The sequence below is a fragment of the Ambystoma mexicanum genome, chromosome 7p (genome assembly GCF_040938575.1).
Source record: "Ambystoma mexicanum isolate Mex_15411 chromosome 7p, UKY_AmexF1_1, whole genome shotgun sequence".
NCBI classification, from domain to species: domain Eukaryota; kingdom Metazoa; phylum Chordata; class Amphibia; order Caudata; family Ambystomatidae; genus Ambystoma; species Ambystoma mexicanum.
Genome location: NC_090939.1, coordinates 530,189,958 through 530,262,046, shown reverse-complemented (window position 1 = coordinate 530,262,046; position 72,089 = coordinate 530,189,958).

Genomic DNA, 72,089 nt, shown 5'->3' with positions numbered 1-72,089 from the left:
CTCCAATATACAACTCTCTATTGAACCTTTGATATTCTTTGCAAAAAAGAAGGCTATTTCCATTCTACTGCCTCTGGAGTGGTGGGCACAACTGGGGCACCTCCTGGCATGGAAACAGAATAGCAAGCACTATGCCCCTGCAACTTGAGCACCTCCCCGAACGTGTGTGGCTCTCCTACTGGGGATTCTATTAATACGTCAAATTAGAAGGATGGAAAAAGTGATACCTCGGCCCATGGCATAGTGGTGAACTTTGCATTACAAATGTTGCTCAAACTTTGTGGGAGGACTCAAGAAGAGGCCCAACGACATTCTATCATACTGAAGGGATTGGAAAAAGAATAGTTGAGCAGCGATAAACGATGACACCTCCAGCTATTGGATTGGATGAGATTATTTTTTCACCTAGGAATAGGCAACCTGTTGTTGTTGTGAATGAAGGAAATGTTGATGTTCTTGGATCCACAAATATTGAGGAAGGTCAGGAGGTTCATACTAACACTACACAGAGTCATCTCGAAAATGGATCCTCCTTAGCTAGAAAGGAGAGACAAAAGCAAAAAAAGGCTATTAGAACCTTGATGAATAAAAAGGTGATTCAGCAAGAATCAGGGTTTAAAGGAGGTTATAAGGGTGATCCTCTCATTATGAAACATTGAAGTACAGCCCAATCAAAGAAAGCCAGGATGCAAGCAAACAGAAGATCAAAAAGACAACAAAGCAGCCAAGGGAAACTGTTACGCTCACCTGGTATCCATGGGGACGCCACCCAGCACGTTGGTCGCTGGTACCCTGCTCAGTGATGACCTGGGATGGTTCTCGATGGAAGTTCCGCCTTGTTGTAGAAGTTGGCAAGTTCTCCGTTCTGCTTTCTAGGCAGGGGCGCGTTGTTTGTCGTGGCAGGCGCATTCAAGTTACTTCACTGACCGCGGCCCGAATAATGTCTTCAGCTAGGTTTTATTGCTGGCTGTGCGTTATCGTCTTTGCATACCTTTCTCAGTTTAACAATGTCTTTTTCCTTCCCCTTTGGATGTGCGGAGCTTCCGTGTGGCGAACTGGTGTACTGGGCCTCGCCGGTGAATGATGGCGCCCAGTAGCGCTGAGAAGTGGTAAGTAAGCGCTGCGAGCCGCACTGCGATGTCTTGGCTTTAACTGACCTTTTTCTCCTTTTTCGTAGATCACGGAGTGCTCCACAGAGTGTGGAATTCCCGGAGCGGTGCCGCCCAAAGGGCAATCAGCCAGTTAAGTCTTTTAAGCAATCCGTGAGAAAAATGTCTCTATTACCTCTGCTTATGATGTCTTTCTCCCTTTTTCTTTCAGATCCTTTGATCCGGGCAAAGCGCCGACCCAACGGAGCTGTGAGCAAGGAAGGATGGAGGTAGCAGGTAAGATGATGAGGCTAACGGTGTTCTTGTCTTTCTGCAGGTTCTGGATTCTTCCCGGCTCGAGAGTAAGCTGGACACGGTGAGCGTCACGCTGCTAGCTGCAGAGTAACGCAAAGCATGTAGTCCTGTTCGGGTGTGGTTTATATAGCTACTGCCAAGTAGTCCAGGTAAAGTAGTCCCTGGGCACCACACCCAAAAGACTAGACCGCATAGCTTGGTTCTGGGAATCAAGCTATGTCAATGCCTCCATGTTGATTTAAAGTCCCCAAAAGTAGTTCCACCAGCAGTTGCTCATCCTTGAATATGAGACTGGCGCCAAAGGCGCCAGGACAGGCCCCATGAGGGCTTGAGAGGCTGATGCCAGGCCCTATAAGCGATCCGAGTACTGATTCTCCCTGGCCAATGGGCTTGCCAGTGGGGATCAGGGATGAGGGTCGTGACAGAAACTCACGAGTTGGGGTTTAGGGTCAGAGGTCAACACAGAATGTTATCGACATGGAATCATTAGCCTCTAGCAAATCCGAAGGACTGGATAACAGTAGGCTTCCGTGGGGCAGGAACAAATAAAGCCAAAAATTAATATGCACACTAATCAACATCAGGGGCAAGACGTTATCTAAAATGAGTATACAGGGAAGCATAACAGAGATAAAAGTATAAAGGATAACATATTAAATTAAAATGATTTTTAACAATTGCCAGGGTTTTTTGGAGTGAGGTTGGCCTCCCCCTACATTGTGCATATCTGGTAAACCTATTGGAACATGTTCTGGCCCTGAAGGTGTTGCAAAGCAATGTCTATGTGGAACACATAGAGCTATTGCCCCCTCACTTACACGAGTACACTGTTTCTCCAGTGGGATTTCAAATTTAATTAGAAATCCTACATATTCCCTCTTGAAATTAGGCTATTGTGTAGACCATTATTAGCAAAAATGCCCAAATTGGCGCTGTGGCAATAAAAGAGAGTGAATGCTTCAAGTAATGGCACATGCAACAGGTCGGACAGTACTGCTTGCACCCCCAATATGGGTGAGATGGCTGAATAAGAAAGGAGTCAGGGCAACTACTGGTCGTGGTTATCTGCGTTCCTCCAAACCTGCCCTGAGAAGCACCCGTGAAGTTGGAGACAAAAAATGATGGAACATGTGAAGGTACTCTCATCTCATGAGGCAAGAGGGTGGCTCCAGTTAGCTGCTTGTGTAAGCAGACATAATATTAATGCAGGAGACGTGGCTGACTACCACACATGTATGAACACAAATGTTTCTCCGGGAGAGATTGTGCTCTCTCATAGTTCTTTCAACATTTATGTACGGTTACACAGAGGAGCTATTAAAAAGACAAAATATGATGGACTCTAGTTTGGAGAATATTGTTTCAGTCCAAACATTGGGAGATATCTCTTGAAACTGGCCCCAGATTTCCTCAGATATATATATATATGATTTCCCATATCGTATCTTCAAAGAACCTCAATTTGCTTGCTTTTACATGAGTCCCCAATCAGACCCTTTGAGCAAATATATGATGATAGGCTGTAAGCCAAGAGAAGTCTTATTTTGCAAAGGCTTTACATGCAAAAATGATAGAAACAAGAATGAATAGTTGACCTGAAAAGCTTTTGATTGTGTCCAATGCAGATCCACACATACACCCTCAAGCATCCTCAGATGTGTACTGTTAGTATGTGCTTCATCAGTGTAAAGACTGGAGGGGTGTCTGTACTTCTGCTCTCTATTTTGTAGAGGAGAAGCACAGAGGCCCCCCGCCAAGATTCTCTATTGTGGTAGCAATGGACGAGCAATCAAGGCCTAGCTTCTCAGGAGGTGATGCGGGCTGGTTCTTAAGTACAGTGTAGTCCCCAAGCACCCACAAATGAATGTCCACACACTGGGCCTCATCACGACTTGGGCGGTAACCCTTAAAATTGGCGGTAACGCTCTTAGCGGCGATTTTAAGGGTCCGTCGGATCACGACTCCAAATACCGCCGGCGCAATAACAGCCGGCGCTGGGACAGCCGGCTGTACAAGCGCCGGCCATAACAGCGCCAGGAACCATTCGCGCTAAAACATCAGCAATCACAAGTCCGGCGTAGGCACTATTAGCGCCAGAAAAGCGGCGGATAATCCAGCGAAAATACCTCCAGCAAAAAGCTGGAAGTAACAGAACACAGGACACAGCAATAAGGGCCCAGATGGAAGCAATGCAAATCAGAGGCCTACAAAGGACCCACCCATGCACAACACACCCTCCCCAACCCCATTACACCAGTAGGAGCAGGGAGGAGACAGCAATGAGGGCCCAGGTGGAAGCAATGCAAATCAGAGGCCTACAAAGGACCCACCCATGCACAACACACCCTCCCCAACACCATGCTGCCATTTGGAGCCGGGAGCCTTGATATCGACTTCTACCAGCTGCGTCTGGAGCTACAGAGGCCAGTCAACCAGGCCAGGTCCCTGGGAGTGCAGGGGGCAGTGGGGATGAGGGGAAGGAGGAGAGCAGCACCAGCAAGGCGGCCAGCCATCCCCAGGGTCCGGCCAACACCCTGGGCCCTAACTGATGGTCAGTTGGTGACAGAATATCAGCTGGACAGGGCAACCAACACCCAGTTGATGGATACAATCCAGCTTGACATATGCAGCGCATAGCCACCAGCACGGCAGTACCTCCCCTAGTGAAGCTCGTGTCTGTGCTTCAATTACTTGGGACTGGCAGCTACCAACATACCGTTGCCATGATGCATGGAATGGCCCAGTCCACATTCAGTGCCATGCTGGGACAGGTGCCTGATGCACTGTTGAATCATATGAACAAACACATTGCATTGCCAGCCACACAGGCACAGGTGCACCAGCTTAACGGTCAATTCTATGCCATTGCCCAAGTCCCGAATGTAATAGCAGCCCTGGACTGCACACATGTGGCACTTGTACCACCCAGGCACATGAGGCTGCCTATAGAAACCGTAAACAGTACCATTCCCTCAACGTGCAGATGACATGTGGCCCTGACCTCACCTTCAGCCACTGCTGTGCCCACTACCCAGGATCCACCCACGACTCCATGGTCCTACGCAACAGTACCTTGCCAGCGTACATGGAAAGGCACCGAGGCAAAAACACATGGCCACTGGCTGAGTACAAATGTATCCCACAAAGCATGTCAATCCACAACTGATGGTGCCTGTCACATAATCCATCATTCCCAATAGTCAGCAGCATCACAGCAGCATACACATTCAAGCACCTTGCACGATGAACCTTGGACATGTCCTACACAGCAGAACACACCCATATGGGATCCCCACCACAACAAAGCCTCCTGTGTGAGTAGCACCATGGCTCACAACACTAACACAGTCCAGATATCCCACCCTGGCCATCCGACAGTAATGTAATTCCAAATCATGAGCTGGCACATCCACGAATGCTCCACACATAAGTAGGCCGAGTAATGACAATCCACATCCCACAGACACTGTCCCCAAAATGGCCATGGAGAACAGTACAGCAAAGTGAAGAGCAGCAAATGCAACTGCAGCCAAATGGATTTGCAATGACACATGAGGCAGCCACTTCTGTCAAGCAGAAGTAGATGGAAGGGCCCCCTCATCCTGCGACAAGTGAATGAGTACTGTTCCATACAGAAACATAGGCGTACCAAGTGGAGAGTACCCCATTGATTCAATCGTGCCCGTAGGACAGCACACTGCACAATGTTATAGGCCAAATGCCAAATATGGCAAAATCACACTGATGACAGGGCTCTGTACACCCACTGGACTTACCTTGTCCCCACACCGGCTTCCTCTCCCCTGCAGGTGATTCTGGATATCCCCAGTACACGTGGCTCATGACCCCTGTGCATCACCCACACACAGCGGCGGAGTGGGCATACAACCTTGGCCATGCCCGTACACGGATCTGCGTGGAGAGGGCATTTGCACTGCTGAAGGCACGCTTCTGGTGCCTCGACCGCACAGGAGGGGCAATAATGTATGCACCAGAAAAAGCTGGAAAAATTGTACTGACATGTGCCATGCTGCACAATATCTGTTGTCGCAGAAATGTGCCACTACCCCCTGATGCACATGTGCAGCCACCTGATGATGGTAGTGAGGGCGATGAAGTGCCAGAAGGTGTTGCACATGCACAAAGGGTTGGGCAGAGGGAAGGGAGGTTGGCCAGACAGGGATTGATTGATGGATTCCATTTGAAATGGGTAATAGGTAAATTGTGAACATGTCAATTCAATATCAAATTGCACTTGGTACAATCACTACTGTCCATGCATTGTGTTTTTTGTAACGTGATTTATTTTCCCTCCAACAATCCCCCCTCCCCCCAGTGAACACCCAACAATCCCCCATCCCCCCAGTGAACACCCAACAATCCCCCTGCCCCCAGTGTACAACCCCCAACTGTGAAGTTGCCTCATCAGGCCAACAACAATGTTGCCATGCACCACTAGGATGGGCGCGGGCGCTTCCCTCTCCCAGGACCCTCCGGTGTGCGTGCCCTCAGGTGGCGCATGGGCCGGCACCTCGGAGATGGGTCTAGTGAACCCTCTGTGGGTGTTGTGGAAGTAGAGGGTATGGAAGCGCCGGCCATCATGTGCTGGCGCATGAGGTTATTGGCCTTGCGTTGCTGTTCTGCCAGTGCTGACACTGCCTCCGTGAATTCGCGGACTCGTTGCCCAAAGCCTGTCAGGGCAGCGGTGCATTGTTGCAAAACTTGCCGTGTGCGCACATTGTCCCGCGCAATGTACCTGCACCCATGCCGGATGGATTTACTCACGGCCTTTATGTGCCGGCTCTGGACCCTTGCCATTCCTTCCACCCGGGCCTGTTTTGCCTCAATGATATCCAGTCGGCCCATGACTGCTGCCCCAGTGACAAAGGCCTCTCCTGGTGCGTCAGGTGGTGGACCGCGAATTGGGCGCTGTGGGTGGGGGGGCTGCATGGCGACATGCCACCAGACTGGACTGGGCTGTCTGGCTCAGATCGCTGGCCCTCTGGACTCCCATAGGACGGAGTTTCCACATCGGGCTGCGGTGTGCTGCAGTGGCACACAGGCACATGGCGACTCCCTGCCTGGTGTCTGCCTGGGCTTGGGCTTCCATGGGGTGTTGACACCCCTTCTCCATCACTACTGCTTTGCGAGTGTTGTGCGGCGGCATGATGCCCACGTGGAGGTGTTGCTCCCACGTCGGGCTCCAGTTCAGGCCTCTCTCCCTCGACATCGGGGCTGTGGATGGTGGCTTCTGGTGAGCTGCCGGTCGCCTCACTGCGGCCTATGTGGCTGCTGCTGCTGCCTGGCGGGGCTGCGTTGGGGTGAGGTAGGTGTTCCCCTGTGTTGTCTCCCATGGGTGCAGCGTCTTTAGGGGGTGCTGGTGCTAGTGGAGGCACGGTGTTGTGGACGCATTGTCGGTGTGGCCTCATCGCCATCATCACCAGGCTGTTGGGATCGACGTGTGCCTGTGAGGTACATAGGGGGTGATTTGAGTACAATGCTACATACATTTGTGTGATGCAGGTCATGCAAACAAGTGTGAATGAAGACAGTGACAATGATGCAGTCAACTTGCATTCCATTCAGTCATCATGTGGTGCTTGTTGTGGATGTGCATGGAAGTACACTGCATGGGAACGCGTGGTTGGGGTGGACTTTGCTCAGGCTTTTGTGGTTGTGTTGATGCACAGTACCACTCTACGTAGCTGTCCTATGGGTATGGGAGTCTATCCGCTGCCCCTGTCATTCATGCACTGCACGTACAGGGTTGTCTAGCCAGCACTACCGTTCTAGGGACGTGGCCCTCACTTACGGGTGTATGCAGTGCCTCAGACACATGTGTTCACTCTCATTCAGATGCATGTATTTGGGGATGGGACTCACCTCCCGTTGGATTTGTGCCAGTCCCTGCTTCCGCTCCACCAATGCCCTCAATGGTTCTGATGTCGATGAGGCCCGTCAATTTCTCCTCCCATGGTGTGAGGTCGGGTGGGGGAGTGGTGGCCCTCCTCCTGTGCCCCTGCTTTCAATCCTGTGCTGGGACAGGATGCCTCGCACTCGCACGCGCAGGTCATTCAGCCGCTTGCGGCAGTCCTCCCCATCCCGGGGAATGCGCCCCACTGTACTGACCCTTTGTGCGACGGATCTCCATATTTGGCCTCTGCACTGGGCGCTGGTTTTACGCTGCTGCAGCTCATTATGATACGTCAGTGCCACCTCCACAAGTACCTCAAGCTCCTGGTCACTGAACTTGGGTTTACTGACCCTGTCCAGTGCAGACTTGCCCCTAGTGCGCTCTTGACTATTTTCAGGGTTCAGATCGCGTGGATGGCTTCCAGTGGCTGTGATATCCGACGGATTGTGATTTCCAAGATGGCCGCCGCTTTATTTCCTGTTCCGGTGGTGACGCGTTTCCCGCGCGCTATAAGCGCGAGGTGGCGGTAGCGCACGGTGCGCCGGATTTAAGGGTTCGCACTAATCGCGCTAACGCCTTGGACCGGTGCGCGTGCACGATGACTCGTGATCTGGCGGATTATCCGCCGGGTGCCTTGGCGTTAGCACTATTTAGGTCCGGCGGATAATCCGCCACATTTACTGCCCAAGTCGTGATGAGGCCCACTGTATTACTTCAAACACAGTCTTTATATAATTAATATTCAAGGTTATTTGCAATATCACGATAACTCACTTTGTACTCGGTTATCTATAATGGCAAATATTCAGTTCTACGTGGTAGAAAAATTACTGTTAGATCTCATTAAGGTGCATCAACTGTATGGTTAAATGGCACACAAATCAGTTTGTAACGGAAACCAACAATAGATATAAGAGGAAAGCAGTTGGTTAGAACAATTGGCAGAATACTGGCCCCGATACCTAGACACAATTCTGTTTTGAGATCCCCCCACCTGGGCAACCTGTAGAATAAAGATATATCACAAGCCCAGTCCATATATTGTTCACAAGAGACTTTCCAACAATTCAGCAACCCCAAAGTACCTGGTGTTGGAGCGTTCCTCCTCGGGGAATCAACGGCCCTTCTTGAGTGCCCTCCCTTTAAGGCAGAAGTCATGGGTCAACAAACGTCCTTATGGAGAACAGGGTGAACTATGATGGTGAAGTTGCAGCTTCTTTCCTAGCGTGTTTATCGACGGGGAAGCCTAAACGTCCTGCAAGGAAGAGGCATGCGGGGCACCTCGGTGTTGATAGTTCAGGACCGCAAAGAGTTTGAAGAACTGTGGCCCAGCAAGGGCATTGAGTCGTCTGTGTCTCTGTGGTCTTTGGGTGGTGGGAAACCCACCAGCGGATGCTCCTCGGCATGTCGACGGCCTGGTCTTCTTCGGCGCGATAAGGTGGCCGGTGATACGGTCGAGCGCATCCTTCAATAGAAAGTTCTTAGGCAATGGAAGCACAGCGGCCCCGGTCAGCGATGGCGGTCATCGACAGTGGTGGACATTAGTCCGGCCGCTTCTCTTTCGGATTCTGCGGCAGTCCCCGTCTCCGGTCGGCAGCTTGTCGTAGGTTTGTCTACCAGGGAGATTTGACAAAGATCAGCTGGTGCACGATGGTCCCTCGTAGCTCGGGAAGAAGGCGCCTTACCAGGTCCTCTCTGGTTCAGTCCTTGGAGACACAGCAGCTTTCAGATTGATGAAGAAGGGCAACAGCAATTCTTCTGTTCCAGCAGGGCTTTAAGGTTAAGCTTCAGGTTTACTCCAGTTACTCGTCGCAGTGGAATTCCGCTTCTGAACACGATTCCTAGCAGTGAGAGGTCCCCAGATATACTGTTGATCTCCCATTCAGTCTGCTGGGTCATACTCAAGCATCAAATCACTATGAAGGGCATGCATGCAGGTAGGCAGCCAATCAGGTGCATAGTGCATTCAGGCCATTCACTTCTCTCCAGACACTCACAATAAGTTATGTGTATTGGGACAATTACCCAGCCATTCAACACTCCACCCCTCTCGAGCTCTTCGCTCCTCTAAATCTAATTCCCTCCTGGTCAATCTTTTTTCAAAGAAACAAGCTGGGGGTAGATCTCTATCTTCGGCTGGGGCCTCCCTCTGGAACAGCCTCCCTGGCAATCTAAAACTTGAGGAGAATCATCTCCAGTTCCGGAAGAACCTCAAGACCTTCCTCTTTGCTTCTGCTTTCGCTCCCTCTCTCCCCTGCTGATCTGCTCTCTTTGGCACTGTGCACCCTTCCACCCTCTGTCCCCTGGGCCCAGGTACCTGCTCACCCTGCCACCCTCCAGCACTGCCTCCTGGCCACTCTTTGCACTGGGGACTGTATCTGTACCCTTACAGCCCCACCGCATTTTTCTTTTTTTTCTGCACAGACTTACCCAGTCTGCTGCCTTAAACACAGCACTTGCCACTTGCTGGCTGCACTACCACTGTTTATTGCCCCAATTTTCTATTTATTTTTATTTAATATTATTTATCTGCTCTCCTCTGCGACGCACTTTCCACTCTCCCTCTTCCATGCACCTTTTCCCTTTTACCATGCACTTGTGCGTTCCCAATGTCACTGAGCCTAGTAAGATGGTTGTTGTTGTGTTGTGTTCTCCCCTGTTCCCATCCCTTCCCTAGTCGCGCTCTGAAACACTTGTGTACGAGCGCGATACAAATAAAATATCATATCATATATCGATCATACAAGTTTCGGGCAGGGCTGTTTCAGTCATTGTGTCAAACACCAGAAATTAGACATCCACAACAAGAAATGCATATTCGTCACACACTTCATTCACCCAGGTCCCACCCACACGTGTACCCACAACATACGGTTGTTGGGAAGGCTCCAGCCAGTCTGGTCGGCACTTCCCCACACCACCATATATGGAACTTCCACCCAACAGCCAGTCAGGGGAAAGGGACAGAGTCAAGGCTTCCCAGGACTTCGGGAAGATCAAAGTAACAGGCGATGGAAGGCAAGAGGCCAGGGGGGCCATCTTGTCTCCATCAGGAATCTACTGATTCCAATGACAGGGCCTGGGCATCCCAAAATGGAGGATGCTCAGGGCATCAGTCAATTCAGCACGGAGCTGCCACCAGCCCTTACCCTGCGCTGTGGGCCACACACAGGTGCCCAAAAACATACACTAGGGGCACAGGGTTGTACCCCCACCCATGGGTGCCATAAAGGTATCCCATGGTGTCTGTTCACCAAAACCAAAGGCGAGAGCTGCACCGTCAGGAGTCCCACATGAACTCCTGCACGGAAAACAAGACAGAACACACGATAAAAAGCATTAAAGGAAAAGGATACGGAGGCCCTGTCCCTGCGATGCATTTCCAGCATCACAGTCGCCCCCCCCCAGACTGAGTTTAGGGTGCCTAATCTCCCACGAGATAGACACCCTCATCCCGACGGTCAACATACCTTCTGGAAAGGCCAACTGCATTATCGTGACTCTTCCATGGTCTATGCTCTATGGTGAAGTCTAGTCCTTGCAGGCTAATAGACCACTTGAGCAGTTTTGGGTTTTCACCCTTCATCTGCATAAGCCACTTCAGGGGCTTATCGTCTGTTTGGACCCTGAAGGTAGACCCCGTAAGGTAGGGCCTAAAATGCCTAAGGCTCCAAACTATACTAAAACATTCCTTTTCAACAGTAGCCCACCTAAATTCTCTATCCTTGAGTTGTCTACCGATGAATATGATCGGATGTTCTCTTCCTTTGTCATCTAACTGGGACAAGACAGCTCCAATTCCGGTGTCGTAGGCGTCAGTTTGAACGATAAAGGGCTTGCCGCAATCAGGCGCACCCAACACGGTGCCCTACACAGACTTTTTTTCAAGCCACCAAAGGCCCTCTGACAGTCTTCAGTCCAATTAACCTTCCTAGGCTGTTTGGGTGAAGTCAGAGCAGTCAGGGGTGCAGCTATGGTTCCATAGTCTGCCATGAAATTGTGATAATACCCAGTGAGACCCAAAAAGGCTCTCACCTGGGTTTGAGTAGTGGGAGTCTCCCAGTCATGTATATCCTGTATTTTACTGGGGAAGAGGTTGGATTTGACACCCTCCTACCTCATGACAAAGATATGTGACTTTCCCCTGAGCTATCTGGCACTTGGTGGCCTTGATAGTGAGGTTAGCCCTTTTCAAGGCCTGCAACACCCTGTCCAGATGTGTCAGATGCTCTTCCCAGGTGGAACTGTAGACGGCAATGTCATCAAAGTAGGCCACACAAAAGGCCTCCAGCCCACTGAGCACATGATTGACCAATCTCTGGAAGGTGGCAGGGGCATTCTTGAACCCTAAAGGCATGACCCTAAACTGGTAGAGTCCCTCAGGAGTTCAGAACGCTGTCTTTTCATTGCCATGGTCTGCAGAGCGATTTGCCAATAGCCTAAGGTAAGGTCAAAGGTGCTCACAGAATTTTGCAGCACTTATGGTGTCCACAAACTCATCAGCCCTGGGCAATGTGTGCGTGTCCGTTTTGGTAACGGCATTGACTCCTCGGTAGTCCACACAGAACTTCCAATCCTTGGTACCTGACTGGGAACTTGCCTTGGGGAAAGTACTACGGGACAGGACCGGGGACTGGTTGAGGGCTCAATAACACCCAGATACAACATCTTGGCGACCTCAGCCTGGATGTGGTTCTTAACTGTATCTGACATATGGTAGCACCTGCTTTTGACAGGCACCCTGTCCCCAGTGTCAATTTCATGCCTACACCACAGTGTAAGGCCTGGTGTCAGGGAAAACAGAGAGGCATACTGCTGGATCAAAGCCCTGCAGGCCCTCTGCTGCTCTGTCATCAGATTGGGAGAGAGATGCACTCCCTCCACTGGGCCATCCTGAGTGTTGCTATGCAGCAAATCAGAAAGGTGCTCACTCTCATCCTCTTCTTGCTCTGAAGCTAGCAAGAAACATGAGACTTCTGCTCGCCTGTGCAAAGGCTTGAGTCTGTTAACATGGAATACCTGAGGGGCTACCCCATGGACTCCCATGTCAACCAGATAATTGACTTTGCCAATCTTGGAAATGATCATGAAGGATCCAGTCCACTTGTCTGCCAAAGCTCTAGACTTGGTAGGCTCCATCACAAGGATTCCCTGTCCCAGAGACCATTCCACTTGCAAGGCTTTAAGGTCATGCCAATATTTGTTCAATTACTGGCTGGCCTTGAGATTTGCTGTTGCCTGAGCCATCATCTGTGTCATCCTCCGTCTGAGGTCTAACACATAGTCCCCCACTTACTTGGTGGGACCTGGAGGGGTGGCCTCCAAAACTTCTCTTATCAAGGCAAGGGGCCCCCTAATGGGATGTCCAAAGAGTAACTTAAAGGGGCTGAAACCAACACACTTTGAGGTATCTCTCTGTAAGCGAACAGCAGGCATGGCAGGAGCAGATCCCATTTCCTCCTTAGGGGCTCTTCCAAAGCGCCTAGCATGCCCTTGAGAGTTTTATTAAATCTCTCAACCAGACCGTTGGTCTGCAGATGGTAAGAGGTGGAGAACTTGTAGGTTACCCCACACTCTTTCCACATGGTTTTCATGTAACTAGACATGAAATTGGATCCTCTGTCTGAGACCACCTCCTTAGGGAATCCAACATGGGTCAAAATACCCAGGAGAGCCCTGCAACCACCTTGGTAGTAACAGTCCGAAGGGGTATAGCCTAAGGTACCTGGTGGCATGATCAACCAAGACCAGGATGAACCGATGTCCACCTGAAGTTGGAGGGTCAAGGGGACCAACAATGTCGATGCCCACCCTCTCAAATGGTGTGCCAAACACTGGCAACAGCTGCAGTGTGTCAATGACACTGCCTCCAGTCTTGCCAGACAACTGACAAGTTGGGCAGGTCCTGCAGTGGGACTCCGCTTCTACTCCCACGCGGGGCCAGTATAAATGGGCCAAGAGCCTCTGCTTTGTCTTCTTGGTACCAAGATGACCATCTAAGGGCACTTCGTGCACCAACTGCAACAGGAACGGCCTGTAAACCTGGGGTACCACCAACCTCTTGAGGGCACCAGGTTCAAGCTTAGTGGGCTCACTAATAAGGAGCTCACCCTCCGAATAGATCCAGAATGTCCTAGGCACTTCTCCTTGCCTGGGACAGGGCCTGTTTCCTCAGACCCTCGAGAGAGTGGCACTCTCTGTGCCCCTTACAGAAGTCTGCCCAGGAGTGTCCCCCTTCAGCATTGAAGGACGGGGTGGTCCTCCTGGTTGAGTACCTCACCCACAGGAAAGTCATCTGGCTCTTCTCCCACAGGCGTTGAGACGGGGTTCACCACTGGACCCAGCCCATCTGGAGCATGGATCCCAATGGGTGCTGTCGGAACAGCAGGAAGAGCAGGAGCCCCCTCCATAGAGGTGGCCTTCTTACTCTTCTGTTTCCTTCGTGCCTTGGGTTTCCCCGTCGGTGAGGATACCGGGCTCGCGGCCGGATCCTGTGCATCCTGCGATCGGGTGACCACCACAGCAGCCATGGGTAGACCATCCGTGATCATCCCCAACTCGACCAAACCGTTTCCTAACAATATGTTCGCAGGCATGTTGTCCTGAACCAGGATGAGAAGCTTTGCTGTCTTGTCTATAATCGTAATGTTGACTAAGGCGACAGGTGATAATTTGGGAGGCCCACCAGCTAACCTGGTGGTTCTCAGAAGAGCACCTACATAGTCCTCTGGCTTGATAGGCTCCTGTCCACCACTGTCATGCTTGCCCCAGTTGCTCTCAAACAAGTAGAAGGCTGACCATTCAAGAGGACACTTCTCAAAAACCTACGAGTGTTCTGTGGGATAGTCGCCAGTACTTCTGCGTACTGGTCCCAGGCCCCAAGGGACACTAAGGAAATCTCTACGGGTGCACCGAAGGTGATCCCAGTAGAGGAGGGGAGGACAGTGGCCTCCACCTCAGGTAAGGAGTAGGGGTAGGTCAGGCTGACAGCCTAGACTCCAAGTGCCTTACCCTTACACTTGGCGTCACCCCTTCAGTGATCCAGAGCCCCACAATCCCAACAAGTGCCTGGAGTGTGGGGTACGGTACTGGAACCACTGGGACCCTGCTTTGCAGCAGGCGGACCACTACTCTTACTGCCACCTACAACAGACTTATCCCCACTAGGTTTTGGGGTTTTAGGAGTGGAAGGTTTTGGTTTACCTGACTGATTGCTTCTGGGACTCCTCAGCTTTCTGAGAGGTCCCCTTTTCTTTGTCCTTGTTCTTCCCACTGGAGTCCTTAGGGGACACCTGGATGGAAACCCACTTGTCAGCCAACCAAGCCAGCTTAAAGGGGTCCAAAATGTTCTGATCAGCAACATACTGACGGAGCTCTGGTGATCAGGCTTCTGAAAAATGCTCAAAAAACAAAAGGTGGGACAATTCAACAAACGTTTTCACTTTGTAACCATCAATCCACCCCATCATGTTCATGTGCGCAGCACTCACCCAGTCAATCCAAGACACATTCTCTCGTTTCTTAAAATCCCTGAACCTCTTAAGGTACTGGGTAGGTGTCTTGCCAAACTTGGCAATCAAAGCAGACTTCATGCACTCATATTGACCCCTTTCTTCCACACTCAGTTTCAGAATACACTCATATCCAGTTTGAGGCACTCTGCTTAACAAACACTTAGGCCAATCTCTCTTATCAACATCATGAATTGCACAAGCCATCTCAAATACTTCAATCCATTGAAGGATATCAGAACCCTCCGCATACACACCAACCAAATCTTTCATAACCTTGGTTGCTGGAGATCTGACACCCTCAACTGGTTTAGCTGAAGTCTCCACTCAAGCTTTCTCTAACTGGATTCGCTGACGTTCAGTGTCCTTGTCTTTGAGTTCAAGATCCCTATTCTTGAGTTCCACTTGCTGTGCCAGCTCCTCTTTCTTAAGCTCAGCTTCTATTTCCAACTTGTGGTATTCAAAGTCCAATAATAACTCAAGTTCCACGGAATTGGTGGGGTTTGGAACAGAGGCAGCAGGAATGGTGGCATTCCCAGAATCAGATTCAGCGACAACCCTCATGGCAGAGTCCTCATTGGTTGCATCCCCCCCTTCAAGAGTTTCACCATCAGTCTGGTAGTCCACCAGGGCAGCTATCAGCTCAGCCCTAGACCTATCCACAAAGTCTAACGCCCTCGCTTCACAAGCATCCTGGGGAGCCTCTAAGCCAGTGGTATTCAAACTGTGGGTCGCGACCCCCTAGGGGTCCGCGGGTGCATCCCAGGGGGGCCCTGAGAGCTCAGCATGAAAAAAGATTTTTTTTTTTTTTTTTTTTTAGATTGGAAGAAATGGGCAGGGGTGGCCCACATGGGCGGGCTGAAGCATGAAACTGTCTCAGGCAACAATGAAAAAGTGGCCCACAGTTGTAAATGGATATTCATTCCTTTAGTCACAGACTGGGCCTCATTACTACTATGGCGGACCAGTAACAACGGTGCTGGTAAGCTACCGGCACCGTTGCTACCGTTCCGCCATAGTAAGAGTTGTGCTCGTGGGTGCTTGACAGCCCCCGCCAGGTCTGACCTCAGCTCGTCGGATGCACCAGCACCGTTATTAACGGTGCCGGAGCATCCGAGCTCCCCCTTCCCATTTGAGCCATATGGGGCTCAAATGGGAATGGGGATCTACCGGCACCTTCGAAAGGGCAATCATCATGTCCGCCTAACTCGGCATGACCTAGTAATTGCCCATTCTTGCCCATTCGCGGGTGCCAGCCCCGGATGCAACTCCAGTGGCAGCCGTGCCGGTTTTACCGGCACAGCTACCGCCAGAGTAGTTATGAAGCCCACTGTTTCAATAGTACCCAAAGGGGTGCTTTGTGTTAAAATGTAAGTAAATTGTGATATATTCAGCAACAATGGTCAACATTACTAACTGCATAGTGGCCCCTCACCCATTATGGAGGAGATAAGGAGCCAGCCCAGTGAAACAGTGAGCACTCCCTCAGCTGCTTTATCCAGCTAATGGAGTGCTCCTGGGCTGGCTGAACTGTCAAAGGGAAACACTGTTTCCCTTTGACAGTTCAGTTTAGTTCCCCAGCCGCACATGCTCACTGAGCCATGCAAGTGCTGGGGCGTTTTGCTTCGCCAGCATTGCATAGCTCATTGGAAATGCTGGCTGGGGCACTGCATGTCTGTATGTCCGAGGGGGAGCTCCTGCGCCTCCTCGCACATACGGACAGAGCAGCTGGAGCAGCACCCACACACAGGCCAATGCAGAAGGTACGTTTATGTTCATTGTTTTTATTTAAACATGTGTATGGATGCGTTATGAGTGAGTGTATGGTGATGGATGCTCATGTGAATGATAGAGTGATTGCTGTATGAATGTGCAGCGCCTTGCATATACACATAATCATGTTCATTGTGTTAGGACCAGTGGGGCCCAGGGGACAGGGATGGTATCTTTTTACCGGACATCTATCATTCAAAACCCTCTGCCTTGTCCACAAGGCTTTCTGGGGCCTCGGTCCAAAATACCTTCAGCTATTCCTCCGCAAATACCTCCCCTCTCGAGCTCTTCACTCCTCTACCTCCAACTCCTTCAGGGTCAGTCGTTTATCAAAGAAACGAGCTGGGGGTAGATCTCCGTCTTCGGCTGGGGCCTCCCTCTGGAACAGCGCCCTGCCACTCTAAAACTTGAGGAAAACCATCTTTCTTCCTGCACTTATCAGACCTACCCTGTCTGCTGCCTTAAACGTAGCACTTGCAAATTGCTGGCTGCACTACCACTGTTTGTTGCCTTTATTATTTATTTATTGTTATTTATCTGTTTCTCCTCTGCTTCGCACTTTCCACTTCTCCCCCCTTCCATGCACTTTTCCCCTCACACTTGCGCGTTCTCAATGTCACTGGGCCTAGTAAGATCGCCGTTTTATTCCCCTCTGTTCCCCTCCCTTGCCTTGTCACGCTCTGAAACACTTGTGTACGAGCGCGATAGAAATAAAATATCAATGCCTGCCCCCTGGACTCCCAGCAACAATTGCAAACTGTTTGGCTATTTACCCATTTTTTGTTAAAAGTATGCTCTACAATGCAACATTTTAACCTATTATTTAAAAAAAAATTCACAGGGGGAAACCCCCCCGAACCTCCCCTTAATGCCCCTCCACTTAAAAAAGATTCACCAGCCGCCACTGGCCCTCAGACTGTGTTGGGAACGGGATGGGGGAACCGAGGGACTATGGTGGGAGCACAATGGGCGGGAACCATGGGATAGTGATGGGAGCAGAGTGGGGAGAGCCCTGGGTGTGTGATGGGGTGGGGAGAGACCAGCGACTGGGTAGGAGTGGGATGAGGGAGCCCAGCGACTTTGATGGGAGCAGGTGACGGCGCGCAATATATACTGTCCATTTGGCATTTCTGGGGGGTCCCGACCTGCCCAAATTTTGCTCAGGGGGGCCCTGGCCAAAAAAGTTTGAAGACCACTGCTCTAAGCTCATCCAAGTCAGTTTACCTTTCGCAATAGATTCCATTGTTTGTAATGCAGTTGTCTTGTGCACAACTCAACCTCAATTTAACAAAGTGCAGAGATCTTTGTAAGTGGCACGGTTATACACCGATTCTTAAAACCATAATCATCCCACCGCTGCCACCAGTGTAAAGACCGGAGGGGGGTGTCTGTACTTCTGCTCTCTATATGGTAGAGGAGAGGCACAGAGGACCCCAGCCAAGATTCTCTATTGTGGTAGCAATGGACGAGCAGTCAAGGCCTAACTTCTCAGAAGGTGATGCAGGCTGTTTCTTAAGTACAGTGTAGTCCCAAGCACCCACAAAGGAATGTCCACACACTGAGAACAATTGGCAGAATACTGGGCCCGATACCTAGACACAATTCTGTGTGGAGATCCCCCCACCTGGGCAACCTTTAGAATAAAGATGTATCATAAGCCCTGTCCATATATTGTTCACAAGAGACTTTCCAATAGTTCAGCAACCCAAAAGTACCTGGCATTGTAGCGTTCTTCATTGGGGAATCAACGGCCCTTCTCGAGTGCCCTCCCTTTAAAGCAGGAGTCATGGGTCGTCGAACGTCTGACGGAGAAGAGAGTGAACTACAGCAGTGAAATTGCAGCTTCTTTCCTAGCGATGCTCATCGATAGGGAAGCGTAAATGTCCTGCAAGGAAGAGGTGGCGTCTCTGTGGTATTTGGGTGGTGGGAAACCCACCGGAGGATGCTCCTCGGTGCGTCGACGGCTGGCCTTCTCTGGCGGGATAAGGCGGGCGGCGATACGGATGAGCGTGTCCGTGAATCAAAAGTTCTTCGACACTGGTGGACAACAGTCCGGGCGCTTCTCTTTGGGATTCCGTGGCAGTCACCATCTCCGGTCGGCAATCTGTCATAGGTCTGTCTACCAGGGAGCTTTGACAAAGATCGGCTGGAGCACGATGGTCCCTCGTAGCTCCGGAAGAGGGAGCCTTACCAGATCCTCTCTGGGTCAGTCGTTGGATACACAGCAGCTTTCAGGTTGATGAAGAAGGGCAACAGCAATTCTGCTCTTCCAGCAGGGCTTCAAGGTTAAGCTTCAGGTTTACCTCAGTTACTCGTCGTAGTGGACTTCAGCCTCTGAACACGATTCCTAGCAGCGAGAGGTCCCCAGATATACTGTTGATCTCCCATTCATTCCGCTTGGTCATACTCAAGCATCCAATCATTGCAAAGGGCATTCATGCAGGCAGGCAGCCAATCACGTGCATAGTGCATTCAGGTCATTCACTTTTCTCCAGACACTCACAACAAGTTATGTGTATTGGGACAAGTACCCAGCCATTCGTCACTCCACACTACATTCATACCAGTTTCGGGCAGGGCTGTCTCAGTCATTGTGTCAAACACCAGAAACAATACATCCACAACAAGAAGTGCATATTCGTCACACACTCCATTCACCCAGGTCCCACCGACAGGCGTACCCACAAAATACGGTTGTTGGGAAGGCTCCAGGTAGTCTGATTGGCACTTCCCCACACTACCATATATTGAACTTCCACCCAACAGCCAGTCAGGGGAAAGGGACAGAGTCATGGCTTCCCGGGACTTCAGGAAGATCAAGGTAACAGGCGATATAAGGCAAGAGGCCACGGGGGCCATCTTGTCTCCATCCGGGATCTACTGATTCCAATGACAGGGCCTGGGCATTCCAAAATGGAGGACTCTCACGGCACCAGTCAATTCAGCACAGAGCTGCCACCAGCCCATACCCTGCTCTGTGGGCCACACACAGGTGTCCAGAAACATACAGTAGGGGCACAGGGTTGTTACCCCACCCATGGGTGCCATAAAGGTATCCCATGGTGTCTGTTCACCAAAACCAAAGGAGAGAGCTGCACCGCCAGGAGTCCCACATGAACCCCTGCACGGTAAACATGACAGAACACATGATAAAAAGCAGTAAAGGACAAGGATACAGAGGCCCTGTCCCTCCAATGCATTTCCACCATCACAATCAGCACTTAAATTTGTGCTAAAGAAGAGAGCTCAGTTTCCAAGATCTTTGAAGACAATGGTGCGAGGGTGATGTTCACATTTTATTCTAGTCAGTATCTTCATGTCAAAGATACTAGCCCAGTCAGAGAAACAAGGACATACACAATATGTATCTCTGATATAATTGTGAAAGCTGTATAGACCTGCATATCAGAAAGTAGCCTCCTAGTAAATAAGTTAAATCCTTAGAAATATAAACACATAATTGTTTGATCCTAGTGTCCATCACAGTGGATGGTAATTCAGAGGCTGCCTCATTATCACCAAGAAGATGATCAGCTAAACCCTTGACAACTTACGCATTTAAATCACTTCCTATGATGGATGATGAAGCTGTTATGCCACCAGAAGAGAAAAATAATGCATCAGGCATGTTAACACATTTTGTAGGTCAATCAGTGAGATTTTATAGGCATAGCATACAGGGCCTAGAAATATATATATACAATTACAACTATTTGCTAACAGGGTATCTGAAGTCCCCTTGAGTACCTTTTTGGACATCAACCACAAAATCAAGTGATTGTGTGAGTCAAACTAAAACCCCCACTGTGTTATTCCCTTGGTTTTGCTAATGGCATCTATACAATAATCTGAATAACTGTCCAAAACACAAAAGAAGGTTCCAATTTTCCTGAAGGAGGATAATATTTGAGATATTGATCATTAGCACGCTGGGCACGGGTGCTGGCCAATCAGGAAGCATCAAACACGAGCTGTATCCTCTGGTATATGCCAGCTCCCCCACTGCAGCACCCCCTATTCCTATGCCTCTGGTGTACCCACCCCATAGTCCTCCATATCACCTTTAGCATCCACGTGCATCCGTTGTGTAATCAACAATGAAAATCGACTCTGGTTCCTGACACAACATCAAGGGACTAAAGAAAGGTACATGTTTTAATTTCTTTTACTTCACCTTTCAACAACCGCATACGGTCGATCGCCGGTGCTATAGGTCCTTAACGTGTGTGGCATGCCATTTCTGGCAAGGTCAGTTCACCGCCCTGGGTTATTTCAGAACAATAACATGATCTGAGGTAGTAAATTAGCTGGCTTGTCATTAAAAGCTTGCACACTTGTCTCCTAAATCAGACCCTGAAACATGTTGGGTCTGTAGTTTGTACAGGACCAAGGAATTATTAGGATTTGGAATTAGTCTTTGAAGCAAAATGCACAAAGAACCCTGAGATCAACTTAAACAGCTTGTCCATACATTCTGATTGAGTTTTTTGGCTTGCTAAAACAGAGAATGGATGGGGTGTAACAACTTACCTGCCAAAAAGTAAGATTAAACGCTTTCGCACAATGTTCCACTTTAGTGTGCCCACTGAATAAGTTCATCTAGCCAGTAAAAGATTGAAAGCTTCAGTCAGGTGGGTACTCTCTGTGTATAACTCCAATGTAAAAACTTTGATATCAGTGATAAAGTGTGGTACCAACATTTAATGATAATGTGGGTATTGTAACGCTCACCTGGTTCCCTCGGAGGCGCGGGTCTTGACTGGGCGGTGAAACCGTCTTCAATGTCAGGCGTAGGATTCGTTTGGCTCCCGGATTCGGCCCCTTTCTCACCGAAAGTTTAACCTGAAGGGTGAGGTGTCTGCAAGTGGAAAATCAAGGTATTAGTGCCTGGAAGATTGGTTGAAGTTCCAAGCCCCTCTCTCCCTCTCTCCCCGTGGTACTCGGTCGATGGTTGTGCTCACCTTAAATGGGTGAATGCTAGGCTCTCCATCCTGCGTCTCATGCAGGGGCGCTGGGTCCAGTTACTTCACTGGATATCAGTTCAGCCTCTTAATTGCAGAGGGTAAGTTGAGAGCGATGCCGCCGTGTGCTGCACGAGCGTGACTTGTAAGTATAAAAGTTCCCTTTAGATTGCTCTCTTCAAATGTCTTATCTCCTTAATGTCTGTCTTTTCCCTTTCAGATGCTGTCGGTGCCGAAGAAGATGCTCCCCACAGGTTCGTGGCAGAGAGAGTAACAAGAAGATGGGGCATACGAAGGCACGTAAGTAGAAAGGCTGCTCTAGGGCTGTAGAATGCACCTTAATGTCTCTTTTGTCTTTACAGGTGCCGGAATGCAGCGCGAGCAGAGTTGGAGCGAGCGTAACACAGGTAAGCAGTTTTGTAACTAAGCGTTACTAACCAATGTTCTTTGTCTTTGTAGGCCCGATGCCGTACGAGATATGCAGAAAAAACGCCTTGAATGCTGCCGATGGATCGGGTAAGTTGAACGGCCAACTTTGCCTTTGCCTAACCTGTGCCTTTTGTTTTGCAGGAGCTGCTGAAGACTGAGGATTGGTTCCCAGCAGGTAATTTTCGTATTCACAGGATCCGGAACTGAAGATTCACTGGAGCTGACACGGTGAGCGTCCTGCTGCCGATGCAGAATAACGCGAAGCACCTTGCATCAATCGGGTGTGGTTTAGATAGTCCATAGGAGTGCTTAGGTGTCTTCTTCCACAGCCTCGCCCAGACAAAAGAGTTCCTGCTTCCAGAAGAGGTCCAGCATCAATGATCCAGGGAGTGGTGCCTGCCCCACCCAGAAGGAAAAGTAGTCCCTGCCAGAAGAGAGTGAAACATCATCTTGCTGGTAAGTAAGCAGCATGGTCTGCTGCAGGTAGGTCCACCCAAGCACTCTCACACTTGTTATGAGCCCGGCGCTTCCTGTGCCGGGACGGGTCCATGCTATGAGCCTGGCACCACCGGTGCCAGGACAAGGTCCAAAAGGTCCCTATTGGGACTTGCTGGTGCCGATAGTATATGTTATGAGCCTGCTTCCAAGGATGTTGGGTAGGTCCTGACTCCTTGGCAGCAGTGGTCATGACAGCACCCCCCCTCAAGGCCCCTCCCAAATTTGTCTTCTCCGGGGGTTTCGGTTTATCAGGAAAAGTTCGATGAAACTTCTTAACCAGACGGGGTGCATGAACATGTTCCGACGGTTCCCAAGATCGTTCCTGGGGGCCATAACCTTTCCAGTCAATCAGATAGTATAATTTTGATTTGGAAATCTTGGAGTCTAAGATGTCTTGTATTTCGAATTCCAGTTCTCCGTCCACAAGAATAGGGTCTGGAGATTTCGTCAAACGGGTTCCAGGTTGCAAGGGTTTTAGTAGAGAAACGTGGAAAACTGGATGTATTTTCATATGGGCAGGTAGGCCCAATTTAACTGCCACTGGATTAATTATGGCAGTGATTGGGTAAGGTCCCAGGTATCGCGGATTGAAAGTTGGCGGTCCTTTTAGCGGTAGATGTTTGGTGGATAACCAAACTTGATCTCCCACAAGATATTGAGGAGCTTCCTTTCGATGTATGTCCGCACACTTCTTGTATTGTTCCTTGGCCCGCTTAAGGTGAGACGTGGCCTCTTTAAAGGCTTGAGTGATTGTAGAATGCAGATGATCTACAGCGGGTGTCCCAAGATTTTGAGGTGGATCAAGATTTGAAGTGCGAGGGTGGAGTCCATATAAAAGAAAAAAAGGAGTTTTTCTGGTTCCGGCATGGACTGAATTATTATAAGCGTACTCCGCAATCCAGAGAATGTCTTTCCAAGTGTCCTCCGACTGTTGTAACATGCAGCGCAGATACTGTTCCAGGGTTTGGTTGGTCCTCTCGGTCTGCCCGTCGGTCTGGGGATGATGGCTGGTTGAAAGCCTTACGTCAATTTGGGCTAGGCGACAACAACTCCGCCAGAAGTGGGAAATAAATTGACTTCCTCTATCTGAGATTAAAACTGAAGGAAAGCCGTGCAACCAAACGATGTTTTTGAGGAACTCTCGAGCCAGAATTGAAGCTGTAGGTAACCCTTTCAATGGGATAAAATGGGCCATCTTCGAGAATAGGTCCACAATCACTAAGATTGTATTAAATCCGGAGCATGGTGGTAAATCCGTGATGAAGTCCATGGAGAGAGTATGCCATGGGTGTGGAGGAATGTCTATTGGATGTAAGAGACCTGCTGGCTTCTCCTTCTGGCTTTTGCTTTGAGCGCACACACCACAGGAATTTATGAAATCTTTAATGTCCTTTCTCCAAGACGGCCACCAGAAATGTCTTTTTATCTTTTCCGACGTTTTGGCAATGCCGGGATGTCCTTCCATTAAGGAGTCATGGTAACAAGAGATCACCTGTCTTTGTAAATCGGTGCATGGTAGATATAATCTTCCTCGAAAGTATAATAAGTTCTTATCCATTGTGAAATCTTTTCCCTTGAGTTGCCAGTCTTGCACTTCTGCTGGAGTCAGAAGTTCTTTGACTTTAGCTTCAAGGTCTTCAATGATTTGTGCACTTATCAAACCCAGGATTCTCTGTTCCGGAATTATGGGTACTGGTTCAGGATTGGTCGTGAGTTCACCTACTCCAATTCGGGAGAGAGCATCTGCTTTACCATTCTTGTTGCCTGGTCGGTAAGTTATCACAAAGTCGAATTTGGCAAAAAATAATGCCCAGCGAAGTTGTCTAGATGATTGAGCTTTGGCTGATTTAAGGTACTGTAAATTACGATGATCCGTGATGACGGTGACTGTGTGTCGGGCTCCCAGGAGATAATGCCGCCAGGCTTTAAAGGCGGACTTAATAGCCAAAAGTTCCTTATCTGTAATAGTGTAGTTGATTTCGGGAGCCGAAAATTTGCGGGACCAGAATGCTACTGGGTGTAACTGGTTTGTTTCTGGGTCTCTTTGCGAGAGCACTGCTCCCATTGCGAGACTGGAAGCATCAGTCTCCACGATATAGGGAAGTTCCGGGCGAGGATGTTTTAAAACTGGAGCTGAGGTGAATTTTGTTTTTAGTTCCTGAAAAGCTTGTTCCGCCTCCGTAGACCACTCGAAACGTTTATTCTTTCTGAGAAGGGCAGTAATGGGTTGGACTACTTGAGAAAAATCAGGAATAAATCTACGATAAAAGTTGGCGAAGCCCAACATGCTTTGAACTCCTTTCACAGACGTTGGTGAGGGCCACTTAATGATAGCGTCCACTTTTCTTGAGTCCATGTGGACTCCATTAGGTGACAAAATAAACCCCAAAAATTCGACCTCCGTGACATGAAAAACGCATTTCTCCAGCTTTGCAAAAAGTCTGTGTTTTCGGAGCCTCTCCAGTACTGCTGTGACGTGTTTTCGATGATCCGCCTCAGAGGACGAGTAGACCAGAATGTCATCAATATAGACAACTACACATACGTCGATGAGCTCTCTGAGGACGTCATTCATAAAATACTGAAAAGCAGCCGGTGCGTTGCATAACCCAAAGGGCATTACTTGATACTCGAACAGTCCATATTTAGTACGAAAGGCCGTCTTCCATTCGTCGCCCTCTTTTATTCGTACTAAATGGTAAGCTCCTCTGAGGTCCAGCTTTGTGTAGATACAGGCACTTTTAACTTGGTCAAGAAGTTCAGGGATCAATGGTAACGGATATCTGTTCTTAATCGTAATCTGGTTCAGGGCACGGTAATCTATACATGTTCTCAGGTCTCCTTCCTTTTTTGGAACGAAGAACAAAGCTGAAGAGGCTGGGGACTTCGAAGGACGGATAAATCCATTAGCCAGGTACTGGTCCAAATACTGCCTCAGGTGAAGATTTTCAGGTTCTGTGAGGGCATAAATTCGACTGCACGGAGGAGTGGATCCCGGAACCAAGTCTATCTGGCAGTCGTATGATCTGTGAGGAGGCAGCGAATTAGCTTGATCTTTTCGAAAGACATCCTGAAATTCCCGGTATTCAGGAGGCAGGTGATGACTCTCAGAAGTAGTTGCTACTAGCTTAGTGGTAGACTGAGGATAACAGGTAGGAGCGCATTCTGGAAACCGGATTGTCTTTGCTCGCCAATCGATTTGGGGATTGTGTTTCTCCAACCAAGGGATTCCCAGGATAACTTGAAACTGCGGAGCCTTGATCACATCAAACACGATCTTCTCTTGATGTCCATCTTGGCTTACCAACGTCACTTCCATGGTGGTATGAGTTACTGGTCCGGAAGCTATTTCCGTACCGTCCACGGTGGTGATGACGTCTTTCACCGTCTTAGGACAAAGAGATAGATTCATCCTGGCGGCCAATTCACAGTCCACGTAATTGCCGATTGCGCCACTATCAATGTATGCTTTAATGGCATGCATACGATTGGGTTGTTCTGGACACACGAGGATCATGGGCATGATGAAATGCGAGGTCAAAGAACTGGTTTTAACGCTCGGCAAGCGGACCTCTACACTTGTCGTGCGAGGTTGTTTTCCGACTCTGAACCTTTGGCACCTTTATCGGAAGCTCCTACTATCTTCTTCCTTGGTTTCACGGGGCAATCTTGAAGGAAATGCCCTGAGTTTCCACAATAGAGGCACAATTGCAGTTGTCTTCTCCTTTCCCTTTCCTTTTGGGTTAGAGGTCCTTTCACAACCCCAATCTGCATGGGTTCCACGGTATCATTTCCTTTAGCGGAACTCTGTGGTCTTGAAAAAGTTCGAGTCTCAATTCTGGAACGATCAGCTTTTCGATTTTGTATTCTATGATCCAATTGAACCACCAGATCGATGTATTCGGAACAGTCTTGTGGAGGATTCACCACCTGAGCCAGAACGTCTTTGAGTTCTCCACGCAGGCCTCTGTAGAAAAGGGTGATCCTCTTATCCTCAGGCCATCCGGTTTCAACCACTAGTCTGTTGCATGATGCAATGTAGGCCAGAAGATCTTGATTGCCCTGTCGTAGTGAAAGAAGTTCATTGTCCAGGGCCTGTCCCTGAGAATGTCTTGCGAACAATCTTTCCATACTAGCTTGGAAGTCCTGGAAATTGTAAAGAATTGGGTTATCCTGAGTCACTAAAGGACTAGACCAATCTGCGGCACTGCCAATAAGATATGAGAGCACAAAGGCCACCTTAGCCTGGTCCGTTGGGAAAGCGGCAGGTCTACACAAAAAGTGCAAACGACACTGATTGATGAACACCGCATATCTTTTCGGATCACCTGAAAAGCGTTCGGGCGGGGCCAGAGGTACATTTCCTGGTAGATTAATTTGCACCGGATTAGAGGAAGTCGTTGGAGCATGGCTCCCCCCAGGGGTAGGCAGAGGAGTTTGTCCCGCTTGGGCTTGCAACAATTGTCTAGCCAAATCGTCTGTTTGTTCCTTAGAAACCACTAACTCCCTCCTTAGGGCATTTGTTTCCTGGCGCGCTGCGTGTACTTCTGCCCTCAACTCCCCGAGCAACTGGGCCAATGTGTCCGTGTCTGAAGTTTCCATTGCGCCTGGGTGGGAAATATGTGGTAAGGCTTCGCGTTCTGTAACGCTCACCTGGTTCCCTCAGAGGCGCGGGTCTTGACTGGGCGGTGAAACCGTCTTCAATGTCAGGCATAGGATTCGTTTGGCTCCCGGATTCGGCCCCTTTCTCACCGAAAGTTTAACCTGAAGGGTGAGGTGTCTGCAAGTGGAAAATCAAGGTATTAGTGCCTGGAAGATTGGTTGAAGTTCCAAGCCCCTCTCTCCCTCTCTACCCGTGGTACTCGGTCGATGGTTGTGCTCACCTTAAATGGGTGAATGCTAGGCTCTCCATCCTGCGTCTCATGCAGGGGCGCTGGGTCCAGTTACTTCACTGGATATGAGTTCAGCCTCTTAATTGCAGAGGGTAAGTTGAGAGCGATGCTGCCGTGTGCTGCACGAGCGTGACTTGTAAGTATAAAAGTTCCCTTTAGATTGCTCTCTTCAAATGTCTTATCTCCTTAATGTCTGTCTTTTCCCTTTCAGATGCTGTCGGTGCCGAAGAAGATGCTCCCCACAGGTTTGTGGCAGAGAGCGTAACAAGAAGATGGGGCATACGAAGGCACGTAAGTAGATAGGCTGCTCTAGGGCTGTAAAATGCACTTTAATGTCTCTTTTGTCTTTACAGGTGCCGGAATGCAGCGCGAGCAGAGTTGGAGCGAGCGTAACACAGGTAAGCAGTTTTGTAACTAAGCGTTACTAACCAATGTTCTTTGTCTTTGCAGGCCCGATGCCGTACGAGATATGCAGAAAAAACGCCTTGAATGCTGCCGATGGATCGGGTAAGTTGAACCGCCAACTTTGCCTTTGCCTAACCTGTGCCTTTTGTTTTGCAGGAGCTGCTGAAGACTGAGGATTGGTTCCCAGCAGGTAATGTTCGTATTCACAGGATCCGGAACTGAAGATTCACTGGAGCTGACACGGTGAGCGTCCTGCTGCAGATGCAGAATAACGCGAAGCACCTTGCATCAATCGGGTGTGGTTTAAATAGTCCATAGGAGTGCTTAGGTGTCTTCTTCCACAGCCTTGCCCAGACAAAAGAGTTCCTGCTTCCAGAAGAGGTCCAGCATCAATGATCCAGGGAGTGGTGCCTGCCCCACCCAGAAGGAAAAGTAGTCCCTGCCAGAAGAGAGTGAAACATCATCTTGCTGGTAAGTAAGCAGCATGGTCTGCTGCAGGTAGGTCCACCCAAGCACTCTCACACTTGTTATGAGCCCGGCGCTTCCTGTGCCGGGACGGGTCCATGCTATGAGCCTGGCACCACCGGTGCCAGGACAAGGTCCAAAAGGTCCCTATTGGGACTTGCTGGTGCCGATAGTATATGTTATGAGCCTGCTTCCAAGGATGTTGGGTAGGTCCTGACTCCTTGGCAGCAGTGGTCATGACAGCTATGCTGACTATGATTTCAAAAAGATGGTTCGACATAGAGGAAGGTGTAAATGATTCCTTTAATAAACATATCCCATGCAGTAACCAAAAGGCAAATGGACATTGACAAAAAAAGAAAGCACATTTACTATAATAGCTTATTACTTCCCATACTACAAACATTAAAGAATTTGACAATCAGAGTAGTGGTTTACTTATATTTGGGGGATGAAAAGTGTTCCTTAAGAAACTGAAACCTGGTATGTTGCATCTTGGTAAAGATATGATTCCACTGACATTCTGCATGTGCACAACCCCCTCTGTTGGCCATGGGTAAGCCTGAAACCCAGATCACATCTATTGACTCAGCTAGCCATGTTGCTTTACTCACTGACAATGTTTTGTAAGCCCCTTTCCCCCAGTTATCCAAACACGTTTGGGGTTTACCTAATGATCACTAATGTCAAATCCAATCCCCATCTACCCTCCAACTTCCTACCATTCTCTAACAAATTCACTGCCACCCAACTTCCATCTTCCCAATTCACCATCTCTCCAATCTATTGTCTGAAACTTCTTCAACTCGTTTTTCTCTGATCTTGACTTCCTCTTCAACTTCATCCCTCCAAAATCCCCCATATTTCAAATGGGAGGCCGTAAGCCCCCCAACATCTCTTCCACTCGCGAGCTTGAACGAGTATCCATTCTGAGCACTACATTACCTCACTTCACAATCTACCCACTCACTCCCAAAGGAGCACTCTTAATCTTGTCTTCCTTTCCTCCTTTCCACATCGAATATTACTTTTGGCTGTCTTGTCTGACCACTCCACCCTTCACTTAATTACCCGTTACACCTCTCGCCCTACATTGCTATCCATGCCATCTCTAAACAACAATTCAAACCATACCCATTGGCCACCTCCCTTGCTGATGTCAGGTTCTCTCATCATGTTCTTATACCGTCCAATGCATTCAACATCAGATTTCTCATATATAGGACTTCTCTGATGTTTACCTGGCTCTCCCATCCCCTTATACCAGCTCTATACATCTCATATGTTCAGCCCTCTATTCCTCACTCACAGCCATGACTCACACCTCCCATTTTCCTCCTCATAAATTACATGCAATTCTACCTCTACAAGTGGAGTAAGGGCTGATACCCCTTCTTCTCCTCACCAAAACATTTTCTTCATTTAAATCGCCATGATTCTTGATGCTGTCGAACAATCGTACTTCAACAACCGTTTCACTACTCTTAAACCTCACCCATGCAAACTCTTTCCCAAACCCTAAGCCATGCTGATACATCATTAGCCACTTACCATCTCTTCTTCTTTATATGCAAATGGCTTTGCCACTACTTCTCTTCTAAAATAGAAACATATTTTGACACTCTTACCACACTTCAAACCTCTTCCCTGTTTTCTTCTCCCCACCTCCTTCCTTTGTTTCTTCCTTCCAACTTCTAATGATCTGGCACTCATATTTATTGATGCTAAACTCTCAAGTGTTCCTGCTGATCCATTTGTCGTAGCACCTCCCATCTGCTCCTGCCTCTCCTACCTCTTCAACTTCATTCGGTCTATTGGAATATTTCCTGCCTGCTTCAAGATAGCAACTATCCTACCTATCCTAAACAAACCCTGATTGATGCCAACAATCCTGATAAATATTGGCCTGTTCCTCTCCTCACCACTATGCTAAAATCCATGAACTACTAGTATTTCACTTTTGGGGCCCCTCACCAATATGGAATTCACAGCTGTCACTCAATGCAAATGACCATCACCTACGTAGCTAACTTTCTAAACTCTCTCCACCAGTAAAAACTACAGTCTACCATGCGGGCCTCTTGATCACCATGATATGGTGGATCAATCCTCTCTTCTCTGGATCCTCACTGACCTTAGAATATAGGACAATGTATTTGTAGCCAATGTGGCTCATTTAAAATCAAAATCCTACTCACAATTGTCATGCTGTGAATTGGCAAGATAGGCCACATGTGCGTTTATACAGAACAACCGCCTTAGGTGGAAAGGGTTAAAAACTCTTTCAAAGGTCCATGGCTTCTATGGTCAGCTAGCTAAAAACAATCTTCGAGCAATCTACAGTTGTGTACAATTACACGTAAACCACTTTAACCTCCCCCCCAATAATTCCTCTCACTCATCCATTAATTCTGGCCAAATAAATACAAGAGGAGCACTGGCTATCTTTGGCTGCTGTGCTGAAACTCAGTACCACTTTAAACTCAGTATTTCACCTGTGCAGAGAACATTGAAAGGCTTACATAACAAAATACATCATGGTGTCTCTAAATGGATTAACCATGAAAAACAAATTATATATGTGCTGAAAACGAGATTCGAAACTGCTTATTTGAGCCCCCCAAATTTTGAAAGAGTCAAAAAATAAGAATTTGGAAAATGCCACGTTTCAACACTATCATCAGTTTTACGTCTCAGGGTGAACGTATCAGAAAGATGTTGCTTCTTTTTTCCAAAGCAGTTCATCTCTGTAATTTAGTTTTGCCTCTGTATTATTGAAGCAAGCATTACAAACTAGAATTTTTAAAAATTGGTCAAGTGCTAATTTTAGGACCTATTGCTGCTTGCTCTCCTACCAAGTCAGCCAATAACTGTGGGACCACTGGCTCTCTAAACTCTGCCCCTTCAGGATCTACAGTGATGTAGCCTTCAGCCTCTTCTTTGAAGTCGATACATGTTGCCTTTACAGCAGGATTGTAAAGCATTACTACCCTTCTTCAGCTTTATTTGTTCCACCCCTGTTTTCCTGTTAACCAATTCAATCCTTTCCTTACAGAGGGGTGTCATTCATGTAAACCACTGCACTGACCAGCAGATCTGTTTCCAATTAAATTAAGACAACGTTACTCTGTTATCTGTGCACATATTATCTAGAGTTCATCTGAGAAAAACAATGCATGTTTGTCTTTTTTTTTTACAAAGAAACGCAACACGAATATTTCCAGTTTTAGCCTTTTTTGTGACTGACTTTGATAAACCACACAACGGCAGAAAACCTTTTCTGGCTGCATCTGATGATTTCACGAACTGTGTGGGCCTGCTCAATGTAACCTTTTATTAACTAACATAGAACTCTCTCATTTGTTGAAATAAATAACTTCAGATTAGGACATGCACAATCCCTATTATAATTGTAATCTCTGAATATCTGACTCCTATAAATGACATTATAATATGACATCATGCAAAGAGAAAAAGATCACTCGTGCACTGTCAGTTGTAGGAACCAGATAGTAACAGATTTCAATGAATACTGGGATCACATTTTGATGTGATGGATTTCTTAGTTTGCATGGTACATGAGCCTGTTTGAAGTATTGTTTAACATTGAGTACTTTACAATGTACAAACCCGTGCCAAGTATGAAATGTAAATGTGTGTGTACTAGTGTGTAATACAGCCTTTACAAAGTACAATCCTCGTGTTTAGCAAATAGCTGTACTTTGTTTTGAATAGTTGCATTCTCCGTTCCATATATAATAAAGTGAGCAAATAAGAGAAACTTTGCAATGTGTTCAATTCCGCAGAACATGATACATTGCTTTGACAAAATGATTTTGAAACATTTCAAGTTAGAAATGTGCCGTTTTCATAGTGTTACTGTCTTTGTGCTTTTTGCAAAGCAAACAACATATTTAAACACACCAAGCATACGTGGCACTGTTATCTCCATATCATATCAATTGCAGTGAATACAATTTAACAATATCATTCGATTGGAAAGTGGTTAATAATGGTTAATAATGTTTTTTTTTATATTGTACTTTGCTCAAAAGAAAAGCTGTCAAAGTCAATAATTGTAAATGCACTTGTCTGTTAAATGCATCCATGTCAAGGCGAATATGAAAGTTCAAAGCATCCATGTCTTACCTTGAATTGAGAGTTGATCATATAGGCAGTTCATGAAACCCACATCTCTCCATACTCCGACCTCCCTGTGCTCCCTTGCTTTCTCCCATTTCCACTCCTTCCTCGGTCTTACCGCACACCACTGGAAATGTCTTCCTCCCTATGTACAAACACTGCTACTAAACACTCCTGCAAATAGTCCCTGAAGCCCCGCCTCCTACAACTTGAGGGGGCACACTCCACTTACTCCCACAGTCCGCCCTTGACTTCACCTAATTCCAGCATAAACACTATATTCTAAATAATCATCCACTCTCTGGTCTTCCTAACATGTGTTTGTCCTGGTCCTGGATCCAGTACACTATATTCGTTTTCAGTATATAGTCAATTGCCCACTACCTTTCCTGCTTATGTATGGAATTTGACTTAGAACTGCCCCATTTACTGCAGTTGTCTTTCCTTACTGTTTCTGTGTGTAGCTTCCTGTGCCTGGAATAAATACAATGTCATAAATACATTATAATACCATAGTAGAAGGGATCGTTTTCATAAAGGGGTATCCTTCAACATACCCCTCACTGTACTAAATGTAAACATGTAGTCTTAGATTCATAATGAGAGATGTAATCCTACACTACATGTAGCAGTTTCAATAACCAGACCAGGTCAAACAACTAATGTTCATTATTCAAAATGCTCTGATATTTGATCCGAGTCTGTCTGTTTTCAGCGTAACACCATAGAGCATGCACATTAACATGTGAAAACCAGTTGTTTGCAAACATCTACAAACATGCACCATAAAACTCTATTTTACAACCTAGAAAAGGGGGTGATTAATTTGTTAAAATTTGACAGAAAGAAATCATGGCTCATTTCATGTTGGCATACAAAATGGGATGCCTACTAATGTGTGGATTTTCAAATGTTAATTTATTTGAAATATGAGTAAAACATTTCAGTTAAACAGACAATTTAGACACGACCACCTGCAAACATTATCAGAGAACATCACATTCATAAATCTAATATTTAAGTGACAACAGCGGATTCATTCCTCTCCTAATTGGAGTCTTTAATAAAAAACTATAGCCAGAACCAGCCAATCAATAGAATAAAAGAGAAAGAAAACTTGTGGCTGTGAAGAATGAAGAAAAATAGCAAACTGACAAACTGTTACATTTCAGAAAACAAAAACTGGGACTCATTAAGTGTTTGGCAGTCATTCACTGCTAAAAGCGATTACAGTCTCCACGAGTCTGTCCTGTGTATTTACAACTGGAGTCTGAGTGGTGACATGATGGTTTTCGTCCCAATTTCTGCAGTCGACTTCAAGACCAAACTGGTACTTTGACAGTGCGTAAATGCCATAGTAATTCTGTTACCACCAAAAAAAGTGTGTGCCCGGACCTCTAAACATGTTTTGAGAGTTGAATCATTCAGAGTGCAACATTAGGAATTAATGCTGGCTTTAACATTTTTTCAAATCATGCCTTGGATTTTAGAACCTGTCCAAAGAGGTGTTCTTGTTGTGTTGATATTTCAACGTGTTGCCATTTAAATGTATTCCATGGCAGCCATAAATGGCTTCCGCATGTGAAGTCAGCCGGGATAGTATCACGGTCTCACCGCACGAGGGGGGAGGGCACCTCACGGTCGACTGCAAGTTGGCAAACCTTCTGGCTCCTCACTCTGCACATCCCAATGGCGAAGCTCTGCATGCAGGCTAAAGTGGTTTTCTTGTGGTACCCAGGGCCTGCCACCGTACCTCGTCCTCTTGGCCCAGTCTCCACGGCTACGATTACTCCTTCAAATGTTGCTAAAATAGCCTGACTTTTCCGGCCGGGAGTTCTTCAGCCCTTTACAAGCCAATATTGAGCTAAATTACCTCTCTGGGTGGCTCCGAAGCAAGATTAATCACAAATAAGGATCTCAGTCGGAGCAGAGCTCGACGGTTAGTCAGCCATCACGTGCGTGTGCACCAGCGCCTTTCCCACTTTCAATATTCTTAAAAGAACAAATATGAGCACGCTCCAACAATCGCAGCTCAAGCTTCTATCTTTTTCAATTATCTTAGTCTATCTTTGATTGGTACCAACCACTTCCCTAAATAGTCCCTTAAGCTCCTTAACTTCGTTTCAATTCCTTTACAACATATATCACTTTTCAACACCTTAACTCAACACAAATACAGACAGACTGACTAGTCGACTTTATACATTTACAAAAAAATGCTCTGTGATCACCATTTTTCTCCTCGCCCCTAATCAATATTCTGTCACAGGATTCAGCTTGTCCCCTTATGTAAACCTGTTTACACGTACCCTAGGGACCCCGACTGGAGTATGAGACGACCTCTTCCAGATCCCCGTGGGACATGCTTCTGGCTGCTTTTTATCTCTATGTCAACACAATATTTCCCATTACTTTTAAATTACTACAATCCCATCCCCTTAATTTGCCATTCCCCTCAATCTACTCACCATTTGTTTGACTCAAGGCCCACGGTATCATCTCCTCCTCCAACCGACCACTTTTGGCTTCTGTCCGCAAAGTGCCTGTGGAAACCAGGTAGCAGTTTGTCAAAGATGGACCCTGCCCACAGTCTCGGTTTTCTTGCAAGATTTCTTTTTGGCCGCTCTCCACAGGAAACCCTGCGATCTCCCGGTTAGATGGCGGAGGATGTCTGATCGTCAGAAAATCTAGAGCTAACAGGTCAATGGGTCTGAACCATCCTACCACTGCTACCACATGACAATGTGGCCTTAATTTAGGTAGCGTGTCATGCAGTTGGATGGGAAACAGAATAACTCTCTACTCTAATAATCAGTCTTTTTACTGTTTTAACATAAATTATCTAAAACAGGGAGATACAATGGACATCAACGGATGTCGCAGAGCATTCTCTCAAAGCATTTAATTAAAAACAGTACTTAGAGAGCAAAAACGTGTCATACTTGATGTCATACTACGTAGCAAATAAGAAAAAAAAACCTACATGGGATTGTGGTTGGTTCAAGGGCAACATCTAAATATACTTTCTATAATGGGTTGGGTTGTGGTTGGGTCTCTACAGAAAGGTAGACACCTCACGCCCACCCCTGGTGCAAGTCATCTTCATCAGTTATTAGAAACACGGTACACCATTGGGCCTCAAACTATAAGGCCCTTCGTTATATAGTCCTCTACAATTGGTTGGCACATTCATGCCCTTCTGGAACATTCGATTCAATTAGCAGCATATGAGCTCAGACCCAGGGGGTAGACTGAACTGTACCTCCCCACCCAATTAGCCCAAGATCTATCATCACCCCTGCCTTCTGCCATGCAGACAGTTTTTGAACTTGGCCTTGCAATATATTCTCGTCTCTGGGAATATAAGGGAGTGTGAGCACATGCTTATCATAGTTCTGGACTGCGTGCCCAACTCTATTCCCATCCTTAGCTCACATGACAGGAGACCGCAATTTGGCACATTTTATAGAATTTAATTTTCTTGAATTAATAAACTTGGCACTCATAGTGTTCTTTCTTTGCACCTTAACAATGGATAATTCAGCTTCTCACGTTCCCTGTTCTTTGAGCATAGATAACCAGTTCTTACGGCTGCCTTCATGCTTGAAACATAGGCCAGACAGCCCTTCTTGCTTCTTCCAAGCTCCCAGCTAATTCTTTGCTGTGACATATTCTTCAGCCCTTCTTCTTCATAGTCTGCACTTACAAAAATTTGGACTCCAAGGTCCAGCTTCTTTATAATGGTGGCTGCTCATGCCGTAAATTCATTATGTATAGCCAGCTTCTATGATCACGTAGTCTAGTTGCGTTGCTGCATCTGTACAATTATTAAATGGCTTGTATTTTCTTCAGTGCTTTTCACACGTGCAATCTTCGTTTCACACATGAAAGTTTACTCGATTCTTTACTACGTCATCAGTTTCTATAAAGTCCATAGATACTCTTCTTCAGCCTGTTTTCTCTGTGTGTCATACTCATTTCTTGTGACGTCACTAACTCCTCTTTCTCTCTTTTTCATATTCCTTCGGGAAACCTCCTTCAAGCATTGTCATCTCTTCGGGGCTACATCTGATAGGGTATACTTTTTTTGAACCATTTTATTTATTGTTTTAAAACAGAACAACAATTTCATCTCTGTAACATAACATTACATTCAGATTGCAAAATTCATAACATTACTAGGATTAATACAGAAATCTGGTGAAATTCATAAAAATATAGAACAACCAATGCAGAGCACTATTTTACAATCATGTAATTAATCTATAACACACAACAAACAAGACAAAACAACAATAAAACACACAATTCACAGCTCCAAACCTCCATAAAGACACCCCCCGACCCAAAGTAACAGACAACCAAATATCTGACACTGCACTTTTTTGCCGTATAAATCATTAAAAGGTCCCCAAATCCGAGAGTAATGACCCTCTCTTCCCTGTCTGGATAACATAACTTTCTGATAGTTCGACAAGGTTTGCACATCCAATAACCACTCCTCCGCATTTGGTTTCTTTCTTGACTTCCAGACATGTAATATTTGCTTTGCCGCTAATACCAAAACTATATTGAGCCAATCTGCTTTACTCCTGGCCCTATCCCCCCTTCCTCTATTAGATAATAAGATTGTTGAGTAGAAAGTATGTGGAAGTCTCTCCTCCACCACGAAGTCCAATCTATCCAGTACATCAGACCAAAAATCAGACACTCTTGAGCATACCCACAGCATATGCATTAAGGATCCTCCACTACATCCACAACCCCAACAAGAGTCAGTATCCAAAAGCCCTAATCTAGCCATTTTAGATGGTGTCCATATAATCTGTAAAGAATCCTTTGCCTAATATATCATAGCCGTAAATCCATGTTTGCTTGCACCCCTACACAAAGCACATAGTTCAATTCCTTCATAGGAATATCTGTACCAAGATCATTCATCCAAGCCTGGCGAAGCTTATCCCAAGCCTCCACATCCGTCCCTTGCATCGGCATCAACCTCATGTACGTGGAAACAGCACACGGGGCAGAGCGAAGAATCTTACACACTGAAGGCCTCTATTTCATAACCTCATCCAACATTCTTGTCCTTTCCATCAAAAGGGCTTTCAAAGTCTCATAACGTTCTCTTTCCCTAGCCCCAATCCCAAAAGACGCTCTCAATTGGTCAAAGGGAATCATGTGATCATTTTGCCACACATCACAACTTTTAAGTATGCCCCTACTGATCCAACTTTTCCAGCATAAGGGTCTATTCATCAATTGTGTCCCTACACTATGCCACAAAGATGCCTCATAATGCATCCAGATATTATCCCCATCATTCTGCATAAAGCACTGTAACGCCTCCCTAGTAGCGCACATAGTAGGTAGTTTCATCCCTGATTTCGGCATTTTTGACATAGAGTACATGTCCCTAAGAACGTAAGGTGAAAATTGGGCACTCTCAATAATATGCCAATTGGGAACATAACTGTCAACTTCAGAGAAGTAATAAGTCGACTTTTTCAGAACAAAACCAGTGCAGTAATTCATCAGGTTTGGATACCCAAACCCCCCATCCTTCACTGGGCATGTCAAAATATATTTAGGTACCTTTGGCCTATTTCCTTCACCCCAAAGAAATTCTTGAAAAACTTTGTCAACAGGAGAAATGACCTTTTTTGTGAATTTCAAAGGGATGGATTGTATGACATAGAGAATCTTTCGCAAAAGTAACATTTTTATGGCATTAAACTTGGCCCATACCCCCATCTTCAATTGGACCCACTTTAATATGTCCCTTTTAATAATCTCCAATATTCTCGAAACATTAAACTGAACCATCGTTTTCAAGTCCCGAACCAAGTAAATACCCAGATACGTTGTTGCCCCCATTTCACAGTGACAGTTCCAGGAGCCCAAAACATTTTGTGAAATACTAACATCCAGAGGGAAGACTACTGTTTTCCCCCAATTAATCTTGTGGCCTGATAGCTGACCCACCTCCTCAAACATATATTTAAGTTTCTCACATCCCTCCGCCGGATTAGATAAAACAATAGTCATGTCATCGGCATAACATAAAACTTTTACCTCACTATCCCCAAATCGAAGGCCCTGAAGTTCTTGTTTAAGGTATGTAATGAGGGGTTCCCATGCCAGATTGAACAGGTATGGAGATAATGGGCATCCCTGCCTAGTCCCCCTAGACACCAAGAATGAGGAAGACATGAAACCATTCACCCAAACCTTCGCACTAATATCAGATTTCAATGTTTTAATGGTGTTTATGAATGTGTCACCAAATCCCATTCTCTTAAGAGTTTGATACAGAAAAGACCAGTATACCCTGTCAAAGGCCTTCTCCGCATCCATAAAAATTAATAAGGTATCACAGGTTTTCGCCTTTGCTAGACCCATAATATCAATCAGCATCCTAATATGATCATAACCATGTCTACCTCTCATAAATCCAACTTGAGAACTACTGATTAGCTTACCAAAACACATATCCAGTCTATTAGTCAATATCCTAGTAAAAAGCTTAAGGTCTACATTCAGAGTGAGACCGGCCTATAATTCTCACATTTCTTGCAATCTTTCCCTGGCTTCAGAAGAACTATAACACAGGCTTCTCTCATTGTGGGACAAATCACCCCATTCCTCATAAAACCATTATACATAGTACACCGAAATGGAATCGACACACAACTCAACGCCTGGTAAAACTCCACCGGGAGACCGTCTAAACCTGGTAACTTACCTATATTGAGCTGTTTTATTACTATCAACAATTCCTCCCCCGTAATAGGGCTATCCACCATCTCTGACTGATCTTCATTCAATGTCGGCATAACAATCTTATCAAAAAAGGACTCCATACTCCCCGGATTCGGAAATTGATCCTCTCGATACAAAGAATTATAAAATCTCCTAAAACCTTCACATATCTCACCCTTTTTAGTTTTATATTCACGGCTTTCGACTACCAATTTTTGGACAAGGGAACCTTCCGTGAGGTCCCTTAATCTATTTGCTAGTAGCTTACCATTTTTGTCTCCTTGATCCCAGAACTTTTGCTTCATAAAGATCATGCCCTTTTCATATTGGATATCCATTTTCAGTTTGAGTTGATCCTTAAGTCTTTCTACGACTATCCTGTCCCCATTAGTCTTTGATACTGCATATTTTTTCTGAGCCGCTCCCAACTCCATTTCCAATTTCTTAAGTTCAGCCAAACCCTTTTTCCGTACACGGGATGTAATATTCATTAGTTTCCCCCGTACCGCCGCCTTATTGCTGTCCCATACTATAATATCAGGAGCTGAGCCTACATGTATTTTAAAGAAATTCTTCGTGAATCCCTCCAGAGAGTCAATCACCCCTTGCTCTTGCAACACATAGGTTTTTAGTCGCCATTTAGAAAACCCTGAACTTTCCTGCGCCATACTCATCTGCATCGTCATCAGGGAGTGGTCCGAAATACCTCTTTCTTTAATTGTAACATCTTGAACCTTGCCAGCCAACCTATCAGAAATAAGGAAGTAATCAATCCTCGAGTGGGAGTCATGTACCGGCAAATAAAATGAGAATTCTTTCTCCCTCGGATGAACAAACCTCCAAGCATCAACCAAATCCAGGCTATCTAAAAACTCATTAAAAGCACTGCCTGTGCTCTCAGCAGTATACCTTCATTGTGCCGAACGGTCAATTTTCCCATCAATTACACAATTAAAGTCGCCCCCTAAAATAATATATTCTCCATTCCTCTCCCTCAAAAGTAAGGATAGTTTCCTGAAAGAAAGGGCTACTACTAGTACATGGTCCATAAATAGAACCTATCGTAATTAGTTTTTCTTCATACTTGATATTAATAAGAAGTATCCTCCCTTCCTCATCCATCACCATCTTTTCCATCTGTAGAAGCAGACCTTTGCGTAACAGTATACCTACTCCCCTTGATTTGGAACTGTGGAAGTTCAGAATGGTCTTAGTATACCATTTATTTTTAAGTAGATGTTTCGAGTCATCCAACAAATGAGTCTCCTGGACAAGGGCAATATCTATCTTTTCCCTCTGCAGCCTACTCAGCACCTCCTTTCTTTTCCTTGGGATGTTGAAACCATTAACATTCCATGAGCACACCCTCAGGTCATCCATTGGCAGTCATTATCCAAAATATAACCAACCATACTGTCCCAGCATATATTCATTACAAAGGGTGAAAGGGGGGAGCGAATAGTGTGAGTTGTGCAGACGCCACAAAACAACATATAACAATTACAAGTACACATATCCCATAAACAGACATATCTTACACTTAACAGCACACCTTGCTGTACTGCAAGGTGATATTGAGTGCCATTATTTACAAAAATTCTAAAGTTTTGAACTGCAATTACCTCAGAACCCACACCCGATTCCTTTTCCAGTAATTTTGAATAATAATCTTCCCCACTCCAACCCTAACAACACCTACAAAGAACTTCAAATCAGTTCAGTTCAAAACTATGAATATTACTCCTATCTCCCTATCAGGAAACTAATTTCCACTTAATAGCAACGTTACCCTATAGACATTAATAGAAGCCCAAAGTAAGTGTTGTAGCCCAGCATCTTCACCCCAATATCTTCTACTTCTATGTCGCAGTCATATCAGTATCCTAAGCTTACAATTCAGCCAACCTAATATCCCATCCACACTTTAACGATATACAGAAATGGTGTAGACTAAATTAATCATAACCCACTTCCTATAGTCATTCTGGTTACATATGCCATACCCCACATTTAAATAAAGCTGATACATGAATACCCCAACGAGATTGCAATGTAACCCTTTGCACCTAATAGTGGGAAACCAATGAGAGATTGCAAGGTATGCTGTTCAACACCAAAAATCTAAAGTAATTACTTGTAACTCAGTTTCACCACCGACCCACCAGACGGGGCCCAATATCAACAAATCAGTTCACCAAAGTGAGCACATAAGGATCCAAAATTCGTAGAAGCACCTCAACAAGTATCCGCAACCATCAGGTCCGCCCCCTGTCCACACACTCCCATACACAGAGCCCTCCCATCCTGTGAATTTGACCCACCTCTTCCCAATCCCCCAATTAACGCTAGGTCATCCTTACAAACTGCATGCATTAGCAGCCACCCACCCCCCACCTCCTTCAACATTGCTTACAACGAGCATTGAAAAAGCTGATATAGCTGAAATAGCAACAATAATACACTTGCAAGTTGACCACTACCTGGAAGAGAATAATCCCACCCACAAAAGCAGCTATATAAATACACACAACTGTTTTTGTCACCGTATACCATCAGATAGCCACCAACAGTGTAAAATATTCTACAGGTATAAAAATTCCCCTGCAGAGACCAAACATAAACCCAGTTTATGAACTTTCTCCACGTACACCAAGTCTGTCAGGATCCAAGAATGGCCAAAACAGAACAGTTACACCGTGCAGCGTGTGGAATGCACGGATATTAAATGAAAATCAAAATGTATTGAAACAGAAGGGAAAAACAGGTTCCAAACACGCAGAAATGCCCCAAAAGCATGAAAAACTCAAAATCCAGCCTATAAACTAGAAGGAGGGACTACCACTGCCTTATAGACCAAGAGATGATAAATGAGCTCCAAAAGACGCAGAACTGCTCACAATGCCCTGAAAATTCCATTATTCAACCTATAGCCTGTAAACTGCTAGGGAGGAACAAGAGGTATTGAAATGTTCTAAAGACCAACAAATACAGCTTCAAAACGCACTTTCCTCCCGTTTTGGTAAATGCGAATTCTGACGCATTTCCATTTTGTACTGTGTTTCCGTGCGTTTGTTCCTTCGAAACCTGATGTTTTTAACAACCCTTCTCCCACATAAGGCAAGATCAAAATGTACTGTTGTTCACAGGCTGAATTTATACTGGTGACATCTTCAATGCATCTTAAGCCTTTCTGCCCGTGTTGGAACATGCACTTGCCATCCGTCGATCCATTCAACATGTGTTTATCCTGCCTTGTAAATTTCAGGCAGGATTGTTATAGCCATAGGCAGTACCAGGGGCATCGTGCAGCAGGAAAATGGAGCAGTGCAGGCGGGGGAGGTCGCGTGCACCCACTGCCCGTGATTGTTTCCAAAAATAAAAACCCCAATGACACAAATAAAGGCTCTCCATTCCAAGCGCATTTCTCACCTGGCAGCGAGCTCCTTCAGTCAACCCAAGTGTGTGTCGGCCCTTCCACACACAGAGTTCACCAACGTTCGTACCATCCACAGATGGAAATCCTTTCCTCCATGGCAGCTCAGTAATTCCGTCCTGTCCAAGACGTGACTCGACGTGAGATCACGTGATGATGCCATGGCCATGGCCTTTCCTCAAATGACTTGCGGCCCTATTATCAAATGTAAACATCCACTATAACGAATTTCAAAGACCGTTACTTTTACATAGGCGACAATTGAAATACAAACGAAAAAAGGAAATAAAAGTAAACTTACTATTTAGCATTTTGGCAACTTGGAAAGGAAAATAAATAAAAGTAAATGTGAATAAGGTTACCAATGTACCTCTAAAAAAACAATGGCAAACACTCCTTTCTTTTCTTCTTTGATGGTAGCAGTCTCTGAGAAACAGATGTAGTGGCCTCCATAGGTTGTTCCAAGTCGCTCCTCTCATCATCCCTTTCCAGGTCACTCAAGAAGGCTTCAGCTCCCTTATTATCACTGAAGGAAAATAACCTGCCATCCTTAATAACACGGAAGATGGCTGATAGACCATGTAGTATTTGAGATTCTTTGCCTTTGCTTTGTCCTTCTAAGCCTTGAACTCTCTTCTCTTGTCAAGGACATCCCGGCTGAGGTCCCCAAAAATCATCACCTTCTGACTATTTCAGGATAAATCATGTAGCTCACAAGCCTTTCTTAGCACCATTTCTTTAATTGGAAATCGCAAGAACTTAACCACAAAGTATCTGGATCACTGGCCCTGAGCTGGCTTTCGTCCCAAACACTGATGTGCCCTCCCTAAATCAAGATGCATTTTAGGGTCCAGTTTGAGTATAGAGAACAGTACTTTCTCTATAATGTACATGGGTTTGCCTCTCTCCATGTCTTCAGGAAGGCCAGCCACCCTCACATTGTTCCGCCTTGAAAAATGTTCCTGCTCTGAGAGTTTTCAGGAATTTTCATTTCTTAACTGCAGATCTTTTATCTGACTTCCCATCCTGTCCACAGTGTTGTCCATACCATTCAAGTGGGTCTCCACTCTATTAAAGTTAGTTCGAAGTATCTTTCCTCTGCTGTAGGCATTGTATCCTTGATTTCATTCACATACAAAGTCAGCTTAGTAACCATCTCTAGAATGTTATCCTCCCTCTCATCTGAAGTCTTCTCACCATCCCCTTTCTGCCTTTTTGCAGGTTGTTTTGTATCAGGTGAGACTGGGTCAGCCATGGTAGAGTAGAATCAGGAATCAGTTCAGGTGCAGGAGCCCAGCCTTCAGGCAGCCATCTCTGAAGCTGGCAGTTCTAGAATCTGATAGGGTTTTCTTAATGGATACCTTTTCTCAAAAACTCGACGTGGAATAGTCACAATTGCTGGTGTCAAACATGGCACCATTTCAGGCTTCCAGCATACAGGTAGCAGGGGTGGGACTTCCTGCCGAGGCAATTGGCTGCTCCTCTACACCAGGTCTGTATGTCTGGGTGTTTGCTGTTGTTGGTGAGGAGTAGGAATTTGGTCTCTGAGGTGTTGAGCTTCAAGTATGCACTGGACTTCTAGACTGGATCAGCGAGAGGCAGTTTTTGAGCCTATGGAAATACTTCATGGAGTCGATCTTGAGTTATAGCTATGGAAATACTTCATGGAGTCGATCTTGAGTTATAGCTATGGGTCGTTGGCGCATTGGTGGTTGTGGATGTTGTATGTATATAGGAGGGCTCCGAGAGGCTCGATGTATAGATTGAAGATCACTGGGGAGAGGATGGAACCCTGTGGCACTCCACAGGTGAGCGGTGGAATAGGCGATCTAGAGGAGTCTATCTGAACAAACTGCTTGCGATTAGCGAGGAAGACTTGAACCAGCGTAGGACAAGGTTGCTGATATCCATTCACTGATGTATTGGGTTCATAAGCGCCTGGAATGATATGATATGATATGATATGGCATTTATAACGCGCCTATACACAAATGTTTCAAGGCGCAAAGAGGCAAGGGAGGGGGAACAGAGGGAAGACATACAATGATCCTACTAGGCCAGGTGTCATTCAGATTGTGCAAGTGCATGGGAATGGTGGAGAATTGTGGGGGGAGAGGACAGTGCAGTACATGGGATGAGAAAATAGATAACAATAAGTAAGTAAGGCCAGTAGGTGGCAAGTGCAAGGTAAGTGCAGACATCAGGTATCAAGTGCTGGTAATGGGACTGTAGGGATACAGAAAACAGTCCCCAAGTGGAGGGGTTGCCAGGAAGGCAGTGCAGGAGGGCGACTGGCGGGGGAGAGGACCTGGGCCTGAAATCAGAGGGTGGCCAGGTAACCAGTGCAGTTTCAGTGTCAGCCAGGAAGTCAGCAAGGGAGAGGAGGAGAAGAAGCAGAAGCAAAGAGAAAGTTTTTTTTTTTAGGTGGTTCCGGAACCAAAGATGTTTCTACTCAAGTTTCAGGGAGGCAAGGAGGCTGTTCCAGCCGAAGAGATCTACCACCCACTCGTTGCTTGGAGAAATGACTGCCCCTGAGGGAGTTGGAGGCAGTTGAGCGAAGAGCTCGAGAAGGAAGGTATTTAGTAAGAGAGAGTTGAAGGTATTGAGGCCCCGGGGCCCAGAAGGCCTTGTGGACAATGCAGAGGGTTTTGAACTTAATACTCGCAGCCACTCGGAGCCATTGCAGAGATTTCAGTCCTGGAGAGATACGATCCCTGGGCTTGAGGCCAAGGACAAGTCTCACAGTCCTCTTTTCGGTATGTTGCAGAGGGCGGAGAGTAGAAGCAGGCAGTTTTAGAAAGAGGCTGTTGCAATGGTCCAGCCTAGAGAGAACCAGAGCTCTGGAGACAGTGAGCTTCTGGGGGAATGAGAGGAAAGGAAGAATACCTCTGAGGAGGTGCAGCTGGTAGTGTGACTTCTTAGAGATGTCAGAGATGTGAGGAGAGAAGGAGAGTGTGGAGTCGAAGATGACCCCAAGGTTTTTAGCCTTGCAGGTGGGAGCAGGAAGAGGGCCAAGAGTGGCCGGTCAGAGGGCTACAGGAAATGAGGGAGCGGGTGTGCCGATGAGGAGAATCTCAGTCTTACTGGCATTGAGGCAGAGGTCATTGGCGGCACACCACTCCTGGATAGCAGACAGACAGTCATAGATGAGGTAAGTAGAGGAGGAAGACGAGGGGAGCCTGAAGATGAGCTGGGTGTCATTTGCATAGCACTGAAAGTTGGGGCAGAGAGCGGGGATGCGGTGGGCAAGGAGTGCCAGGTATTGGTTGAACAACCAGGGGGAGAGGATAGATCCATGGGGGACACCACAGGTAGAGAAAAAGATAGCCGAGAGGAAGGACCTAAGTTGGACCTGGGAGGGTCGGTCGGAGAGGAAAGAAGTCAGCCACGCAAGAGCCTGACCAGTGATACCCACTTTATCACGGAGACGATTGAGCAGGACGGCATGGTTGACATTGTCAAAGGCAGAAGAGAGATCAAGCAGGGTGAGGACGCAGGGGGTGTTAGAGTCAAGGTTGGAGAGGAGGTTTTCACGGATGTTCAGGAGAGCAGTTTCTGTGCTTCTCTGGCACCTCTGAAGCCAGACTGATGGTCATGAAGACAGCCAGCCGATTCAGCGTGGAGATTAAGCTTGGAGATGGCCAATAAGAAAAGGGTGCAGAAGGGAGTGCTTAAAGGGGGATGGGAAGACTCCAGTGGCGAAGGAGTGATTGCAGAAATCAGACAGGGCAGGAGCAAAGGAGTTGATGTGGTCCTTGATAGTTTTGGAGGAACAGGGTGAACCTGTTTCGATGAGACTTTCATAGATCGGACTTGTCTTGAAACCTCGTCTGCGGAGAACAGGGGAAAGGCAGAGAAGGAGGGAGGAGAGATGGCTGCAGAAAGGCCAGAGGAAGAGCAAGGGGTGGGAGGAGGGAGGGGTTAGGAGGAGAGAGAGGACCTGATGTCCTGCGTTTTAGAGATGAAGTGAGAAGCCAGTGCCCTACAGAGGGCCTGGGATTGGACAGGAGAGGTAGAAGCAGCAGGATTGGCCAGTTCCTTGCAGATTTTAAAGAGTTCAGCCAAGTTGTTAGAGGCTGCAGAGATGCAGGCTTGGATATGAGCTCTCTTCTTGGTTAGGACAGAGAGCCGGTATTGCCTTTGCAGCAGGCGGCAGACCAGTTTGTCAGAGGATGCACATGAAGCACCCCATTTACTCTCGGCCACCCTACACTTGCGTTTTAGGGTGACGAGGATTGAGTCGTACCAAGAGTTGCACTTGGCTTTGGGCTTCAGGTGGATTCTCATGACAGGGGCAAGGATATCAAGAGTATCAGATATAGCAGAGTGGGGCATGGAGAGGGCTGTGTCAGGATGAGAGTCAGACAAAGTGGGAGGGGGATGAGAAGGTGGTGTCGAAAGCCTCAGCTGACAACCGCTTCATGGGTCGGATGACCGAGAAGGTGGATGGCAGTGATGGAAGTGGCTTGGCCTGAGGGGTCGGGAGGGTGAGGTGGGAGGAGAGGAGAAAGTGATCACTCCAGGAGAGAGGAGTGGTGAGAGGGACAGAGAGGGGAAGGTCTGAGGAGATCAGAACATCAAGAGTGTGCCCTGCAGAATGCGTCGGGCCAGAGGGGAGAATAGTGAGTGAGAGAGAGTCGCAGATGTTGCGAAAGAGTCCAGAGGGAGGACAGGAAGCATCCAAGTGGATGGTGAAGTCTCCAAGAAGGAGGAGTTAAGTAGTTGAGGCCAGGAGTGAGGAGGAGAGGTCAGCCTACTCAGATAGGAAGGATTAAATCTGACCAGGTGGCCGATAGACAGTAGCCACAGGAAGGGAATGGCCAGGAGAGAGAAAGAGCCTGCAGACAAGGCATTCAAGAGAAGAATAGGCCTGCATAGGAGTGACAGAGGCAGGAATCCACTCGGGGAAGATCAGGGCTACACCCCCACCAGAGCAGTTGACCCTGGGTGCGTAGAGGATCTTGTAGCCGTCAGGTAGGTGCGTATCAAAGCTCGTGGCAGAGCTGGCCGTGAACCATGTCTCGCTGAGACCGAGGACATCAAAGTCAAGTTCATCCAGAAGGCGGCAGATATCAGAGGAGTGTTTGACAGCAGAGCGAGAGTTTAGAGTGGCAATATGGAGAAGGTTGCCATCCTTGAAAGACTTCCGGAGAGGGGTACAGATCAAATGTACGCCGTGCGGAGGTGTAGAAGGAGCCCAAGAGGGGGCAGAGAGGGAAGGGAAAGGCAAGGTAGCCAAGGAGGAGGCAGAAGGGGGAGGTAGTCATGGAAAGGGGATAGGGGACAGCAGGAGAAGAAAGGAAGTTGATGAGGTGCAGGAAGCATCTATCAAAAGGGTGAAGGTTGGCCTGAAGGCCTTGGACCAGGACTGTCCCATTAGAGTAAACATTAATGATGACCTTAGATGAATGAAAGGATGCCAGGAGGGCATCCCATCGGGTGCCAGCATTAATGGGAGAAGAGGAGAAAGGGGAGAGCACAGAGACCATATGAAGGGTCCATAGGTCTGGTGAAGGCCCGACCAAGAGGATGTCGGTGAGAGTTTCCTTGGAGGAGGCACTGGTGTAGGTGTCGGCGGTAGGGAAGCCTGGGTTGCAGACCAGGATGTCCTTTTTAAACTTCTTCTTATCAGATTTAGTGAGGAGAGCAGGATAGTCAAAAGAGAAGCAGTTAGAAAAGATAGGAGAGAAATGGAGCACCTGAGAGTAGGTGGGAGAGGAGGGGGGTGGAAGGGAGACGGGGAAGACACTAGTGAAGGTCATTAGAGTAGGCAGAGAAGACAGAGAGAGGCAATCAAGTATTGCAATGGGACACTGTGGTCTACTGTGTTGAAAGCACCTGAGAGTCCAAGAGGAACCAGGAGATAGGGTTGGCCGTCGTCAAGGATGTTGTGGCATCATCTACCACCTGTATAGTTGCTGTCCCCATGCTGCATCTGGGTCTGAATCCAGATTCATAGTTTTGGAGGAGATTGTTGGTGTAGATGTATTGCTGCAGTTGTATCGCTACTGCTTTCTCAATGATCTTCTCTAGGAAGGGAACATGGGTGATGGTGCGATAGATATCTAGGTTGTTGGGATCCATAGTGGGTTTCTTTAGTAGAGAGAGGATGTGTCCTGTTATTAAGATCGATTTGAAGGTGCCTTGAGTTAGCGAGCTGTTGATGATCTCCAAGTAGGGAAGGAGAGCTCCTGTGGGGAGGGTCTTGATGATGGATGCCTGGAGGATGTCATCTGTATACGATGTGGCTTGGAGGGCAACCAGGGTTTCTACCAGGTTCTCTGTCAAGAGTGTCTTGAATGTTGTCCAGGGTGTGAAGATATTGGGAGAAGGGAAGTGAGGTGGGTCTGTGGATGCAGAGCTGGTGTCTATGTTCTGGCAAATCTTTCTGATTTACATTGTTGATATAATTTGTACATTGTATAGTTCCATTATTGATGTAAACAGTTATATTCAATGTAATTACTGTTGTCACCAGTGATGGCATCAGTGATGTGATTTGCAGTGTCATCAGTGTTCTCATACAACATGTAATTAGGATGTCATCAGTGATGTGATCTCTGAAGTCATTATTGTGGTCATAGGCTGCGCAACAGGGGACGCAAATTCAAGGTGTCTTTAGCTGAATTTCAAGGGTTTCGTTGCGTTAAGTTCTCACCTTAACGTCCCTGCAAATAACATTTTTTCCTTGAATTTCAAGTTTTTTTTACAATATATTTCTCACCTTAATGTTCCTAACACTAAAGTTTTTTCCTTGAATCCCAAGTTTTTTTTACAATGTATTTCTCACCTTAACGTCCCTGCAACTGACGTTTTTTTCCTTGTATTTCAAAGGTGTTTTTATGCCATACATAATTGACATTAATAATACAGACAATTGGGCTAATGAAAATAATATCTGATGTGTAGAAAGTAAAATAAAATGAAATTGTACAACCACGTTTCCCCCAATAAACTTGTTGTTAAAAAACATTGTTCGCATATGTACTAAACTTTTTAAGTATGTTAATTTATATGCACTCTTGATAAATAGAAAGCTATGAAAGTGTTACAGTAACTGTGTACAGAGACTACCCTTAATATATCTTAAAATAAATCTTTATAAGACCACTGCCCATATATATATATATATATATATATATATATATATATATATATATATATATAGCTATGTCTGTTTTTCTCAAAAATTGGTTTTGTAGGTGCAGATGTCAAAATACATGCACTGCTAGATGCAGCAACAGCTGGGGGGTCTATTTGTGGCTGCCACATGGGATAATCGGGGCTATGATAAAATTCATAATGATATATAGTTTTTTAACGCACACTGTATTGAAAGGATCAATTAAAGGTCTTTGATCCATATTTACAGTATGTGTTTTTATTGTCTATTTTAATAACTAAAAAGTTGGCTCTGAAAGGGACCATTTTCGGGGATAAGAAAAAAAGGGGTACGAAATAGGAGGGTAAAAATACTATGATTCACACTTCATATTTTCTACATTTTTTGAGTTTATTTTTCTAAAGAATGGGGTAAAAAATTGACACTTAAAAATATACCTAGTATTGGCAATTGGCCGTAAATTACAAAAGAGCATTGACCAAATCGTCTAGGGTGGCACCTCCCAACTTGATCGTACTGTAACAGGTTTTACACATCATGATAAAATTAGAGCGATCGGGTGCAGGCAGGATGGACTGAGGTTGGGGTGTTACTTGCTGGAAAATCGTTGGTAATCAAATTGGAAGAAAAACAGATGACAAATACTGCTGAGCTTGCTCCATGTGCTTTGATCTTATGTTTCACATTACCATTCCTACAGGATTCATCCACTTCATCCCAATAAACACGGACAGGATGTTGAATTAATGTGGATGTCCCCAAGCTTTTGCAACGGCTTGTGTGAAGGTCCCCTCCGCAAAATCTTACAGCAGAACCTACACATGAGCTTCTCAATCTGCTTTTCTGCTGTGTTGTTCCTTTACACAGAAATATTGAGAACTGTCAGCTATGTTTTTTGTGCACATTGCTTCTTCCGTGGTGGTAAAGCTGAAGCCTCCCACACCACCACATCATCACTGCTGGTCATAGCCAAATTGAAATGCTGATCGTGGAGTAACAATAAAAATCTATAAAAAAAAACAACACAAAAAGGACTCTGCTACTTAATATCAATAAGTTAAAAAATATATATGACAAGCTAAAATAACAGAAACGGACAAACTACAAAGCACAATACAAAGGACAAAGGTATATGAACAAGAAAGGTCAAATAGAAATGTATACATCAAGGTACTGATTTTAAAAGTTCCTAAAGGCTCACAATGAAGTTCACCCACCAAGAAACCAAAAGCAATGACAGAAAACATGAAAAAAGTGTTTGGGAGAGGAGTGCCACCATGATTATGCGATATAGCCAACCGGAATGTGTTTTCCATACACGTGGGTACACCCAAGCGCAATGACTTATTTGTGCCTCAATGATTGACCAATTACATCACAAATGAGGAGTCGTGTCTGCACATGGCAGTAGCTGCATCAATGGAAGGCACAATCACTTCCAAAGTTACGTTGACACGGCTACAGGGCTTTGCACCTCTTTTTAACAGCCAATCCCATTATGGGCTATGTAGACGTGTCATTGAAAGAGCCAATGAGCGTTAGAGCCCTTGCATGGATGGGATGCAGAATATCTCTGACACCTAATTATTGAACCAACCCAGGAAGATTGTAAAGAGCTTTTTCTGTTTTAATATCAATTGTCTAAAACAGGAAGTTACAATAAACATCAACAGACATCGCACAAGCGTTCTCGAAGCATTACATTAAAAAGACACGTTTCTAGCAAAAATGTGTCATACGTTATGTCATACTACATGACATATAAGAAAAACCTACAAGGAGTTGTGATAGGCTCAAGAGGAACATCTAAGTATACTTTCCATAAGGGGTTGGGTTGTGATTGGACATCTACTGTCAGGTGGACCACTTATGCCCACCTCTAGTACAAGTCATTCTTCATCATTATTAAGTACAAGGTATATTATTGGCTCTCAAACTATACGGCCCTTCGTTATATAGTTATATAGCCCTCTACAATTGGTTGACATGCTCGTGCCAGTCTGGAACATTCGGTTCACTAGCAGCACACAAGCTCATACCCCAGGTGCCAGGAGGTGGACTTGACCTCCGTACCCAATTAGCCCAATATCTCTCATCACCCATACTATGAATATTTTCTTTGAACTTGGCATTGCAGTGTATTCTCGTCCCTGGAAATAGAAGGGAGTGTCAGCATACGCTATCATAGTTCTGGACCCACATGCCCACCTCAATTTCCTTCCTTGGCTCACATGACAGGAGACCACAATTTGGCCCATTTTGCAGCATTTAATTGTCTTGAATGAATAAAACTTGGCACTTGTGGTGTTCTTTCTCTACACCTTAACAAGGCATGCTTTAGTGTTTCACAGTCACTGCCTACAAGAATACATAACCATTCTTGGCTGCTTCAACCTTGACAACAGTCCAGACAGCCCTACTTGCTTCTTCCATGATCCCAGCTAATTCTTTGCTGCGACACAGCTTTCAATCCTTCTTCTCTATGGGTCTGAACTTACTACATTTTGTGAAACCAATGTCCGGTTTCTATACAATGGAGGCTCCGCCTGCTGTCTATTCACTATGTATAGCCAGCTTCTATGATCACTTAATCTACTTGTGTTAACGCATCTGTACAGTTATTGAACTGGTTGCATTTTCTGCAGTGCTCTTCACACGTGCAGTCTTCTTTTCGCATATGGATGTGCACTCAATTCTTTATTTCATCTTCAGGTGCTATAAGGTCCATACATTTTCTTCAGCCTATCTTCTCAGCGCCCCACGCTCATCTTCTGTGACATCAGCAGCTCCTCTTTCTCTCATGTTCATATCCCTTCAGGGAGCTCCTCTATTAGACTGTCTTCTCTTCGGGAATACATTTGATACAGCTTTCTCAATGAGTACCTTTCTTGAATACTCACTGCAGAATGTTCATAACTGGGGGTGTCAAGCATGGCATGATTTCAGGCTCCCAGCATATAGGCAGGAGGGGGTGGGACTTCCTGCAGAGGCATGTGGCACCTCATCTGTACTCACCCCTCTGGTCGAGTCATTGACCACACCTTCACTAGTTTCAACATCTTGATATCTTCTTTTATAGAAGTGTTTCTTCAGGGTGCAGCTCTTTATCTTTCCCTTCAGGGAAGCTCCTGATTTGACATGTTCATCCACGCTCCAAGTCATGTAGCTTCACCATCCGTTTGGGTAACAACAGACGCATCATCCCACATACTTCTTGTCATTCTTCAGATAAAGGAACTTAGTTTGTTCAAGTGCTATGATGCTGGCCTCTATGTATTTCCTGACATCTTCATCAGTCAACTCTTTGGGTCCAAAACCATATTCGACATCAATCATGATCTTCATTCCTACTGCTTTCTTTGCTGTCTTCTTACACTGGGTGATTATTATCTTGATTATACAGAATCTGAACATCAACATGAGCAATAGTGCTCCATTGAACTTTAAGATGTTTGCCATCCACTGCGGAAACCATGAGATTATAGATGCAAACCAGCTGTCATCTATAATGTCCTTTGTCTCGTCTTCCATCTTGGTATGCAGGTTCATTAGTTATGGCCTCTGTCAGGGTCCCATTCTCGTCATCATGAGAAGGTATGAACGTGCAACACAATAGCCTGGTTCTGGCACAAACTCCTCCTTCCATCACAGTGATCATGTCAAGGACATATCTGTTCTGCAGTGTCATCAGTCAAATGGCCCCGAGCTCTTCCTTGATAGCATTGAATCCCTTCATGGTGGTGTTAATTGTCTGCAGAAGCTCCCATCTGGTAATTTGTAACCATTTGGCATTAGCCATCATGTGGATCACAGGCATGAAGCTAGTTGTAAATATTCGAAGCAGTCTGGCTAAACAACCTGTGCTTTTGTGGAATGGCTTCAAAGGCTTCCATTGATTTTGCTGGGAAGTAGTCCTCTCTTCTGGTTTGATTGAGAAATTCTTCAAATGGGCATCCACTTTTGGAAATTCTCCAAAATTCGGGTCCCTCTGAGGAATCACTAATGCTAGAACATGCATGAGCACCTAGGAGCACATTCCTCCCCAATCCTTGACTCTGGATCCAAAAGCTCAATATCGATCCATCAGAACAGCTGTCCCTGCTCCCATTCTGGAGACATCAACTGTAGTTTTACAGCCTCTGTTATATCCCACACAAATTCTTCCTTCTCTTCGGAAACACAATGATACATTTTCCAATGGAATCGCCATCACTGGACCAGATTCATTTTCTACCCATGTCAGCAGTTTGGCATATTTCGCCATGACTTCAAACACCCATTGTTCACTCTTTGTACTTCTTGCAAATATTTTGTCTTCAATAGATGAGCTGCACAGGACATCATTCCTGCTTCCCATCCCTTCTTGGATTGTACTTGCCCATAGATTGAGGCTTGTGTTTGTTCCAGGTGATCCAGCTATCTCTGTTATGTCAGGGCATTCCATTCTCTTTATGTCTTTCACAACTACTTCTTCCTGCCCATTTACAGGACACACAAGCATGTTGCTCTCCCATCCTGGTTCCTTCTCCATCTGTGACGTCTTGATATAATCATCCTGGAACAGAAATGACCATTTCGATGTCCATCGCAGAGTAGCCCTGAAATTGTCCTAGAGTCATGCATACTGCAAAATAAACGAGGCATCTGGCATCGTGTTCTGGAGCCTCTCTGGGAATTAAAGTTTGTGATGCATTCAGGGCATAGGGTATGAGAGCGCAGATGTAGCAACTTTCCTTGGATGTTCTTTCCCCCACATTTGTCATGTGCTGGTACCACATGCTATTACTCACGTGTACTGCAATATCTAGATAAACATACATCCCCTCATTATCTTCCTCTTCACTTCTCTTACGACTCCTATATTCATAAATTGCGTAATACTGACGAAGCACATCAAGAGTAGTTCTTCCCCTGGGGAAAACCTTAGGAACCTCTATGCTAGTGAAAGCAACAAAATCAAGAGCAGTTACTGTGGTAAGAGGAAACATGAGGGCTTCTATCTTAGTGTGCATACTAATGTGATAGAGACTGTGAAAGAGGTGAAATAGAAAGACAAAGAGTATGATTGTGCAGGCATACATTATACACCAAAACATAAGTACCCACCTTTTTTGACATTTTGTTCTTTGTGGTTCCTCCTCTAAAACTGTGCCAGCTTCCAAATTGCTCATCTTTTTACTACAATTTTATCAAGTTGCCTTAGTTTGGTAACTGCAATACTTGTTCAGTGATTGCAATGAGCAGCCTCCTAATCACAGGTTTATTTTTAGTATCCTGTAAAAAAGTGAAAATATCAACGTCTCTTCTGACAAGAGCAGGACAAGCTTGAAGGATAAATACAAAAACAGCAAACACAAGCCTATGCACATTCATGTTGGTTAACACCATGAGGTCACTGTTTAGAACAGGTTTGCACCAAGAAATTAATCTGGATACTGGTACATTTCTAGTTCTTGATCAGAAACTGGCGTTTAGGCATAACTTTGATACGTCAACAATTTCTAAATTTCTGGTTTCAAAACATTCCTAAGGCTCTCAGCAAGGGTTTGCACTCCTGCTGTAATATCTATAAGGAGTGTCTGGTTGAGCCTTAGTCCAAATGCAAAATCTGCATCAACAACTGGCTGCTTTCTCATCCTTCTTCTTTGTCATTGATCGAATCTGCACACACTGAAAATCTTCTTCTTGTCTTGCTTCTGCATTGGCAACAGTGGGAGGGGTGGTCTCACTTTTGTAGACCTTCACATCGTTCAAATGAAGCCAAGCTCCCCTGCCTGACTTTTACTGCTGAGGGGGTTATATTTTCAACACACAAAAGGGGCTGTTCAAGCCTGGCTCGTGCCACTTTTGGGTAAAGTTCTTAATGGGCAATAGATCTCCAACAAATAGCTTGGGTGATGATAATAGATCAGATGATTCAGTTGTTCAATGTTGTTCACCTGTTTTCGGAGACCGACCACCCGGATGCTTGTGTTGATCTGAAATGAGAGAGATGCTAGAGGTCATACATGTCAAATAGTTATTTAACCTATCACCTAACAATTTAGCTGTACTCTGGGCATCACTTCTACTCCTAGACAGAGGTGTAAGAGGCGTTCTCATTCGCCTCCCTTTCACTGGACATGTGGGGTGAGGTGATGGTCTGATCAGGCTGATTCCGAAGGGCATATGGAGCTAAGGGCAAGCAATATAGCCAGCCCTTCTTCAACGTTAACTTGATTTTGGCAAACCTCTCTTTAAGGAGGCCGTTGAGTCTCTAACATATCCTCTTTGCTTGCGAGTGATAAGCAGCAGAAAATGTATGCTTATTATTTAGTAGAACCACTATTTGTTCAAACACCTCATTAGCAAAATACTGCCCATTATTGGATCCCAGCACTTCACACACACCCCATCTCGGAAAGACTTCACATACTAGAACCTTTGCTTTGCAATTGGCATTAGGGTGTGTGCAGACACCTGCCTCGATCCACCTAGAAAACGGACACAGCACAGCTATCAGACACTATCAGATACTTATATTCATTACATATTGGCAGCATATCAACACAATAAATATGTAAATGCTGAAATGGAGCATTCGGTCTGGGTATTACCCCTCAAATTGTTCTCAGTGTATGCCCAGCAGTAAACTTTTGACACATAATGCAATTTACTACAAAGAATGCAACATGTTCCAACACATTTGGAATGAAACAGTCTTCCACAATTGGGTCGGCAAGACTCTCCCTAGTTACATGTGCAGGGTAATGCAGGTGTCAAAGTGTTACTTTTAATAATGCTACTGCATCAGTGGCTTTCTAGTACTATCCTGTCTCCATAATGCTTCTGTGGGGGATAAAGAACACCCCCTTCATTTCCATAATTCCTGCTCTTCCTGTGGTGCACTTCCTTGAATTTCCATTAATTGGGTCATTGGTAACTAATAAACCCTTCTTGCATTACCATACTTGTAACTACTTTCTCTTTCACATTTGGAGCATCAAAACTTGAAATATCTGGGGAATATGCAACCCTTTTAGATTCTCCATCTGCAGCTTTGTTTCTGCAAGAGATAAGATCTGTTTGTTTAGTGTGAGCTGCGCATTTAACGACCGCTATAGCCACTGGGCATTGTAGTGCTCTAACAAGCCTGTCCAATAAGGATGCATGCTATAGCGGACTGCCATCCACATGGAGGTAGCCCATCCTTTTCCAACATGCTAGCCCTGCATGTACGGTTGACGACACGTTGGCAGAGTCACTGCACACTGTTACTTCCTGCCCTTCATATTTCTTGAGCGTGACAATAAGCACCACTAATTCTGCTGCTTGTTCTGAAAAGTGAGACAGTAGTCTTGCACTTGCTACAACCTCAAATTCTCCATTGAACCCCTGTCTTATCACTGCTGCTCCTGAATGCCTTTCTCAACTAGTTTGATCCATTTTCGAAGAACCATCAATAAAGAGGATTTTTCCTTGTGCCTGTATAGGGAAGAAGGGATGCCTGTGTTACGGTGTCCATGGGTAGCACAGTAGTCCGCAGACAGGGCATGCCACATCCAGGTCTTTTAAGGATGCCTGGCATGGAAAGGGGACTGTGGGGATTAGCTAATTAGGTCTTCAGGTTGTGCTTTACATGAAGAGATGGTAACAGTTCTTGTCATTGCTGTGTGTAGGGAAGATGGCTGTGGTTGGTAAAATGAGAAGGCTTACTGATGGAATGGTGGGAGATTCTGGAATTGTGATTCTGAAAAGGTATGGGTGGCATTTCTGCTAACCTTGGATTGGAGGGAGTGGAGGTTGTTGGTCTGGCGTGGCTAGACAAAACTGGGAGACTTTATTTGCACACTGCATAAATATGTTGCATTTCCAATGTCCAGATGTCAGTGTGATTGTGGAGGACATAGTTTGGGGAACATCAGTGGAATAAGTTTACAGATTGCATTGAAAGATATGCTGAAGGCACTAATAGAACTGTTTCCATGTGGAAAGGTAATCTTTTTACCCATACCTCCTAGGGCACTGTGGAGATGCACCAATGTCTTTTGTGCTCAACAAGATGCTGGAAGGCTCCTTTTGAACAAAGGGGTATGTTCATTTTTGCATGGTGTTCGGGTGACATCCTTCCCAAATGAGAACATTCTGCTGGATGGTGGATGGTGGACGTACTTTGTTCATTGATGGCATCACTTTTACTGATTGTGGCAATGCACTCAGAAGGTTCTTGTGAAAATTATGTGGAGTGCATGTGAGTAATTGCACGGAAAAATATCTTAAACGCCCCCCCAAAACACACAAAAAAGGTTCTTTTCAGAGCCACCCCTAAAGAGTAAATAACTTACATTGCGTTTAATTTCTCTCCCCACACCCATCATTTGGACGATCTGTCCGTGGACACCGCAGTAGTCCGTAGAAGGCATGTGCTACATCCGGGTCGTTTGAGGATGCAAGGCATGGAAATGGGACTGCACAGCCCAGGGGATTAGCCAATAAGGTTTCCTGGGTGTGGTATTCAAGGAGAGAGTTTGGCAGAAGGTGTGTTTGCTGAGAGGAGTGCAGACAGCTGTGGCTATGGCAATATCTTTCAGGAGGCTGAGTGTGTGGATTTGGGGGACTTGTGGATCCATTAGTTGAAGGTTTATGCAGAGCAGTGTGGAGTGGCAGAAAATCCTGGATTTCAAGATGTTCATGTGCAATGGTATAGAGTGCATGACATGAAGTGGGTGGACTTGCTCCCATTTGGTGTCAACTTGGTCATACTGCAACAGCCAAACATTTTTATTGTTCATTATGTAGGGAACAGTTAAGGATATGTCATTGGAATTTCACTACAGTTTGCAATGAAGGAGACATTTGGCAAATTGAAGGAAATGTTCCCAAATTCTAGACTGATTTTTTATCACATTTCCCAGAGACAGATGTGGATGCGCTTGAGTTCTTTGGTCTGCAAATGGAGAAAGTGAGGCGCAATGTCAACAAGGCTGTGTGTGCATTTTTGGGAGATGTTGGCATGACGTCTGTCCATGTTGAAAATAGTAAATTTGACATTGCCAATATTTTACACAGAGATGGATTACATCTTACTGATGCCGGTAATTAGCTTTTTCTGCAAAACATTAAAAATGCTTTGAAACACTTTTTGTAAATATAGAAAGCATTTTCCAGTAGGTAAAGTCTAAAAACAACTTTTAAAAACAAAAAATACTGAAAATGTTCTTTTCATATCCACCACTTTCCCATGCAAAAGAGTTAAATGTTTTTGATGCCACCACCACACACATCTTTTGATGTCCGCAGACTACTGCGCTTCCTGCAGACTCCGCAGGCTGCATAGGGGCCTGTAACTTATTTGGTACTTCTGTTCTTGAACTGTGAAAGGTGACTCAGAAAAGAACCTTTTTACATTTGTTGTGCTTTATATTTGTTTTGGCTTTTTTCACAGGAGAGACAAGTGCTGGGAGGGAAGGGGCAGCAACTACAGGGACAAATAGGCAGGTGGAGAGAGGAAGATGTTCGGTGGGCCCTAATCAGGTTGGGGACGGTGTTTCTCGTGCTCCTTAGCCGCAGCCTCGAAAGCACTCTGAAATGGATCCCCCCCTACAGAGCGGTGTGTCACAGTACATGCACAGCACTGTCACCCTTGAAAGATAAGTGTTGACTGTGTTGTGGATGGCCTGTGAGGCTTGTGCAGGGATCCTCTGCCCCACAGGAGTGTTCCTTGTGGTGGCAGGAGTGAATGATGAGGGTGAGGTAGTGGCCGTCAGCCTACTTGTCCCATCGAAAAGTATGGCCTTTCGCACTGCTCCCTTGTGATATGATCTGAGGTGGCGCTACATGGAGGTGGTCCTCTAGCTGTGTAGACCAAGTTTTCTGTGACTGAGTACAACCTTGCACTCAGTGCATCGAAACATGTCCGCCTGAGCCTTAGGTCCACCCCCAACGGTGGTAAAAAGCTGCCATACCCAGGATTCACGTCAGGAGCTGGAGAGAGGAACTTCCAGTACCTCATTGTCATCTTCCTCTTGATCCACTTCTGTATCACCATGCCTGTTCCCCTCTCCAGACCCTCCAGATGGTCATGGTGGTGGTGGGGCAGTTACAGTGCCAATGGAAGCCATTTTCTCCGACAAGCACAGAAGCAGAGTTGGATATAAGCAAAAACAGCAGCAGGTGCTCTCTCCTGGATAGCCAGAAACACAATGAAGAGCAGTAGTGGGTGGGTCACTTTAGAGGGGCTGTCTGCAGACAGTCAATCCACAGATACGGCTTAAAAAGTTATACAAAGTTGGCAGATCAACTGAGACATGGCCTCTGAGCTCTGCAAGGATAAAGTCTAAGCTTAAACACCCTGGAGTGGGCAAGAATATAGTTTTGGTTTGTCAGGGGTTACGGACACTGCCCGCGGATACTCCCGATGCACAGTGTGGTGCAGTCACATGATGATGTCCCCGGATGGCCGCGGACATGACAGCTGTCCTGCGGACACCTATTGTGCGGGAGACGGTGTGTGCATGCGTGCTAGTGGCTGTAGGACAGGGGTGGAGTCCCCAAACTAATTAAAACAGTGACACGTGCAAGCAGACATGTCCAGACAGCCGAGGTGTCTGGGGGCACAATGAGATCAGGTGCGCATGCGTGCCATTGTCCGCAGGACAGGGTTGGAGTCCCCAAACTAATTACAAGTGCGACATCTGCAAGCAGAAATGTCCGGACAGGCGCGGTGCCCAAAGTCACAGTGAGATCAGGTGTGCATGCATGCTAGTGTCCGTAGGTCAGGGGTGGAGTTCCTGAACTAATTAAAAGTGTTATACGTGAGTGCAGACATGTCCGGACAGGCGCGGTGTCCGGGGGAACAGCGACATCATGTGTGCATGCGTGCTAGTGTCCGTAGGACATGCGTGGAGTACCCAAACAAATTAAACGCGCAACACAACTGAGCAGACATGTCCAGACAGGCACGATGTAAGGGGGCACCTCCATTTTGGTTATGGCCAGCCCGGACAGTGGTGCAGTCCGTGGACTTGAAATTGGGCTTTAAGAAAAGAAACGCACCAACAGTACACAAACACATATTTTTATTAAAACAAAAACATACAATCAATTAAGAAAGAGATGGGGAATCAGAATGGGAAACATATATGGATGAATTGGGGTTTTTTACGCGCTGTTCGTGAGCGGGAGGAAGAGATTCAGATTTCGTCATAGCGTCTTTTATTTAGGGAATTTTATGGTGATTGATTGGGACATGCTGAATGGGCAGAAGTACAAGTTCTATATTTTGCTTTACATGATTTTAACAAACTTCATCATATAGGGAGGTTATGGTTAAGTTTCACTAATAAAAACTTATCAAATTCAGTGGAAAAACCTCCTTAAATGGATGTTATTGTTACAAGTAAAACCGAAAAACCCCAGAAATTTGCCAGTTATAGTAAGGTAAGCAACCATAACTCTGTTAAGGTGAGACCTTAATGCAACAAAACCCTGGAAATTCAGCTACAGTCAACTTAACTTCATGCCCCCTGTTGCGCAGGCTATGACCACAATAATGACATCACAGATCACATCACTAATGACATGTTGTATGAGAACACAGTTGACATTACAAACTACATCACTGATGCCATCAATGGTGACAACAGTAATTGCATTGTATATAACTGATTACATCAATAATGGAATTAGACATAGCATAATGTTTAAGTTAACTCATGAAAACTTTGATTTCCTTAATAAAAATGTAGGCCATCGACTTGGCCATGACAAAGGCTAGGGTCACTGGCCAGCACCAATAGGCATAGCTAGTGGTCGGTTAGTGTTAAAAAATAAAAATGTGCATGGTTAACTGCCATGCCAAGTAGCCTGTCACTGTTTTAAAATATACAGTAGGCAACGTTGAAATATTTAGTCAGTGGCCATGGCTAAAGGCCATAGCTAGTGCCCACTAAGATGTCAGAATATACTGTCGGCAGAGCAAAAGTCTGTGGCCACTGGCTAGTATTGTGTTGAAGAGCATAGCTAGTGGCTGGTTAGTGTTGTGTCATACACAGTGGGCACGGCCGAAGGACATCGCTTATTGCATTCTATTATTTTAAAATATACAGTCGACAGGGCCAAAAGATGTACAAACTCCTCAAGGTCAAGGGCCATGCCAATGCATAGTGGGCACAAACAATGATTGTGGCCACTGGTAAAGTCCAAAATCTATGGTAGGTAACCTGTTAGTATTTTTAAATATTCAGTGCACGTGGGGGAGGTTTGTGAACCACTGTCCATAACTGAAGGCCATCACTAGTACCCATTCATGTGTTAAAATATATTTGGCCATGCACACTGACCATAGCTAGCTCAAGGCTATGCCAGTAAAGCCAGTTACTGTTGTAATGTAATTAGTGATATCATCTGTGATGTCATCATTGTGGTCATAGGCTGAGCAACAAGGGGAGTAAAGTTATGGTTGCTTTCACTGAATTTCATGGGTTTTGTTGTTTCTCACCTTAACGTCCCTGCAAGTTTGTATATGGGGTGGGGGTGAGCGAGTGTGAGGTGACGGTAAGGGGCCTTGGGGGATATGCCATTAAGAAATATTTGTGCGTGTGTGTGTGTGTGTGTGTGTATGTGTGTGTGTGCGCGTGCATGCCAGTCAATTGGCTTCTTCACCATGCAAACTTTCGGAGCATGGATTTGGTCAGAGCATCATCTTGTATCATCTTGTACCATCTTGTATCATGACTGCAGCTTTGCTCTGCCCATGTCTCATGTACATCCACTGCTCATGCAGCAGTAAAATGCTGGTGACTTTGATACATGCATATGACCTGTTTTGCCCATGTCCCCCATCCTGTGGTGACCTGCTTCTTAACCTAGTATCCAACACTAAATAAGGTTCTATGCAATAGGTTAGGAATGATGCAATCATTAGAGCTGGGTGAACATTCTGCCCACAAAGCAAAACCGGAGGAATTCACACTGGTTTCTGCTTCCATGCGATGTGCGTCATTACCATTACAGTTCCTCCACCACTACAATTTTGGTGGGAGTAATTCGACCATCATGGTTTTCCACAGGTTGTCTGAGTTTTGCATGACTGACAGATGACATTTAATGCAGGCAATATGTGCCTTCCTTGCTCATCACTCTAGTTCACCTGTTCTGCCCAGATTGCCTACACCCTGAACACTACTCCCAGCAACAGGAGGCTGGGCTGCAAGTGGTTGTGAAGTGGCCATGCTAGTGGATGGAGTGTGGTGCAAATGGATTTTGTATGTGGAGAAGAAGACCAAGGGCCGCATTACAAGTATGGCAGTGTGGGAAATAAACGCAGTAATGCAGCAGTAATGTGTTGTCACTGGGTTAGGCTGTCCTGGGTTCTGAGTTTACATTGCAAGAGACAGACAGGCAATGAGCTGGAATATTATCCAGTATTTCCTTATGGCCACCATATCTGCTGTAGATGGGTGCTACAGTAGTGTGGTCTCTGTCATGTGTTGTGCACTCCTGAGCACATCATTGCACCACAGACTTCAGCGGTTGCCCGTCTATGCAGTGTCAAAGCTGATCTTACTTGGGTTGACTAGATGAACTGACTACTGGCAGAGGTTACACATTGGATTACCTGGCTTTCATCTTCTAGACATACCCTCTCACAAACTCCAATAGTCACACACTCATTACCAGAATAGGCTGTCTGTCGTGCCATAGATGAGGAGGTCTTCTGACTTGAATTCACCCTCTTGAAGAAACCCTGAATCTGTGTTTTACCCACTGCCCAGGCAGGCAATGCTACAGTGGACGTTATATCCTCCTCATCCTGACCCTCAGCTGGGGGACTATCTCCAGCTCCTCTGCCTTGTTCTCCTCAGTCTTCTGAAGCGCCACTAACTCCAAATAAACCAGCTGCCCTTCACCCCTTTGCATTTCCATGACTACCACTTATGCTGGAGTACCACCTCACTGCCACGTCCAAAGTGAAGGTACTCACCTAACTTCTGCGGGTAACCCTGAAGCTAGAACAACATCCTCCTTCACATTCTCCATATGACCCTATTCATCCTCTCTCCCCCTTTTCTCAAACACCATATCCCACTAATCATTCTGGATTCTGCGCATCGTCCGGCTTCATCTCCTCCTCCTGTCTGACTGCCTCACCTTTTGCCATGAAGAATGAGGAGTATTCATATTACTCATATTCTCCCACTGGCACTCCCTCTAGGACATGCTGCCTATGTTGTCACAAATATGCCCAAGGTATAAGCATGCATGGGACAGTTTGTGTAAAGCGCAAACTGCAAAAATGTCCATGTCTTCACCCAAGTATGATGTTACAGTATTTTCACAAGGATCAGTTCTATCGGGTTCTACCTTGCATCCATGTAAAAGCAGGTGAGATAGCATAATTAAGATTGAATGTGTTCAAGTCACTTGTCACATTTCAGTCTATTTCAGTCTTGGGAGGATAGCTCAGCGGCAATGTGCTCACCTAGGAAGCAAGACTACACAGAGCAACTCAGGTTCGATCCCCGGGTCTGCGCTTAGACACCTCTGGGTATTAAGTGCGTTATAAATAACCTATCTTTATTATTTTGGGCTTTTCTAATCAGTGAGTATACACGCATTTGGCTTCTTTCAAAGCCTGATTATGATTATGAGCAGTTGCTATGAGTGACAGTAGCTGATTTGAAGCATCAACCAACAGAAATATGTTCATAACGGAGAGCCTGATAATACAAGGCAGCATTAGATGTTTTGGGGTGGTTCATAGTCCACTTGTTTAGATTTCTTTCTCAGGGGCAATGCACTTGTATTTTCACAGCAGTTATAGAAACTATAAAGTGAAAATAGTTGGAACACTCAGCATTTAGCAACACAAGTGGATTCAGGGGCAACATTATGGAGCTCTGCCTCCAGAAAGGCAGCAAAGTGAATTTAAGTAATTATGCCCCACCACTGGTTATTCGGAATAGATGAAGTATAGGTATGGTTAGTATTGTATTGATATAGGGCCTAGCTAGAGTGAGGAACTTAGGTTAGAAATTTGGAGGAGTTTTGGGGCACATGTTTTGTGAGGGCCTGAGGGGCAATACACCTATCCAGGAGAACGCTATTGCAGTGAGAAAATCACATGAATTTCAGTTTAGGGCAAAATGTAAATGGATTGTGGTGCAAGTGGATTTTGTACATGGAGGATAAGACCAAGGGCCTCAATACAAGTAACTTGTTTACCAGTGCATTACCACCATATTACTGCGTTGCCATACTATAACTTTGGTGGTGAGGTGGAGAAAAAAGCTCCAGCAAAATGAAAAATTCTTCCACCTGACTGCAAAAAATCAGCAAAATTGGCGGAATTACCACAGGCGGAATTACCACTGGCGGTAATTCCCCCAGAATCCCGATGGAGTCCTATGTACTCCATAAATGGGGACTAACACCACCAGTCCACCACTTGTAATTTGGTGGTAATTGCACCGGACCAAGTGGCGGTAATTGTAATCCTGTTTCGTGGAATTACCACCAGTATACTGCCAATAAGGATGCAAATCTGTGTTAGGTGCATGTGAATGTGCAGGGGCTGTGATGCACCAACGAATCCAAATAATTCATAGACCATAATGCATTTTGTAATTGTGGGAGTATGTGAAAGCATTGATAGACATATGTGAATTTTGTTCCTGTGGAATATGCAAAAGCAGTCCTCAGCACAAGTGAATTTTGAAGGTGTGGGAGTATGCCAAAACAGTGTTATGTACACACGAATTGTGTAGGTGTAGAAGTGTGCCAGAAGAGTCTAAGGCACACAACTAGGCACACATGTATTTTGAAATCATGAAAGTATGTCAAAGTAATGTAGGGCAAAGATGCATTTTGTAGAAAGAAGGCGTATGGTAAAGCAGTCTTAGGCACTCACACATTTTGTATGTTTGAGAGTATGCCAAACCAGTTGTAGCATATGGGCATTTTGTAGGCTTTTTATGTGAATAGTGTAAATGAATTTCCTGTGATTTTCTCTGTGGCTTTTCACGTTTCTCCTCCTGCCCTTTTTCCAGTTTTGTTTCAATCCCCGTGATTTGGCAAATCTTTGCACCTGCAATAAATTGAGGTTATTTATGTACTTATTTGTGAATTTGTGGATTTAAGAACTGCACCATATAGCAAGTGATCTTCGAAAACTTGCTGAGTTTATTCCTGTGCCCAGCCTGTACAGATTGACAAGACGTTTGAAACGGCATTGACTTTTGTTCATTGATTTCTGTGTCATTGTTTATGATGCTTCTGTGTTTCTTTCACTTTTGATTTTTGTAGGATCATGTTACCTGTATCATTATTGTTGCTTCACCACATGTTATTTGTTCTAGGTTTGACTTTTGTAGGTGACTCTTGTAGGGGAAATGTCTGTGTTACCTCTTTATGTTTCTCCTCCTTGGTGCCAGTTTATCTAACATTTGGACTGTTGCTAAAAAGTGAGCAAATGCTTTGATAATCCAAAATGCAACAAACAGGGATTGTCACAATCCATGTCATCTACAAAAGTTAGCATACGGGTACAGATTAATTAGGCTACTTTTTGCACTGTATTTGCTACATAAGATACAACAAAATGTGCCAACTACATTTCTTTACATGTTATGCAGCAAACATTGTAATAAAACAGCCTGCTCCAATTTTCCCCCAGTGAATGCATTTTTACTCTCTCTACTTGCAAGTACTTATCCCTATGATGACCTATGGCCTAGAAGCCCTTTCTGATTTAGAGCTCAATTGGCCACAGGTCATCGAAGGGCCATTCTGGCAGCGCATCCTTGGTTTATCAGCGGGAGTACCTATGGCCTTCATACGACTGGAACTGGGAGTGCCCTCGCTTAAAGGCATTGTCATGAAAAAGAGATCAGGGTTTTTCCTGAAGATGTTCAGTGGAACAAATAACCCGCTATTAACAGTAGTCTATCAGGAACTATGTAAGAATCAAAATCCCTGCTCAATCCCTGCTCACCATCTGTTAGGATGACAAAATATTTAGCTGAAATAGCCTGGACTCGGTGAGGAGGGGAATATTCCAAGCTTGTGCAGACTGCGCTTGATAAGCGTGTTGAGTTGTGGAATTGGTTGGAGAACTTTGCCCACCTCAGCACGCTGAAAAGCTATCAATTTGTACAATATAGGCTATACTCTTTTATGAATCTTCAGGCCTATCTAAATCTCTACCCCTCTAAAAGGCTGCAACGCTTTATCCTCCTATTTAGAATGAACCAGCTCCCGACCAAGATGGTCATGGGGAGAAGAGAGCATATCCAAAGGGAACAACTTTTTTGCCGGGCATGTAAAGTAAGCAATGCCTTAGAGACAGCTAGACATTTGCTGATGCAGTGTCGTAGTATGAAAAATAAAATATAATTCACCAACATATTGGGAAGTATGTCCATGACCTGGCAGCAATTAATGACCCATCCTTTTGGCACCACTGCATCAACTCTGAAAGTTTGCGGTTGATGACTGCCCTCTATAATATCTGGCTAAGGATTGAAGAAATACCGGGCATCAAGATTTGAACAGCAAGTGAAATGCAGCGACTGAAACATCATGTGAAAGATTCTACTGGTGCTTATGTGAAGTGGCAGACTAAGGATTATTCATATGTAATTGACTGGAGGCAGCACAGGTAACTGCCTTAATCCTGTTTGATAAAACACTATTGTAATATCTTGAGATTCTCAATGAGTTTGTTATTGACCGTTCATTCTGTGTCCATGTGTACAATCAAGGTTGAAGATTAGTTTGGATTTGTTTGCTTTTCTTCTTTCCTCTCTCGTTTCTTTTCTTCATCATGAATGTTTTATATGTATTTTATAGGGACTGATATTATGTTTTTTTTAATGTTATTTGTATCTTATTTATTGCACATTATGTTGTTAGTATATGTATAAGTTTAGAATATGTGTAAAGTTTATTAAGTAAACTGTATCACATCAAATAAAATTATTATTATTAGTTGGTGACTCTTGTAGGGGAAATGTCTGTGTTACCTCTTTATATTTCTCCTCCTTGGTGCCAGTTTATCTAACATTTGGACTGTTGCTAAAAAGTTAGCAAAGGCTTTGATAATCCAAAATGGAACAAGCAGAGTTTGTCACAATCCATGTTATCTACAAAAGTAAGCACACAGGTAAAAATTAATTAGGCTGTATTTTGCACTGTATTTGCTACATGATATACAACAAAATGTGCCAACTATATTTCTTTTCATGTTATGCAGCAACCATAGTAATAAAACAGCCTGCTCCAATTTTCCCCCTGTAAATACATTTTTAGATAGTTCTGATTTGGGATTGACCTGTTTGCTCCATTCTCCGTTATCAGAGAAGTAACATAAGTGCTAAATTAACTTGTTCCACTTTTTTGCACAATTGCAAATCTTTGATAATCTGGCCTATGGTATTTTTTTTCTACTTTCCTGCTTCTTCGATAAACTTGTGCGCAATATGAGTTCCACTTTTGCTGATGAGTTATCTGTGCTGCTTTTTTGTGTTTCTCCACATCCTTTTTTCTATTTTGATTTTGTAGTTGTTTTTTTCTCTGTGACTGTTTCATTTTTCTTTTTCTGTTCTTTTTCAATTTCAAATTGTGTAGGTGAATTATCCCTGTAGCTTTTTTTCTGTTTCTTCTCTTTTATCTGTTTTCACATTTACATGTGGATATGCCAGTTCTCTCTGTTATAACAGGAAAGCCATACCACTGACACCTTTAGTGATGCAATGATGACATAATACCAAAAGCCATGGTTAAGCCCATTCAACAACAGCACCATAACAAGATGAAATGTGCACATTGTTCCCTACACCTCAAAAAAAGGGAATTACTTGGTACTCGTCTATATTTGGAGGTTGCTTGGAATGAACAACTCTGGGGATGTTGGGGGGTCAACCTGATCAGGTTGAGGTTCATAATACCTCTGTTTACCATTCTGCTGGGTTGTATTGGTGCCTGTCTCTTTGATGCAGGACATCAGTGTGGCCTAACACTGCTGGTCCTTTCCCTCCACCATTCCAACAAGACTCCAGAACCATGATCTCACATTCCCAGTTTTCCACCAGTTCAGCTCTGCCTTTGGCAGTGAAATTGTACATCAATAATGAAAACTAATCTTGTTTTGAAGTGGCTAGAGACATCTGAGTGGCCATTTGAGATGTTCTCTCTAGTCTCAGACTTCACTGTTAGAGAGCAGGACTCAGACACCACCTTGAGACCTGAGGTGGTACTTGACCCCTTGCAAACCCATTGGCAATGCCTATGGGTGGGTAAAACCTGACACAAAAAGCTTGACCTTCAAACAGGGCACATTTTAGAATATTTGAGGATCCCTGCTAAAGTGGCTAATGTGCTCAAGACGCCAATGTCCAATAGATAAATCAAAGTGCCAAAAAAAACAGTTATTTCCATAATGTTACACATGATAGGAAAGGGTTCTTTGACACATACATAGTCTGGAAGGTGACGGAGTATACAGCACAGGATGACTTCTCCAGTTCATACACAAATGTTTCTTTACAAATCCAAGGCCCTCGAGGACAAGGCTGGTGCCTGTTCTCAGCCTGAAGCAGTTGGTGAATCCTTCCTTATGAGCTGGAGCTCATCTCACGAGGCCCCGACACTGCAGGAGCAGCGGGCCTGCCCAGGAAGCCATCACAGATCAGCTGTAGAAATCTGGTAAGCGCGGACACATTGCGCAATTTTTTGCCACCTAAGTTCGAATTTCCTAAATCGCTGCACGAATGCATACAAGCATTCCTAGATGCCCTGCTAAGAGCCCAGGCAGCCCTGCACCCGCCCTGCATCGATAAGAGCACGTTTTGCCCTGATTCCAGTATTGTGGTACACGAGGTACCCCCTTCTAAGATGGCCGCCGCATTTTAGGCTAGTTCCGATCGGTGCCTGACCAGGCACACAGCAGCAGTCTTGGCCCTCCCTGATTGGCCATTGAAACTACAACTCCTGCCATTGGTCGCCGGCAGGCGAAGCCGGCCCTCTCCATCCAAGGCCCTCGAGGAAAAGCCTGGTGCCTGTTCTCAGCCTGTTCACTGCCGACTCTGCCGTCTGCCAGACCCCCTGGACCTCCAGACTTACCTGTTAAGGTAACATTGCGCCGGCAACATCAACGTTCCGCTGAGCCCACAACCCATCTGCCCCTCACATATCACACCGGAACGTTATCTCCTCTGACATTTGCAGTGCATCATCATCCTGCCTCTAACCTAAAGATACACTACTCTCCTATCCTATTGGCAGGCTCTATACATGACCTCGGACCCTTTGCCCTGATGCACCCCACTCAATGTGTGAGCTCAGTACATATTGGCCCTGTACTGTGATCTCGAACTTAGGCGCCCTGATGCACCCTTTTCAGTACATGTGTGCCCCCCATTGTGATTTCGTACTCAGCTGCTTTGATCTACTCCAGTCTATGTGTGATCTTAGTGCATGTGAGATGTGTTGTGCCCTATGGTCGCCTCCAGACCACATTTGAATTGTGTTGTACCCTATAGTCGCCTCCAGACCACACTTGAACTGTGTTGTGCCCTGTTGTCGCCTCCAGACCACATTTGAATTGTGTTGTGCCCTCTGGTCGCCTCCAGACCACATTTGAATTGTGTTGTGCCCTATGGTCACCTCCAGACCACACTTGAACTGTGTTGTGCCCATGGTCGCCTCCAGACCACATTTGAATTGTGTTGTTCCCTATGGTCGCCTCCAGACCACACTTGAACTGTGTTGTGCCCTATGGTCGCCTCCAGACCACATTTGAATTGTGTTGTGCCCTCTGGTCGCTTCCTGACCACATTTGAATTGTGTTGTGCCCTATGGTCACTTCCTGTCCACATCTGAATTATGTTGTGCCCTATGGTCGCTTCCTGTCCACATCTGAATTGTATTGTGCCTAATGTACCTTATGTCACCAATGCCCCTTATTCGCCATTCCTCTGCACGTCACCCAAGCCTTAGAATGCTACTCTGCCTTACTGCGATCATGTTCCCCTTTTGTGTCATGCAAAGCAACATACTCTGCACTGGTAATAGTTACATAGCCCACAAAAATGGTCTAGCCAGACTTGCCTGCCCAAGATATTACCCTATCATTTGCCCCACACCATTCCTGCCTACCACACTGGCCTTCCTCCCGGTATCACAATCTGTCTATCCTACCTATGGCCACGCACACTCTTCTGATGTTCCAGCCAATATATACTCAGATATCTGCTAGCGGAACCCTACCGACACGAGAGCATCATGCCCCACCCTTGACTACAGCACCTCCTTAACCGCTAACCTAACTGTCTCTCGAACCACTACCTTCATCCCTACCGATCGGAACATTAGACTTGGTGCCAGAACCCACCACAGAACTAGCAAACGCCCAGCCAAACTACCCAATAAGACCAACAATCACACTGTAACACCTATCAATTCCACCCCTCCCATTCCTAAAGGAGCTCTTCTAAATGTTAGATCACTAGTCGCCCATTCCATAGAAGTCGCCAACATTATTCTAACTAACAATCTGGACTTCCTCGCTGTAACCGAAACTTGGTTGCATGATGCTGCAGGACCATCTCTCAACCTAGCTATACCTGATAACTACACCATCCTCAGAGCAGATAGACCTAACGCTCGAGGAGGTGGTGTAACTATCATCTTTAAGTCTTTGCTTGATATTAGACTAGCCTCCTCTCCTCTACTTAAATCATGTGAACATCTCACAGTCAAATTGCAAACTTCCCCCAAGAGCACTATCACGCTGCTTTTAATTTACAGACCCCCGGGCCCACCTGGCTCATTTGAGGAACACATCACCTCACTAGTTGCCGAAAGTTCCAAACCGTCAGCACAAATGATTATACTTGGAGACTTCAATCTTGGGTTTAATGACCCTCTCAACACCCCAGCCATTGCCCTGGCCACGGCATTAGAGGAGCATGGCCTCCAACAACTCTGCTCCAAACCCACCGACTCGAAGGGCAGAATCCTTGACTGGGTAACCGCCCTTAACTGCAACATTACCATGAAAGATCCCGTACAGCTCATCTGGACTGATCACCATTTCCTCCCATTTGACATTAATACTAGCAATTTAGAGCATAAAAGGCCGGTTATTGCACCTGCCTGTCCAACTAGGAAAAAGAGTACCATCACAGCGGAAGCCTTAATACCCTTTGTGACCCCTACTCTGAACGCACTACCAGCTACAACTGACTTGAACCAACTGGTCAACGTCTATAATGATTCCATGGCCAAAGCCATCAACACCATTGCCCCACAAAAAATGCGCAAAGGGAAGCCAAAACCGCACCTGAATACATGGTACACCCTGGAGCTCAAACTTCTCCGTCAACAAAAAAGTAAACT